Source organism: Phyllobates terribilis, unplaced genomic scaffold (genome assembly GCF_046119375.1).
Source record: "Phyllobates terribilis strain yellow unplaced genomic scaffold, ASM4611937v1 Scaffold_7__3_contigs__length_470593459, whole genome shotgun sequence".
Classification (NCBI taxonomy): Eukaryota; Metazoa; Chordata; class Amphibia; order Anura; family Dendrobatidae; genus Phyllobates; species Phyllobates terribilis.
The window spans coordinates 416245397-416309550 of NW_027362767.1; the positions used below are offsets into that span (position 1 = coordinate 416245397).

General features: G+C 47.1%; 2 protein-coding genes across 3 annotated transcripts; one reads left to right on the plus strand and one right to left on the minus strand.

The window, feature by feature from the left end:
* Window positions 1–1143: 1143 nt before the first annotated feature.
* GNL1 (G protein nucleolar 1 (putative)) lies at window positions 1144–31973 on the minus strand. Of its 2 annotated transcripts, none has more exons than XM_073641776.1 (12): window positions 31484–31972; window positions 31053–31221; window positions 30401–30537; window positions 27635–27786; window positions 27381–27452; window positions 27002–27209; window positions 26219–26314; window positions 25863–26060; window positions 24930–25108; window positions 24539–24689; window positions 22237–22377; window positions 1144–2834 (listed from the first exon to the last, which is right to left on the minus strand). In XM_073641776.1, exons 1-12 carry the CDS (start codon window positions 31554–31556, stop codon window positions 2572–2574), a joined length of 1839 nt encoding a protein of 612 aa, XP_073497877.1. In that variant the 5' UTR covers window positions 31557–31972; the 3' UTR covers window positions 1144–2571. The 2 variants fall into 2 exon arrangements, with proteins under 2 accessions (XP_073497877.1, XP_073497878.1); XM_073641777.1 differs by lacking the exon at window positions 1144–2834 and adding an exon at window positions 20258–21192 and having other exon boundaries at window positions 31484–31973.
* Window positions 31974–32258: 285 nt separating this feature from the next.
* Window positions 32259–55551, plus strand: ABCF1 (ATP binding cassette subfamily F member 1). Its single transcript, XM_073641778.1, has 27 exons — window positions 32259–32473; window positions 34651–34697; window positions 37806–37892; window positions 37979–38120; window positions 38315–38349; window positions 38730–38846; window positions 40996–41052; window positions 41131–41184; window positions 42396–42479; window positions 42691–42756; window positions 44198–44293; window positions 44446–44568; window positions 44896–44996; window positions 45076–45161; window positions 45250–45389; window positions 45466–45614; window positions 46081–46164; window positions 46255–46379; window positions 46473–46585; window positions 46733–46904; window positions 46986–47060; window positions 54249–54319; window positions 54403–54435; window positions 54548–54716; window positions 54829–54893; window positions 54978–55050; window positions 55230–55551. Exons 1-27 carry the CDS (start codon window positions 32425–32427, stop codon window positions 55400–55402), a joined length of 2586 nt encoding a protein of 861 aa, XP_073497879.1. The 5' UTR covers window positions 32259–32424; the 3' UTR covers window positions 55403–55551.
* The last annotated feature ends 8603 nt before the right edge of the window (window positions 55552–64154 follow it).

The window sequence follows — 64154 nt, forward strand, 5'->3', positions numbered from 1 at the left end:
ACTTTAACTCTTCAGTGGGTGATAGAGTGTTGCCGGCCGAACCATCACGACTATCCCCATACACAGGAGCGCTCCCGTTTTTGCTACCAGAGAGTCACTTCCAGGCGTCTCTGGTGGCGCCTCATCACTTACAGAACAAAAACGATCAGTAGCCCGAAATTCGATCTACTGGATCCTTATTTCTTCCAATAATCATCTGTCGGGGGCCCCTATACACAGACTGTGGGCCGAACCAATCGATATCCATGGCTTTAGCTAATGTTAGTCTACTTTGTAACAGCGTCTTATCAGTATGGGGTCTTCAGCGGGGACCACCCTCTATGACGTCCATAGAGCCTATGACAAGGGGGGAGTCTTCTTCCAATGACCCCTTTAATCATAACACAATGAAACATTTTGCAACTTGTACTTCATTCATTGATGGCAAGCAGTAACTTGAAAGTTAAAATGTGAAAAAATGTTTCCATCAAGAGGCTAAAAAACTGTACAAATCTAAAAAAAATGGATAAAACGGCATCATATCTTGACAATTCCTCTGTGAACGATACATTGTACCAAACTTAGAAGACAGAAGAGAGCGTTGTGCAAACACATCACTTGCAGAAAATTGCCTAGATTGGAAAAAAATCCCTATGCCGTAAGTAGTATTAGGCTAGAATATAAAAATATATTATATATTAGAGATATATCCCCATTCACTGACAGCAAGACGAGATCAGTAAGGAAAAAACCCCCACAAAGTATAGGAGAAGAAAGCTGCAAACTTTTGGTGATGCTCTGGGGCTTGTTTTACTGGGACACATTTTGCATACGCCCTCATTGTTGGGCCCGTGAGCGGCCATGTGATTTCCCTGGGAGAATAACTTAATTAATATGCCGGGTGTCAGATGAGAGTTGTCCTTCTGTCTGAAGAAGAGTGCAGCAGCTGTGTCCCATTGTGAATAGCTGACGCTCCCTAGCAACAGCTGGAGTCCAGAGGACAATGGGCGTATCCATGGTTACTATGGAATGTCAGATATTCGCTGGACATCTGGGGCAAAGGAACGAGCTGCCCTGACTTTGCCTTCCCAGCTGCCATGGTCCCATAGTGGACGATAGGAGTAATAGTCCGTTGTCATATGAGCGAAATTAAAGACATCGGGGATCAGTAAATAGAATCGGATTTATTCGTATACAGCAAAATAGAGATTTGAAGCAATGAAAACGACGAGAAATCGAGTAAATGTGCCTTGTAGCTTAGGTCAAGAGGGTGGGCGAACCAAATAAGAGGTAGGGGCGTCATTGTGTGAGGAGTCAGCCGGGGGTCTCTGCCGTACGACGACAGCCTCAACTCTCCATAAACGTCATATCACACTTAAAGGGAAGGTCTCGTCGCTTCTAAAATGAAAAATTAAGCAACTTTAAAAAACTGCTGTCTCTCTGTGTCCACAGCTCCAATGCAGACGTATGTGTCTCCATGGTTACGGATGACAATAAAAGAATCCTTTTTGCTTTCCATCTGAATTAAGAAGCAGTGCCCAGATGGGATCAAAATACAGATTGAAGTCTGTCTCTACAATAACACATATGACAGCATAGGAGCTGCAAACATAAAACGACAGAAATTACTTTATTTTTTTTATTTTAGATGCTGTTAAGTCTCCAAATGTTGGTTGATGTGATGGATATACCCCTTTATTCAACCCAACCTTAGTAGTCCATGAAGCTCAAGGCAAAAGATGCTGCACAATTCAGACGCAAGCGGAGCATCTGATGTCACTTTTCCATTGGAACAGTTTAGTAGAATACAGATTCGGTTATGCTTAGCACCTTGGTCCCCCCCCATCCTCAAGCTATCCCCCTCAATATGAAATGCATGGAAAAAAGCACGCACAATAATAATGCAATATAGAAGCAGCTCGTCCGAGGCAAATAAGACCCCCCAAAGCGTCACCATTTATATATTGAGGTCCAGTAATGATGAGGATGGAATGTGCACAGGGTAAGCAGCCGTCGTGTCAGCGGGATGGGTACGGAAATGCATCCTGACCGAGGCACGAGTCACGGGAAACCTTATGCCTCAGCCTGGGGAGCGTGCATGAGTTTTCAATATGGAGACGATGTTAAAAATGACTGATACTTCTCACCCCTACATCATCTGTCAAGGAAAAGCCAGGAGACCCCCATATACAGAAGATGATGATTGACCAGACACTCCAAAATTTGCAGTTTTGGACAACTTTTTTTCTAATATATATGGGGGCTTTTACACTTGTGTAACATTATCATATGTGCTTTGTCTGCCTCCTGCAAAGAAAAAACTGATAAACCTTCATTCATCCGTAAAGTAAAGTCACCTTAGCAGCCGTAGTTACAACTTGTGCCTCCTCCGGCTGTTGAGAGTTGTAGTTGAGTAACAGCTGAAGACTTGCAGCCTGCAGGGCTCCGCTATGGCGTATGCAGGGAGCAGTGATGGGGCAGATTCTTGTGCTTGGGCAGCTCTGCCTGGTTACTGTGCAGTAAGTGAATCATGGGAAGGTTTTTCTACAAAAGGCGATAACCTCACCTTTACTAGAGGACAACCCAAACTCCTCAACACTCGTCTTCACCGAGGAGGGCGTAAGGGTTCACATCAGCAATTTTACTTTTGGTCCCCTTCTTTGTCTCAGATGGATCCTCATCTTCATCTTCCTCTTCATCTGCATCCCGGTCACGTTCTTCCTCTTCTTCTCCTGAACTGGAGATCTCCTCCTCCTCCTCTTCTTCTCCGCCCGATAAGGAGTGACTCTCGGATTGTCCTCGAGACTGAACTTGGGAAATCATTTCCAGTGTTTCTGGGTGCTTCTCAAAAGTCTCTAAGAGAGGAAAAGTTTTAGATAAGTAGTAAGTAATGTTGCCCAAAAAATGAAAGGTATTTATAAAAAAAAAGTATCTTTGTACAGACATCATATTACCTTTTACAAAGCATTATTCTCCAGAGCAGCACTCACTATTCTGCTGGTGCAGTCACTGCGTACATATATTACATTACTGATCCTGAGTTACATCCTGCATTATTCTCCAGAGCTGCACTCACTATTCTGCTGGTGCAGTCACGGTGTACATACATTACATTACTGATCCTGAGTTACATCCTGTATTATACTCCAGAGCTGTACTCACTATTCTGCTGGTGCAGTCACTATGTACATACATTACATTACTGATCCTGAGTTACATCCTGTATTATACTCCAGAGCTGCACTCACTATTCTGCTGGTGCAGTCACTGTGTACATACATTACATTACTGATCCTGTACTGATCCTGAGTTACACCCTGTATTATACTCCAGAGCTGCACTCACTATTCTGCTGGTGCAGTCACTATGTACATACATTACATTACTGATCCTGAGTTACATCCTGTATTATACTCCAGAGCTGCACTCACTATTCTGCTGGTGCAGTCACTGTGTACATACATTACATTACTGATCCTGTACTGATCCTGAGTTACACCCTGTATTATACCCCAGAGCTGCACTCACTATTCTGCTGGTGCAGTCACTATGTACATACATTACATTACTGATCCTGAGTTACATCCTGTATTACACTCCAGAGCTGCACTCACTATTCTGCTGGTGCAGTCACTATGTACATACATTACATTACTGATCCTGTACTGATCCTGAGTTACATCCTGTATTATACTCCAGAGCTGCACTCACTATTCTGCTGGTGGAGTCACTGTGTACATACATTACATTACTGATCCTGAGTTCCATCCTGTATTATACTCCAGAGCTGCACTCACTATTCTGCTGGTGCAGTCACTGTGTACATACATTACATTACTGATCCTGAGTTACATCCTGTATTATACTCCAGAGCTGCACTCATTATTCTGCTGGTGCAGTCACTGTGTACATACATTACATTACTGATCCTGAGTTACAGTGGCATGTAAAAGTTTGGGCACCCCTAGTCAAAAATAGTATTACACTTACCGGTAATTTGGTTTCTAAAGACCCTCTACCACAGCACCAACAGGAGGTTGCCTAATCCTAATTAGGGTCAGGAATCACAAGAGGTTTAAATAGCCCTCCCCCTCTCTCCTCAGTGTTTTTCCAAGGACCACACAGTATGAATGCTTGAATTATTTATTAACACCAAGGAATTAAGTGAACATAAAGTTTCTTGGGGGGAGGGGGGGAATTACCTGTGCTGTCGTGGAGGGTCTTAGAAACCGAATTACCGGTAAGTGTAATTTTATTTTCTCTAATCTCCTCCAGGACAGCACCCGGAGAAATAGCAAAGAATAACACTAGGGAGGAACAATAGCCAGGAGGACTTTCCTGCCCAAGGCTAAATCTTTTATAGACATTAGATATAATCTGTAATGCTTAGTAAAAGGTATGGACCAAGGACCAGGTAGCAGCTCTGCTCGATGGACGCGCTGGCCCTTTCGGCCCAAGACACAGACATGGCTCTGGTGGAATGAGCTCTTAGTGATTCAGGAGGAGACAAATCTTGATTCTGATACGCTTCTGTGATTGCCTTTTTAATCCTGTTTGCTAGAGAGCTCTTGGAGGCTTTATTCCATTTATTTGGTCCACGGTATTGGACAAAGGTTTTGATCTTTCTTCCAAGGTTCAGTCCATTTTAGAGAATAGAGGATGGTTCTTCGAACATCTAAAGAATGGAACTCTGTTTCTCTATTGTCCTTTGGGTTCTGACAAAAGGAAGGAAGAATTATTTCTTGAGACATATGAAAATCAGATGTTACTTTTGGAAGGAAAGAAGGATCTAGGCGGAAGATTAATCTGTCGTACAGGATTTTAAGAAAAGGTTCCCTAATGGATATAGCCTGGATCTCGTTGACTCTTCTTGCTGTCGTAACGGCTACCAATAGGGCCGCCTTCCAGGATAATTTGTCCATGTGAATTTGGGCCATAGGTTCAAAGGGCAGGATAGTCAGGCCCTTCAGCACTATATTCAGCATGGTGGCTCAGTGGGTAGCACTGCAGTCTTGCAGCACTGGGGTCCTGGGTTCAAAACCCACCAAGGACAACATCTGCAAGGAGTTTGTATGTTCTCCCCGTGTTTGCGTGGGTTTCCTCCAGGTACTCTGGTTTACTCCAACACTCCAAAAACATGCAGATAGCGAATCTAGATTGTGACCCCACTGAGGACAGTGCCAATAATGTCTGTAAATTGTCTGAATTGTAAAGCGCTGTGGAATATGTTGGCGCTATATAAATAAAAAGATTATTATTATTATTATATTCAGGTCCCAGGATGGAATTACATTGGGCCTCATTGGACGTATTCTAGAGGCTGCTGTCATGAACCTCTTTATAGATCGGTGGTCTGCCAGGTTCTGGTCAAAGAAGGAACTCCGGGCCGACACCTGGACTTTCAGGGTACTAGGTCTTAACCCTTTTGGTAGGCTATTCTGTGGAAAGTCAAATATCCTGGCAATATCAAGATGAAATGGATCGATGGGGGTAGATCCATACCACGCAGAGAAGGTCTTCCCTATCTTAAAGTAGATGGTATTAGTGACCTGTTTTCTGCTTTTCTGTAGAGTATTTATGACATCATCTGAGAGACCTCTGGCTTTCAGAATTGAGGCTTCAGAAGCCATCCTGCCAAACATAAGCTGTGGGCAGCCGGATGAAAAATTGGACCTTGATGTAGCAGGTATTGGTCTGGAGGAAGGATAAGAGGTTCCTCTGAGTTCAGAAGTCTCAGAGCCCCAAACCAGCTTCTCTTTGGCCATAGAGGAAAGATCAGAATGGTCCTGACCCCGTTTGTTCTGCCCTTTTGCAATGTCTTTGGTAATAAAGGAATTGGGGGGAATTCATAGGCCAACCTGAAGTTCCATGGGTGAGAAAAAGCATCTACTCTTGATTGAGTTTCACTTGGATCTATGGAGAAATAAAGTTCCACTTTTGTGTTTTGCCGACTCGCAAACAGGTCTACATCTGGATGATCCCATTTTCCGGTTATTACTTGGAACACTTTTGTACTAAGGCTTCTTTCGCCCGAATTTATGTCCGTCCTGCTCAGAAAGTCTGTCTGAATATTGTCGGATCCCTTTAGATGAAGGGCCGACAAGGACAGGAGATGATGTTCTGCCCAAAAGAAAATTCTTGCCGAGACTATTTGCAGGCTCCCGAATTTTGTGCTGCCCCGACGACGTAGGTGGGCCACTGTGGCCATATTGTCGAAATAAATTCTGACATGAGTACGTTGAAGTATAGAACTTGCTGCTCTCAGGGTCCTCTACAGCTCTTAATTCCATGAAGTTTGAAGATCAGTCGTCCATCTTTTTGGGCCAGACCCCCTGGAAGACCGCCCGAGATGTAACTGCTCCCCAACCTTTTTTGCTGGCAACTGTTGTTAAAGAACAGACAGAGCGTTGAATTCAAGGTATTACCATTGCCAGATTTTCTTGGTTGAGCCACCAGTTGAGTGATATCTTTAGGAAGATAGATTCTCGGAATTTTGTCCCAGCGAGAGAGGATAAAATTCTGGAGAACCCTCGTATGAGCCTGGGCCCAGGGAACTGCCTGAATGCATGCTGTCATTGATCCCAGGACCGACATGTCAAACCTTATGGACACCTTCTTTTGGTTCTTTAGGATCCGGATCCTTGATCTTACATTTAACTGTTTGGTCACTGGGAGTGAGGATCTCGGATTCTGAGAATCTAAGAAAATCCCTAAGAAGACCTTCTTGGTTGACGGCGTCAGATCCGATTTCTTCAGATTTATGATCCAGCCTAAGGATGTTCGAGTATGTAGGACTGACTGGAGTTGGTTTTTGAGACCAGGAACAGAGGGAGCCATGATGAGGAAATGGTCCAGGTAGGGAACAATGCAAATGTTTCCCTTCCTGATAAACGCTACCACCTCTTTCATGATCTTTGTAAAAGTTCGGGGAGCTGAGGAGATGTCGAAGGGGAGGATCTTGATCTGAAAGTGGCACACTTTTTGATTTAGTGTGACTGCAAATCTCAGATATCGCTGGTAATCTGGATGAATGGGTACGTGATAGTATGCATCTTGGAGGTCTATAGTAGCCATGCCGAAGCCTTTGCTGATTAATGGGACTGTAGAGTTTACGGACTCCATTTTGAGTCTGTTGGTAGACTTTGTACTGATTTAGTCGCTTTTAATATGGAACAATCGGGAGTAATGGCTCTTGCCCTGTTCCACTTTTGGAACAGGAGAGATTACTGGTGATGATAACTTCTGCTGGAGTTCTGATTCTAGGATGTTCTGAAACTTTATTGATGGAAGAGATGTTACTTCCAGTCTCTGCGAAGACAAAGGAAAATTCGACCTTTATTCCCGTCCTGACCTAGTCCAGAATTTTGCGGTATGATGTTATTGCCAGGCACTGCAGGATGAAGCTTTAAAATCTGCCTCCTACTTGTTTGGCGTCATTGCCTTTCAGAACGTGGGTTCTGAAAGATACTCTTCTCTCTTCCCCATTTGGGGTAGCTCCAACGTCTCGATTTACGCTTTCCTCTATATTGAGGATTTTGTGTTTGTGGGGGATGAAATGGCCTTCTTTTGAGGGTTTTAGGCTCGGGAAGAGACTTCTTTTTATCAGTCACTTTCTGGAGCAAATCATCCAGTGCTGGACCAAACACGTATTCCCCTCTGAAAGATATGGAGCATAACTTTGATTTGGATAGGATGTCCCCGCTCCACATTTTTAACCATAGCGCTCTTCTTGTGGTGTTAGAAAGAACTGAAGCTCTTGCTGCTATCCGGACAGATTCTGTGGAGGCATCCACTAGGAGTCCTGCTGCTTTTTGTAAGCGACGTTACAAGGCCAGAAGATATTCTCTAGGGCTACCTCCCTTGATATGATCTTCCACCTGTTGTAACCAACAAAACATGGCTCTCGTGACGCAGGTGGATGCGACATTTGTTCCTAAGGCGGCTTTAGATGTCTCCCAAGACTTCTTCAACAGACTATCCATCTTGCGGTCAAGTGGATCATTAAGTTGGGAGGAGTCTTCAAAGCGTAAGGTAGTTTACTCTGTCGCCTCATTGGGGGACACCGGACCATGGGTGTTATGCTGCTGTCCACTAGGAGGCTACACTATGCATAATCTGAAAAAGATTAACCGAGGCTCCTCCTCTGCAGTATACACCACCTGAGGGCGTCAGCCTTCTCCAGTTTTTGCTTAGTGTCGCATAGGAGGCACACCTAAAACTTTTACTCCGTTTTCACCGACGGGATTACAGATGAAGAAAAGTGGGTCTACTGCGAGACTCCCGGCATGGCTCCTTCCTCGGCCCCTTATTATGGGGTGCATGGTTGAAGTTGAGACGGCTGTTCCCCATGTCGCTCCTTCCCCAGCCCCTCGGGTGCTGGTTCGAAGTCGAGACCCCCCTCCTTCCCCAATTCCTTTTGGTTTCTGGGTTGAGGTCGAGGCGAGGATAACAGCCCCCTGATGGTGACAACAGCACCTCCCTAATCCCCCCTGGGGGTATTAGGTTCAAACGCCTCAGGTAGGGTATGTACAGGCAGCAGCTCCCAGCAGCCAGCACACTACGGCTGAATCCAGGGACCCCAGTCCTGCTGCGGGCTCCTGTCGGGGCCAGGGGGAGTGCAGGCAGAACACAACAGAGGCACAGGCCTCCCTGCGCCGTTTCTGCAGCAGCACCAGCTCTACGGTGCCTCAGGGGGACTCTTCACAGGGCCCCCCCCTTCCGCTTATACCCCACCGCTATCCTACCTTTAAATCCGGGGGGTTTCCGGTTCAGATCCGGCCCCCTCCCGGACTTCCGCGCCAGCCTGCAGTCCCTTTGGGCAACAGGCATCTAATTTAGGTCGCGGCTTCGGCCTAGCCGAAGCCGCCACCTCCTCTCCCCGGCCCGCCCCCCCGGATGACAAATATGACACTCTACAGTGTCATAGAGGGGGCGGATCGAGACTGAAAGGGCGCGATTTCACACAGTTCTGCCGCCCTTCTCAGCTCTCCGCCCCCCTTCTTTCCTAACTTTACTCCGGCGGCCATTATCTGCTGCAGGATAAGGGAAGACCAGCCAGTCTCCAGGGGGCACAGGACTGTGGATCTTCGGCGCTGGACCTAGGGGCACACTGGTGGGATAAGATCACAGCTGGAGTTCTTCCTCGGCTGTGAGTCCAGGCTCCTCTGCATAGCCACCCCAGTGCACTATGCCAGGCTCAAGGTCCAAGAGAACCAGGCAGGACTGCTATTATGCACTCTGTACAGCCTGCAGCAATACTCTCCCAAGGGCAGCACGTACCCGCACTGCCAGGATTGCATCCAGACTACTGTGCCAGAGCCCCAAGAAGTCCCTGCTAATGCTTCGGTGTCTAATGCCACGCCGGAATGGGTCACTCAGATGTCGCAATCTATGACGCAGTCTATAGATAACCTAACCTCCACATTGCTTCAGGCTCTGCAGAGTCATGCCTCGGCTATGAACGCTACCCAGCAAAGGGAAGGCTCGACTCAGGGACATGACGACCCGGGCACATCTACGTCTAGGTCAGGACACAAGCGGACCCACAGGTTACGTTCATCTGCATCATCCCATAGCACACGGTCATCCCCTTCTAGGGAGAGACACCGTAGTTCCAGGTCATCTAGACCGTCCCCTACCAGGGACAGACAATGCAGTTCTCCGCAGCGATCCCCGACCAGAGAAGGCCTCCACTCTGGTTCACCCAGCAGGAGACGCCTTAGCGATACACAGGATTCGGAAGGCATCTGTGATTCCGACTCAGACAAGGAAACTGAAGGGTCTCTGATCCCAATCCCCCCTAGCAATACAGCGCTAGTTGAGGACGTAATCTCGTCCATCCATCGGGTGCTGGACATTTCTGAACCGCCCCCGGAGGCACCACAACACAAGATTTCCTTTGAAGGACTTCTGAAGCAGCCTAAGGTCTTCTTTGACCCCCCAGAGTTTAAGTCGATCCTTAAAAAGCAGTTCTCACAGCCTGAGAAGAAGTTTACCAATCGCAAATATCTGGAGGCGCGGTACCCCTTCCCACAGGAGACCACCAAGGAATGGACAGATCCACCCGAAGTGGATCCCCCAGTCTCTAGGCTAGCAACACAGTCACTCCTTTCACTGCCAGATAGCTCAACCTTCAGGGACACAGCAGACTGGCAGGTAGAACACATGGCTTGTTCAATTTTCGAGGCCGCAGGGAACTCCCTGGCTCCCGCTTCAGTTTGGGCTGCCAAGGCCATCCTGGCTTGGGCCCAAAATTTACAAGCTGGACTCCAAGTATCTGCTCCTGAGCTGTCGGACCAAGCGATTCAAATAGCAGTTGTAGCAGATTACATGCTTCATGCAGCTCTGGATTCTGCAAGGGGTGCAGCGGGGATAGCATCAAACGCCATCACGATTCGGCGTATCCTCTAGCTGCGGGAATAGAAAGCAGACGCAGCCTCAAAGAAGTCCCTCACGCACCTCCCGTACCTCAGTGGTCGACTTTTTGGTGAACGGTTGGACACGATGATATCCAACGCCACCGGGGGAAAGAGTACTTCTCTCCCCCAACTGAAACCCAAACGCACTTACAAGAAGCGTAACCAAACTCGATTCCGATCCTTTCGGAACTCTTCGGGCTGGTCCGTCTCGCAGCCAGCACAAAATAGCAACCGCTCCCTACGCAGGGACAACTCGCGGTTGACGCAAAAGTCGGACAAGACCTGGCAGTCAAAAGCAGGCCAGTGAAAGTTCAAAGGAGGAAAATCTCAGACTTCCTCCTCATCATGACTCACAGACTCTTTCTTTCTGTTCCCCCAAAACCGCCAGCCAAGGCTTCTGCCTTCCGCCAAGCGGTCTTCTCGCTTCTTCAAGCAGGAGTCATAGTACCGGTCCCCGCGGCCGAGCGCTTCCGAGGGTTCTACTCCAATTTATTCGTAGTCCCCAAGAAAGGAGGCGGCGTACGGCCCATACTGGACCTAAAACAGCTCAACAAATATGTACGGGTACGTCACTTCCGCATGGAGTCCCTTCGGTCCATCATTGCGTCCATGGAAAAGGGAGAATTTATCACCTCCATAGACATACAAGACGCATACCTGCATATACCAATTGCACCCGCCCATCAGAGATTTCTCAGGTTCGCAATCGACCAGGACCACTACCAGTTCGTGGCTCTCCCGTTCGGACTCGCCACGGCTCCCAGTGTTTACCAAAGTCATGGCAGCCACAATGGACGTCCTGCACTCCAGAGGCATAGTAGTCGTTCCATACCTCGACGATCTCCTTACCAAGGCTCCCACCTTCAAGGACTGCGAGCTCAGCGTCTCAATCACAATCGACACTCTTAGTCGCCTGGGCTCGTTAGTCAACCTACAAAAGTCATCACCAACCCCGAGTCAGTCTCTGACCTTCCTGGGAATGCTATTCAACACCTTTAGGGGTCTAGTGCTCCTTCCCAAGGAAAAGGCACTGCCTCTCCATCTAGGAGTTCGCACTCTCCTCAGCAAACCCCCTCGATCTCTCCGGTTTGCCATGAGAGTCCTCGGCAGGATGGTGGCGGCAATAGAAGGGGTCCCATTTGCCCAGCTTCACCTCAGGCCTCTCCAACTGGCCATCCTCAAGTCATGGGACAGGAACCCTTTTTCTCTCGACAGGGAGTTCCAGCTGACGTCGTCAACCAGGAGGTCCCTGTACTGGTGGCTCAAGCCAACCTCACTAACAAAGGGGAAATCCTTTCTCACGGGTCAATGGAAGGTTCTGACCACCGACGCGAGCCTGACGGGTTGGGGTGCGGTGCACCTACACCACAAAGCACAGGGCAAGTGGTCCCCAGCGGAAGCGACCATGCCCATCAACATCTTGGAAATTCGTGCCATCCTCCTGGCATTGAGAGCCTTCCATCACTTACTAGCAGCCTCTCACATCAGAGTACAGTCGGACAATGCCACGGCTGTGGCATATGTGAATCACCAAGGGGGTACCCGCAGTGCCCAGGCGATGCGAGAAGTGACACACATTCTCCACTGGGCGGAAGACACAGGTTCGGTTCTCTCTGCGGTTCACAGTCCGGGTGTGGACAACTGGGAAGCAGACTTCCTCAGCCGGCAAGGAATGGACTCAGGAGAGTGGTCTCTCCATCCCGAAGTTTTTCGACAGATCTGCCATCGCTGGGGGACTCCAGACGTGGACCTAATGGCATCCCACTTCAATGCCAAGGTCTCCAACTTCATGGCCAGAACTCACGACCCGAGGGCGCTAGGAGCGGACGCCCTGGTTCAGGACTGGACCCAGTTCCAGCTCCTGTACATTTTTCCACCTCTCCCCCTGATATCCAGAGTGGTGAGGAAGATCAAGCAAGAGGGAGTTCCAACCATCCTAATCGCACCGGACTGGCCCAGACATATATGGTACGCCGACATCGTACAGCTCACAGCAGACGTCCCCTGGCGTCTCCCCGACCGCCCGGATCTTCTGTCACAAGGCCCGTTCTACCACCAGAACTCAGGGGCCCTCAATTTGACGGCGTGGCCATTGAGACCTGGGTTCTAACCCAGTCAGGGTTCTCGCCGGACGTCATTGGAACCATGATCAGGGCACAGAAGCCAACCTCTGCTAAGATTTATTACCGTACCTGGAAAGCCTTCTTTACCTGGTGCGAATCTCGTGGCCAGACCCCATTCCCTTATTCCCTCGCCAGGGTACTTGGGTTTCTCCAATCGGGTCTGGAGGCCAGACTGTCCCTGGCCTCCCTTAAGAGCCAGGTGTCAGCTCTCTCAGTGCTTTTTCAGAGGAGCATTGCTAACAAGCCGCAAGTAAGGACATTTCTTCAGGGGGTTTCCCGATTGGTTCCCCCCTACAGACGACCACTAGAAACGTGGGACCTCAACCTGGTGCTGACAGCATTGCAGGAAACACCCTTTGAACCCCTTAGGGAAGTCCCACTCCGCCCTCTATCCCAGAAAGTGGTTTTCCTGGTGGCAATCACCTCGCTACGCAGGGTGTCTGAACTGACAGCACTCTCCTGCAGACGGCCCTTCCTGGCTTTTTACCAGGACAAGGTAGTTCTCCTTCCGAAGGTTGTGTCCAACTTCCACCTCAATGAGGAAATTTCACTGTCATCCCTTTGTCCAGTCCCGTTTCATAGAGTGGAGAAGGCTCTGCATACGCTTGACCTTGTCAGGGAATTGCGTATCTATGTGTCTAGGACTGCGCCCTTCCGGAAGTCTGATTCTCTTTTCCTGGTTCTGGAAGGTGGCCGCAAGGGTCTACCAGCTTCCAAAGCTACGCTTGCCAAGTGGATCAAATCCACCATACAAGAGGCCTACCGCCGCAAAAATTCTCCTCTTCCAGCAGGTATTACGGCACACTCTACACGTGCGGTAGGGGCCTCCTGGGCCATTCGGCACAAGTGTGTAAGGCAGCCACCTGGACTAGCCTACACACGTTTACCAAACACTACAGGATTCATACCCAGTCCTCAGCAGACGCAAGCCTGGGTAGATGTGTTCTGCAGGCAGCGGTACCCCAATTGTAGGGGCCCGTCTACATAATATTCGTCCATTGCTTCACCCCCAGGGACTGCTTTGGGACGTCCCATGGTCCTGTGTCCCCCAATGAGGCGACAGAGTAAAGGAGATTTTTGTGTACTCACTGTAAAATCTCTTTCTCTTAGCCTCTAATTGGGGGACCCAGCTCCCACCCTGTCGCCCGTTCCGGGCCGTTATTATGTTGAGTTCTCATATTGTTTTTTTGAGCTCGTACATAGTTGCCTTCTTATAGGCATGGTTATGTTATCCATGTTACGTTCCTCCTAATGCTTTTGCACAAAACTGGAGAAGGCTGATGCCGTCCAGGGGTGTATACTGCAGAGGAGGAGCCACGCTTAATCTTTTTCAGATTATGCATAGTGTCGCCTCCTAGTGGACAGCATCATAACACCCAAGGTCCTGTGTCCCCCAATTAGAGGCTAAGAGAAAGAGATTTTACGGTGAGTACACAAAAATCTCCTTTTTTTCTAACTACCCTGGCCACTTGAATATTGACTTTAGGAATTTCTGTCCAGCACTTAGAAATGTCTTCATCCAGAGGAAAGTGGTCCTTCAGATCACCTGAGATGCTCAGTTTCCTTTCTGGGAACTCCCATTAATCCAGAATTAAATTCTGAACGTTGACATGGATGGGAAACACCATTTTCCTTCTTGATCTTAAATCCCCGAACATCTCATCTTGGACTGTGCAGGACGTTTTCTCTTCTTCTACTCCCATTGTATTTCTGACAGCAAGTAATAGCTCCTCCATGTCATCAGAGGAAAAAAATAATTTTTTTATCATCTCATCCTGCATCTTGGAGTAATTTCGCCTTCCTCCAACCATTCCTCTGGAACTTAAATTTCCGCATCAGAGTCTGAGCTATTTTCCGGGGCGTATTTCCTCTTTTCTGACTCTGAGGGACCCCCTGAATAAGATTGGGAGAAGATGGCCAAGGACGACTGGATCTCCTGTCGCACCATTCCTCTGACTTCATCCATTTAAGAGGGTTGTACCTCTCGGATTATTTTCTCCATACACGGATGGCATAGAGCCTTTTTGTGGGCGGATGGAAGTTATGTACTGCAAATGGTACACTTGCGACTTTCAGATTTTTCTTTTGACTTTGGCGCAGGATCCTGGTCTCCCTAAAAGGAAAAAAAGGGGGGGAAATGTCAAAGACAGATCCTACACCAAAGGGGACCTACCCTTACCAGGTATACTCCATGGGCCACGGTTTGCACTGGGCTCTGCAAATGCAACTCCAAGAGAAGACACCTCCATCATTAGAACCTCAGTCCTACCTTATGGTGTCTTCAGTCAGGGTCCTTTTATCCAGGAAAATAAGATCTAGCGCTTTCCTCATCTAATAGGATGAGATCTCCCCTCTTCTGACGTCAGGTCCTGTTATTTGGCGCCTTTCCGCAATTTCGAATTCTAATTTCCCGCCAAAATGGCGGTGCGTTCCACCGTGGAACGCATCTGTAAGTGACGTTGCGCCTCCCCAACTCGGCAGCGCGTGTCACTTCCCATGTGCGCCCCAGCCTGCAGGAGAAGCTCCGGAAGAGAGACAGCAGTTACGGTGCCTCACAGGGAGACGACGTACCCGGCTGGGGGGGTGGCTACAGGAGGCCCCCCAGACACTCCCACCATCCAGCATTACCATGGACGCTGGAGGATGATGTGGTCCCGATCGATCCCAGGCTGCCCGGCTTAAGTTACATAAATGGAGAGACCACAGCACTCCAGAAAGAAACCTCATCATCCCTTCAAGACAGGAAAAACACTGGGGACGAAGGGGGGTGGGGGGAGGGCTATTTAAACCTCTTGTGTTTCCTGTCCCTAATTAGGATGGGGAGGCAACCTCCTGTGTGCTGTCCTGGAGGGAATTCGAGAAATTACTGTTATTGTGAACACTTAAGCAAGATGAAATGATCTCTGAAAGGCCTAAAGTTATATACACAGTTGTGCTCAAAAGTTTACATACCCCGCCAGAAAATTTCCTTTTTTGGCCTTGTTTCAGAAAATATGAATGATAACAAAAAAAAAAAAAAAAATTTCTCCACTCATGGTTATTGGTTGGGTGAAGCCATTTATTCTCAATCTACTGTGTTTTCTCTTTTTAAATCTTAATAACAACCAAAAACATCCAAATGACCCTGATCAAAAGTTCACATACCCTGGTGATTTTGACCTGATAACATGCACAGAATTTGACACAAATAGGTTTGAATGGCTAATAAAGGTAACATCCTCATCTGTGACCTGTTTACTAGTAATCAGTGTGTGTGCATAAAAGCTGAGTGAGTTTCTGGGATCCAGACAGACTCTTGCATCTTTCATCCAGCCACTGACGTTTCTGGATTGTGAGTCATGGGGAAAGCAAAAGAATTGTCAACGGATCTACGGGAAAAGGTAGTTGAACTATATAACACAGGAAAGGGATACAAAAAAATATCCAAGGAATTGATAATGCCAGTCAGCAGCGTTCAAACTGTGATTAACAAATGGAAAATCAGGGGCTCTGTAAAAACCAAACCGCGGTCAGGTAGATCAACAAAAATTTCGGGCACAACAGCCAGGAAAATTGTTCAGGATGCAAAGAAAAACCCACAAATAACATCAGCTGAAATTCAGGACTCTCTGAAAACTAGCGGTGCGGCTGTTTCAAGATGCACAAAAGGAGGCACTTGAAGAAAAATGGGCTGCATGGTCGAGTTGCCAGAAGAAAGTAATTACTGCGCAAATGCCACAAAATATCTCGCCTACAATACGCCAAACAGCACAGAGACAAGCCTCAAAACTTCTGGAACAAGGTAATTTGGAGTGAGGAGACCAAAATTTAACTTTTTGGCCACAACCATATATGTTACATTTGGAGAAAGGTCAACAAGGCCTATGAGGAAAGGAACACCATTCCTACAGTAAAGCACGGAGGTGGATGGATCGCTGATGTTTTTGTTAGAATCTATTTTGTTTTACTATCGGCCATCTTGTTGTGGTTTGCTGGCTTCTAGTCTTTTTCTCTGGTGCTGGGTTTCTTGGTCACGTGATCTCTGCACTCTTTATTACTCAGCACCTGGCTACCATTCCCCGCTGGACATCAGTGTTGTTACGCTTGTGCTCTGGCTAAGTAGCCTTGTTTAGTTCTTTGTGCTTTGGACAATTGTTATCCTGGGACTTCTTGTTCCACCAGTTTTGTTCCCTTTAATCTTCGTTTCTGCAACTAACTTTTCTGTTAGGAGGTCTCCTGCTTTTGCTCCCAGTCCTTAGATCTTTTAGGGACCCCTTTCCCCTTCCTACAGGTCTTAGTTTGAGTTCAGTGCAGGAGTTTCGGTGGGGCTATTCATAAGGAATAGGGCACCCACCCCAGTGTAGGGTTAAGCTGAGTCGCAGTGCAGAGACAGATTTTCCCTCCTATTCCTTAGTTCTAAGTTGCAGAACATAACAGTTTTGGGGATGTGTGAGCTACAATGGCACAGGAAAGTTGGTAAAAGTTGAAGGAAAGATGAATGCAGCATGTTATGAGCAAATACTGGAGGCAAATTTGCACTCATCAGCCCGGAAGCTGCGCATGGGACGTACTTGGACGTTCCAACATGACAGTGATCCAAAACACAAGGCCAAGTCGACCTGTCACTGGCTACAGCAGAGCAAAGTGAAGGTTCTGGAGTGGCCATCTCCGTCTCCTGACCTCAATATCATTGAGCCACTCTGGGGAGATCTCAAGCGCGCAGTTCATGCTATACAGGCCAGGAATTTACAGGAGCTGGAGGCTTTTTTCCATGAAGAATGGGCAGCTTTACCATCTGAGAAAATAAAGAACTTCATCCACAACTACCAAAAAAGACTTCAAGCTGTCATTTATGTTAGAGGAGGCAATACACGGTATTAAGAACTGGGGTATGTGAACTTTTGATCTCGGTCATTTGGATGTTTTTGGTTGTCATTAAGATTTAAAAAGAGAAAACACAGTAGTTTGACAATAACTGGCTTCACCCAACCAATAACCATGAGTGGAGAAGAAGTTTTTTTGTTATTCATATTTTCTGAAACAAGAAAGGAAAAATTCTAGCGGGGTATGTAAACCTTTGAGCACAACTAATATATATATATATATATATATATATATATATATATATATATATATATATATATATATATATATATATATATATATATATATATATATATATATATATATATATTTTTTCAGACCTTAATTAGCCTGTTAGGGTTATGGCTTGTTCACCATCATCGTTAGGAAAGACCAGGTGATGCAAATTTCTCAGCTTTATGAAAACCAGCCTCTTCTAACCTTCTGCCAAAAACAGCAGCCATGAGTTCTTCAAAGCAGCTGCCTAGCACCCTGAAAATGGTGGAGGCCCACGAAGCAGGAGTAGGCTATGAGAAGATAGAAAAGCATTTTCAAGTTGCCCTTTCCTCAATTCGAAATGTAATTAAGAAATATCAGTTATCAGGAACAGTGGAGGTAAAGATAAAGTCTAGAAGACCAAGCTAAATTTCAGTGAGAGCTGCTCGTAGGATTGAGAGGCAAATCAAAACCTGCGCTTCACAGCAAGAGACCTTCAGAAGGATTTAGCAGACTCTGGAGTTGCGGTATATTGTTCTACTGTTCAGAGCCACCTGCACAAATATGGTCTTCATGGAAGAGTCATCAGAAGAAAACCTCTCCTGTGTCCTCACCATAAAATTCAGTATCAGAAGTAGCAAAAGAACATCTAAACAAGCCTGATGCATTTTGGAAACAAGTCCTGTGGACTGATGCGGTTAAAATAGAACTCGTCAGTCACAATGATCAAAGGTATGTGTGGAGAAAAAAGGGCACAGAATTTCAGGAAAAGAACATCTCAACAACCATTAAGCATGGGGGAGGATCAATCATGCTTTGGGGTTGTGTTTCAGCCAATGGCACAAGGAACATTTCACGGGTAGAGGAAAGAATGGATTCAATGAAATTTCAACAAATTCTTGAAGCAAACATAACATCAGTTGTAAAAAAGCTGAAGAGGATGATTATACAAACGGATAATGATCCTAAACATACGTCAAAATCCACAATAGATTACCTCAAATGGCGCAAGCTGAAGGTTTTACAATGGCCCTCACAGTCCCCTGATCTGAACATCATTGAAAATCTGGGGTTAGACCTCAAAATAGCAGAGGATACAAGATGACCCAGGAATCTCACAGAACTGGAAGAATGGTCCAAGTAAGAAAGGATGAAAATCCCTCAAACAAGAACTTAAAGACTCTTGCCTGGCTACACAAAAAGTGTTTACAAGCTGTGATACTTGCAAAAGAGGCTGCTACTAGGTACTAACTTTTTGTAATTTTTTAAAATGTAAAAGTTGAAAAAAAAATAAATAAATAAATAAATATATATATATATATATATATATATATATATATATATATATATATATATATATATATATATATATATATATATATATATATATATATATATATATATATCCTGCATTATACTCCAGAGCTGCACTCACTATTCTGCTGGTGGAGTCACTGTGTACATACATTACATTACTGATCCTGTACTGATTCTGAGTTAGATCCTGTATTATACTCCAGAGCTGCACTCACTATTCAGCTGGTGGAGTCACTGTGTACATACATTACATTACTGATCCTGTACTGATCCTGAGTTACATCCTGCATTATACTCCAGAGCTGCACTCACTATTCTGCTGGTGGAGTCACTGTGTACATACATTACATTACTGATCCTGTACTGATTCTGAGTTAGATCCTGTATTATACTCCAGAGCTGCACTCACTATTCAGCTGGTGGAGTCACTGTGTACATACATTACATTACTGATCCTGTACTGATCCTGAGTTACATCCTGTATTATACTCCAGAGCTGCACTCACTATTCTGCTGGTGGAGTCACTGTGTACAAACATTACATTACTGATCCTGAGTTACATCCTGTATTATACTCCAGAGCTGCACTCAGTATTCTGCTGGTGCAGTCACTGTGCACATATATTACATTACTGATCCTGTACTGATCCTGAGTTACATCCTGTATTATACTCCAGAGCTGCACTCACTATTCTGCTGGTGCAGTCACTGTGTACATACATTACATTACTGATCCTGAGTTACATCCTTTATTATACCCCAGAGCTGCACTCACTATTCTGCTGGTGCAGTCACTGTGTACATACATTACATTACTGATCCTGTACTGATCCTGAGTTACATCCTGTATTATACTCCAGAGCTGCACTCACTATTCAGCTGGTGGAGTCACTGTGTACATACATTACATTACTGATCCTGAGTTACATCCTGTATTATACCCCAGAGCTGCACTCACTATTCTGCTGGTGCAGTCAATGTGTACAAACATTACATTACTGATCCCGAGTTACATCCTGTATTATACTCCAGAGCTGCACTCACTATTCTGCTGGTGCAGTCACTGTGTACATACAGTTGAAACCAGAAGTTTACATACACTATATAAAAAGACACATATGATGTTTTTCTCAATATCTGACATGAAATCAGAATAAACCTTTCCCGTTTTAGGTCAGTTAGGATTACCATCATTTTTAATTTTTGCCAAATGCCGGAATAATGAGAGAGAGAGAGAGAGAGAGAATGTTTTAAGGCATTTTTATTACTTACTGCAAAGTCAATAGTTTACATACATTTCATTAGTATTTGGTACCATTGCCCTTAAACTGAATGACTTGGGTCAATCGTTTGGGATCTCCTTCCACAAGCTTCTCACAATAGTTGGTCGGACTTTGTGCCTATTCTTCCTGACAAAACTGGTGTAACTGATGCAGGTTTGTAGGTCGTCTTGCTCGGCGCTCGCAGCCTTTTCAGCTTTGTCCATACATTTTCAATAGGATTGAGATCAGGGCTTTGTGATGGCCACTCCAAAACAATAACTTTGTTATCCTTGAGCCACTTTGTTACCATTTTGGCAGTATGCTTCGGGTCACTGTCCATTTGGAAGACCCATTTCCGCCCAAGATTTAACTTCCTGGCTGATGTCTTTTCTCATGATGCCATCTAATTTGTGAAGTGCACCAGTCCCTACTGCAGCAAATCAACCCCGTAACATGATGCTGCCACCCCCATGTTTCACAGTTGGGATGGTGTTCTTAGGCTTCCAAGCTTCTCCCTTTTTCCTCCAAACGTAACGATCGTCATTATGCCCAAAAAGTTCAATTTTAGTTTCATCAGACCACAGGACATGTCTCCAAAAATTAAGGTCTTTGTTCCTGTGCACATTTACAAACATTAATCTGGCTTTTTTATGTTTCTTTTGGAGTAAAGGTTTTTTCCTGGCAGAGTGACCTTTCACCCCATGTTGATACAGTACTCGTTTCACTGTGGATATTGACACAATCTTACCAGCTTCAGCCATCATCTTCACAAGGTCTTTTGCTTTTGTCCTTGGGTTGATGTGCAAATGTCAGACCAAAACACGTTCATCTCTGGGACACAGAATCCGTCTCCTTCCTGAGCGGTATGATGGCTGGACATTCCCATCTTGTTTGTACTTGCATATAATTGTTTGTACAGATGAACGAGGCACCTTCAGGTATCTTGAAATTGTACCCAAGGATGAGCCAGACTTGTGCAAGTCCACAATTCTCTTCCTGATATCTTGGCTGATTTCTTTAGACTTCCCCATGATGCTACACAAAGAAGAAGTGTGTTTCAGGTGTGCATTAAAATACATCCACAGATGTGTCTCTAATTAACTCAGATGTTGCCAAAAAAACTATCAGAAGCTTCCAAACACATGACCTCATCATATAGGCAGTCCAGAATTGTTTAAAGGCATAGTAATCAGTGTATGTTATCTTTTGGCTTTGCAGTAAGTAATAAAAATGCCTTAAAACATTCTCTCTCTCTCTCTCTCTCTCTCTCATTTGGAAAATATTAAACATTCTGGTAATCCTAATTGACCTAAAACAGGAAAGGTTTATTCTGATTTCATGTCAGATATTGAGAAAAACATGAATGTGTCTTTTTATATAGTGTATGGAAACTTCTGGTTTCAACTGTATATTACATTACTGATCCTGTACTGATCCTGAGTTACATCCTGTATTATACTCCAGAGCTGCACTCACTATTCTGCTGGTGCAGTCACTGTGTACATACATTACTGATCCTGAGTTACATCCTGTATTATACTCCAGAGCTGCACTCACTATTCTACTGGTGCAGTCACCGTGTACATACATTACATTACTGATCCTGTACTGATCCTGAGTTACATCCTGTATTATATTCCAGAGCTGCGCTCACTATTCTGCTGGTGCAGTCACTGTGTACATACATTACATTACTGATCCTGAGTTACATCTTGTATTATACTCCAGAGCTGCACTCACTATTCTGCTGGTGCAGTCACTGTCTACATACATTACAGAACTGATCCTGAGTTACATCCTGTATTATACTCCAGAGCTGCACTCACTATTCTGCTGGTGCAGTCACTGTGTACATACATTACATTACTGATCCTGAGTTACATCCTGTATTATACTCCAGAGCTGCACTCACTATTCTGCTGGTGCAGTCACTGTGTACATACCTTACATTACTGATCCTGAGTTACATCCTGTATTATACTCCAGAGCTGCACTCACTATTCAGTTGATTGTCTACTTCTAGTTCTCTTACACCTCCTCGAGCAGCGGGTGAGCCTTCATAGTTTGTCAGCCTCTTACCTTTCTGATGGCAGTATCCAGGGGGCCGCATGCACAAGCACAGCCTCCCATCTACAGCAAGACGCAGCAGGCTGTTGGCGCCTCTGTACGTGTCACTGCGGGAGGTTTTTGCTGTCTTGTAGCCGCGCTTATCTGCCCAGGCTGAGAAGAGGAAAGTAAAGCCGTCACTACTGATTATGAACACGTGGGGTGTATATAAAAAATAAAAGGAACACTCAAATAACACATCCTAGATCTGAATGAATGAAATATTCTCATTGAATACTTTGTTCTGTACAAAGTTGAATGTGCTGAAGACAAAATCACACAAAAATCATCAATGGAAATCAAGTTTATTAACCAATGGAGGCCCCAAAATTAAAGTGGAAAAACACACTACAGGCTGATCCAACTTTGATGTAATGTCCTTAAAACAAGTCAAAATGAGGCTCAGTATTGTGTGTGGCCTCCACGTGCCTGTATGACTTCCCTACAACGCCTGGGCATGCTCCTGATGAGGCTGAGTATTGTGTGTGGCCTCCACGTGCCTGTATGACTTCCCTACAACGCCTGGGCATGCTCCTGATGAGGCTCAGTATTGTGTGTGGCCTCCACGTGCCTGTATGACCTCCCTACAACACCTGGGCATGCTCCTGATGAGGCTCAGTATTGTGTGTGGCCTCCACGTGCCTGTATGACCTCCCTACAACACCTGGGCATGCTCCTGATGAGGCTCAGTATTGTGTGTGGCCTCCACGTGCCTGTATGACCTCCCTACAATGCCTGGGCATGCTCCTGATGAGGCTCAGTATTGTGTGTGGCCTCCACGTGCCTGTATGACCTCCCTACAATGCCTGGGCATGCTCCTGATGAGGCTGAGTATTGTGTGTGGCCTCCACGTGCCTGTATGACCTCCCTACAACGCCTGGGCATGCTCCTGATGAGGTTGCGGATGGTCTCCTGTGGGATCTCCTCCCAGACCTGGACTAAAGCATCCGCCAACTCCTGGACAGTCTGTGGTGCAACGTTACGTTGGTGGATGGAGCCAGACATGATGTCCCAGATGTGCTCAATCGGATTCAGGTCTGGGGAACGGACGGCCAGTCCATAGCTTCAATGCCTTCATCTTGCAGGAACTTCTGACACACTCCAGCCACATGAGGTCTGGCATTGTCCTGCATTAGGAGGAACCCAGGGCCAACTGCACCAGCATATGGTCTCACAAGGGGTCTGAGGATCTCATCTCGATACCTAATGGCAGTCAGGCTACCTCTGGCGAGTACGGAGGGCTGTGCGGCCCTCCAAAGAAATGCCACCCATCATTACTGACCCACTGCCAAACCGGTCATGCTGAAGGATGTTGCAGGCAGCAGATCGCTCTCCACGGCGTCTCCAGACTCTGTCACGTCTGTCACATGTGCTCAGTGTGAACCTGCTTTCATCTGTGAAGAGCACAGGGCACCAGTGGCGACTTTGCCAATCCTGGTGTTCTGTGGCAAATGCCAAGCGTCCTGCACGGTGTTGGGCTGTGAACACAACACCCATCTGTGGAAGTCGGGCCCTCAGAGTCGGTTTCTAACCGTTTGTGCAGACACATGCACATTTGTGGCCTGCTGGAGGTCATTTTGCAGGGCTCTGGCAGTGCTCCTCATGTTCCTCCTTGCACAAAGGCGGAGGTAGCGGTCCTGCTGCTGGGTTGTTGCCCTCCTACGGCCCCCTCCACATCTCCTGGTGTACTGGCCTGTCTCCTGGTATCGCCTCCAGCCTCTGGACACTACCCTGACAGACACAACAAACCTTCTTGCCACAGCTCGCATTGATGTGCCATCCTGGAGGAGATCCCACAGGAGACCATCCGCAACCTCATCAGGAGCATGCCCAGGCGTTGTAGGGAGGTCATACAGGCACGTGGAGGCCACACACAATACTCAGCCTCATCAGGAGCATGCCCAGGCGTTGTAGGGAGGTCATACAGGCACGTGGAGACCACACACAATACTCAGCCCATTGTGACTTGTTTTAAGGACATTACATCAAAGTTGGATCAGCCTGTAGTGTGTTTTTCCACTTTAATTTTGGGGGTGACTCCAAATCCAGGCCTCCATTGGTTAATAAATGTGATTTCCATTGATGATTTTTGTGTGATTTTGTTGTCAGCACATTCAACTTTGTACAGAGCAAAGTATTCAATGAGAATATTTCATTCATTCAGATCTAGGATGTGTTATTTGAGTGTTCCCTTTATTCTTTTGAGCAGTATATATATATATATATATATATATATATATACACACACACACACACACAGTATATAGCCACTTACCTTCACAGATGCCCCATGCAGTCCAGCCCTGGTCTTGTCCATCTGGATGGTTCAGTTTCAGCAACCCGGGAACCGGTATCCGGCAGGACAGATATCCCACGGAGGTGTAAGGTTCCTGAATCTGAGCGATCGGGTAGATTCCCGCCAGCAGCTGGGAAAGTGAGAAAGGCACAGGACGCTTTAAGACATGAGCTGCATGTTCCTCTGAGCAGGTATCGGTCTGCGCTGACATTTATGACAAATTTTGGTGACTATGGCAGTAAGTGTCGAATTATGGTGGCCACATCCCTATATACGTCACATCTGATGGCTACGCCATAATCCGCACCGCTTGTGCAGGAAGGGGTTAATATGATCAGGACGTATCCGCGCCTCGGATACAGATATTCACCTGCTGTTGCTTATCTATGAGTGAAGGGAAGATGAGGCCGGGGCAGTCGCAGAGACGCACGGTGGGGGTCAGGAAATACGTCTGGAAGTATTTGGTGTGACCCGGCGTCCGGGAAACGCTGACGATCTTCTTTCCCACCAGTCCGTTGATCAGTGAAGACTTCCCCACATTTGGGAACCCTGGAAAATAAAAAAGCAGAGGTCGGAGACTATCTACACTCCGGCGGTGTCCTACCGTGACCCCTCTAAGGGACCTGGGGGGGGGCCCATGTCCCTCTGCTCACACTCCCCCGTTTGTTAAACTGCATTCAGGCATAATGGGAGAGGCGAGCTTTCAGTTTAGGGCAAGCAAGCCATTTGAAGAATTGCACACTGGGAAGTGAGGGAAAGGAAGTTCAAGCACCAATAGTGCTGACAGAATGCTGATGAAGTCAAAAAGCCTACAGAAAAAGACTGGATATCAAATTATAGAGCAGGGGAACACTGACAGTTCCTGATTATATACGACCAGTATGTGCACCAAAAGGAGTTGGGGGATGTGGGCAGCGACACCATGCCTTTGTACAGGATTTTTTTTGTTTGTTTTTTAAAGGAAAGGATTTTAAAATCTTGTACTATTCCTTTAAATGGACGATAAATGTAAAATTTCCATTTTTTTGCTTCCGTTATCATCCAATTAAAGCTAGAGAGGGGCGGACTGTTGTGCTCTCCACTGGGATGACCCCCATATCCAGTGCTGGGCATTAACCCTCTCACCTCTTATACAGGGAGTCTCATCCCAACAATCTCTTCTTTGTGAATGTGATTTGGGGATCCTCTGGTAATCAGCCAGCACCGCACGGAGAATATAGATACCGCACCGACTAATCACAGCGTGCCGACCAATAATACTAGAGACTCGCCTATAATCAGCACATCACGGAGCGATTCTCACCCACACATCCAATGCTCAGCACCCCGTCCTTATAGCGCTCCCTGCTGGGTGCCCCTAGTTCTGCGTCAGTGACCTGCTGGGCGACCACAACGTCCGTCTCGTCGGCCTCCTTCTCCTCTTCGTCTTCGTCCCTCCCTGCAGCGCTCAGCAGTACGGCCGAGTCTCTCTCAATCTTCTCTCTCCAGGACGTCAGGTCCACTGAGGGGAACATGGAGAAGGGTGAACATTCGGAGGAGCAGTCGGGTGGGCAGGACCCGGCCCAATATCGGGGGATATCGATGGAGGCCGGCGCCGGCCGTTTCATCTATTAATGAAGGTCTACATGATATACGTCGGGGAGGTCAGGACGTCATTACCGTTTCCAGCAGTGATGATCTCACAGGCCCGCAGGAGCTGATTTGGGCCCACAGCTGCGTTCCAAGCCCGACGCTTCTTCCTGCGCTTCTTAAACACTAATAGGAGTGAAGAGGAGACATGAAGACCAGACATTAATGGCATTTAAAGGGGATTTCCATGATGTTTTAAACGGTTATTCTCAGCATTAGGATCGGGTCACACCAGCATATATTCTCTCATCTGAGAGGATTGGGTCGATTACGCAAATCACACCCTGATCACATTGTGCTCAGATTCTCTCGGATGAGAAGATAAAGAAAAAAATTTCTCCATCTTTCCCATTCTGTCAGTTCGTAGAAATCGGACTGCACTCAGATGTCATCCGAGTGCAGTCCGATGGTTTCCACGCACTCAATGCGGTCCTAGAAGAAAAAAAAATCTGACATGTGCATGAGCCCTTAAAATAAGTAATCATCTATTCCCAGGATAGACGACAAGCTGCTGGGACCCCCATCAATCCAGAGAACAGGGCCGAGTGCTGCACTCTGCTATGTCAGCAGTCAGACCCCCACAGATTCCCTTGGTTACTGGAAAATATTGGAGACAAGTCCGATTCTGATCCGAGAATTTAATCTATGGTGCCGATTTTCATGGACTGTCAGAAAGGAGAAAGCAGAGAAACTTTTTTTTTCTCCATGTACGAGAAAAACTGATGACGCTCGGACCGAACTCGGATCTGAATAATTGGTCCATTTTTCCCATATGTGGAAAATACTGAAGTCTGAACAAGCCCCTAGTCTTACCGGCAGATGGGTCTTGCTCCTCGTCGGGATGTCTTGGGTAGGAGGTGAAGCAGACCAAATGGACTTGTGGGAATTTCTCCTGAAAATAATGCTTCCAAGCTACAACCAGAGCCGGCGGGGCCAGGTCAATCTTATTGAGCACGAGGATCAATGATCGGCCCAGTTCCTGAGTCACGTAGTCGTAGAGGGCCGGGGAGAAATGTAACACCTGCAAGAGAGAACACGTAGGATAGCCGTCAGCTTACCCGAGCCTCCGCATACAATGTGTCACGCCTTGTGATGAGGGGAACGATTGCGAATTAAAAATAAAAGGCAGACCTGTCCCTTTAAACCTCTATATAATTTCCGTGCCCAGATGCACAGCGTCCATGATACTGACCGGGTGTCGGATGTCTGTTATCAGGAGGACTATGTCGGACATTTCCAGGACTCTCCAGAGTTGGCGCCAAGTCTAAAAAAATGAACAAATCAAAAGTTGACAAAACTTTCCAAATACTTTCATGCAACAAATGTAACTTAGTTTTAGCATTTTTTTTTTATCTATTGGTGGGCTATTAACAAGTTGTAGCGACGGCGAGGGCTTGTTGGAATGGGAATGTCCCTTTAACAGTAATTATATGGCCACTTTCTCACCTCCAGGTTGTGATCGAAGTAGCTGAGTTCTTGGGGTGTGTGCTTGTCATAGATCTTCTGCAGATATTCCCTGAAGGCCCGCTCCTCCTGGGACAGGACGGCCTCCTTGCTCATCTCGTAGCTCCAGGCCGGTCTTTTAGGGAAGTCCAGCACTGAGAGGAAACACAAATGGCGGCATATTTGTTACTCCCATGTCCCATAATAACCCGCGCTCCTCCCCGAATGGCCATCGCTCCTCCCCGAATGGCCGTCGCTCCTCCCAGAATGGCCGTCGCCCCTCCCAGAATAACCGTCGCCCCTCCCAGAATAACCCTCGATCCTCCCAGAATAACCCTCGATCCTCCCAGAATAACCCTCGATCCTCCCAGAATAACCCTCGATCCTCCCAGAATAACAGTCGCCCCTCCCAGAATAACAGTCGCCCCTCCCAGAATAACCCGCGATCCTCCCAGAATAACCCGCGATCCTCCCAGAATAACCCTCGATCCTCCCAGAATAACCCTCGATCCTCCCAGAATAACCGTCGCCCCTCCCAGAATAACAGTCGCCCCTCCCAGAATAACAGTCGCCCCTCCCAGAATAACCCGCGATCCTCCCAGAATAACCCTCGATCCTCCCAGAATAACCCTCGATCCTCCCAGAATAACCATCGCCCCTCCCAGAATAACCATCGTCCCCCCCAGAATAGCCCTCGTTCCTCCCCTAATAACCCTCGTTCCTCCCCAAATAATCCTCGTTCCTCCCAGAATAACCCTCATTTCTGCCCTAATAACCATCGTTCCTCTGCTAATTAGATGTGGCAATATTAAGCAACGTTGTCGGCAGCTCATTGCCCCGTGTAAACCAGCGGATGTGCTGCCGACAACATGGTGACTGTATGGGGATTGACTGTCTGCATTAGCCATTGTTCTGCCCCCATGTACACAGGACCATAAATCAGCACCTGATGGACTTGTATATAGTGTATACGCTCACTATGAGCAGAAATCAGCTGATGCAAATAGGCCTTAAGGCAGGAACTGATAGTATAATGTAAAACAATTAATACAGTAAAATATTAAAAATACAAAAAAAAAAAGTGGATAAAATTTGTTTAAAAAACAATAATTAAATAATGAAAAATACATATGATATATCACAGAATTACAGTTTTCAGATCACCCTAAGCCCCAAAAATGGTAAAAAAAGCAAACAAAAATGGTCTGTACCAAGTTGTCCTACAAAAAAAAACGAGTCTTTGTGATTTTCAAGTCTGTCTTTTCAAAAATAAAAAATAATAAAAATACAATAAAAAATTATTTGAGGCACTACACTTACATAGATCTTTCCCTATCAAAAAGCAGCTAAAAATAATAAAAAAATAAAAATACACCAAGCCAGGTGAGGAGCAGCAGAGGCACGGCAGTTATTAGAAGGGGATTAATTAGGTAAGTTTAGGTCGTTTTGTTATTTTTTGGGCATTTATTACTTTTAAGTAAATGGTTGTTGAACCTTTTAAACAATTGGTTCTACAAAAAAAATAAACACAGCAGCAGCCGCCGCCGCCATCCATTGACCCGGAGAGCTTCTGTGCAGGCTTTAAAGGTGGTTTTCCCTAGGAAACCAACCACCTCTGAGTCTGGTGACCGGTAACCTAAGAAACAAACTGTACACGATAGAATTAAAAATCCCTCTTTTTTGGGGAATGGAGATTATTTTTAATAAGAGGTAAGTTTATTACTTATTAATTATGCTTTGCTTAAATAGCGCCATTAATTCCACAGCGCTTTACATACATTATATTATCACTGTCCCCATTGGGGCTCACAATCTAGATTCTCTATCAGTATGTCTATGGAGTGTGGGAGGAAACAGGAGAACCCGGAGGAAACCCACAGAAACACGGGGAGAACATACAAACTCCTTGCAGATGTTGTCCTTGGTGGGATTTGAACCCAGGACCCCAGCACTGCAAGGCTGCAGTGCTAACTACTGAGCCACAGTGCTAACCACTAAGCCACCATGCTAACCATTGAGCCACTGTGCTGCCAAAAGTTGCTTTTTTTTCTCAAGCACCTTGCAATAACCGGTCTCATTTATTCCTCCAGCAGTTCAAGTGACTGCTGACTACACACTAGACTCTCAATCTACACAGAAAACCCCAAAGTTGCAGAGTGCTCTAGTGGCCAATGTGAGAACTGCAATCTTTCTATACTTCTACATTTAGATGAAATCCTGGACGCTGTGAGCGACCATTGGAATAATCGCTGACTGATGCCCTGGAATGTCCTCGCTCAGCACCAAGCACTCGCACACCGCAGGCATTGTGTCCGTGCTCCTATGTAACTGCTGACACGAGTCGCACGTTTATACAAAAGCGCCATGTGTAACCCTTTCAGCCCCGTCCTGCTAAGTTTTCTTTAACCCCTCAACGACATGATTTTACGCACCTGGCCGTTTACCAGCTCTAAATTTTTTTCAATTTTTGGGATATCATAAAACCCTTCTGCGGTGACATCAGGTCTTAGTCTGTTCTGTGAGTATCACATCATCACCAGGACCAAAAGTAAAGAAGATCAGAACGCCCATGGAGAACTGCATTTCCCTGCAGCTGCTCACACTCATAAACTAAATAATTGACATTGTAGATCTTATAGAAAAGAGTTGCTGAACATGCAATTTCGCAATACAATCTATAAAATGGATCCAATCGAGAACACTCCTGATTCTGTGAAATGTGAATGAAGACCTTGCTATAGGGGCACAGACGGGGGTAGGACGCGTTACCTGAGCCCGGCCTGTAGATCTTCTCTATATCCACTTCAAGTTCTGTCTCTGCCACTGGCTCCAATATCTTCTCCAAAGCAAGTTTCTTCCTGCGCTCAATTTCTTCTTTGCTTTCTCTATCAAACTGCAGCCTATACCTGTAAAAGTGATGCAATGAGGGCATTATGTAGAGGCGGCAGATAAAAGGGGTTTACCGGTCCCCCATCCGGCTGCAGTATGTTTAAAAAAAAACCAAAACTTGTGCTTTACCCTATTTGGATCCAGCGCTGAGTCTCCGCCGCTACTCCTAGTGTCTGTTATTGTCTGCAGTGCTGACAAAGCTTCAGCCAATCAGTGGGTTCAGCGGCTCATGCGTCTACTCGGCAAGAGCTGCTGAAATTGGCTGCTGGGTTGGCTGCAGCGCTGTCAACGTGATGTCAGCACTGCAGACAATAACAGACCCTGGAGACTCAGCGCTGGACCTGGTAAAACCTTTTTTTTTCTAAAACCAAATGCAGCGGGAGGACATGGAAACCCCTTGAAAGTGAACCTGTCTTTTGGGGGCCAGGACTCGGCCCTACAGCAATCTTATATCAATGGTCTGTCCTAATGAAACACAATCAATATTATAGACCCCTGAAGCATATTTTTAGTGCACATTTTTATGGCGGACCTGTTGGGGTCATATCCTTTTTCTCCCGGCCTGAAGACTTGCGGCTGCTGGTTGACTCTCCTCACTTGGGGGCGGACGCTCTCGCTGTCGGACGTGTCCGTGTTCTCCTCGCCACGTTCTCTGCTCTGGCTTCGGCTGTTTGACTCGGACCTGCCGGCGTCAAGTGGCCCTGGCAATAAAAGAATAAGGAACAGGGTGCATGTTATATTCATGTGACCGTCACTGATACATTGTAACGACACATCTGTGTTACATATCGCTGTCTGGGCTGGACACAACCTTAGTGAATTTCATTAACGGGTGTGCACAGGGGTTTGTAGCATCAGGATGTAAACAGTTCAGCTCGCATTCACTGACAGCAAGCAGAGATCCTGAAGCCGGCGGCCAGTCCTTCCAATCTCCAGCTGGAAAGCTTTGATGGTGATACGTACCGCGCTTCCGCTCTCGACGGTCCTGGAGCTGCTTCTTTTTCTGCTTGTTGCTAAACGGCTTCTTTCGAGGCATTTTTCGTTTTCATAGACCCAAGATTTGGGGTCCGACTGTCGGATAACGAGGGTCTGACCGCTGATCCCTGGTGTGGACTGATACTAATATGGACTCCGTCTGCTAGGACATCATCTCACGGTCAAAACCAACTCTAGTTCTGGACTGAAGAAATGATTCACTTTCTAAGCCCCTTAGTTCATCTCTGCCTCTGCCCCCACTGCTGGTTTTCCAGGGTCAGCCCTCCTACTGCAAGGATCCCCTAACAAAAGCGTTTTGTCTCCCCTCTATGGAGCCAGTCTCCTCTAAGGCCCCTTCTACAGGCGCAGGTAACAGCCCTGCATTCCCAGGCAAGAACTAAGCAGAACAATGTGCTTCTCTCTGCCCCTAGCAACAGGAAATGCCCGTTGTGCGTTTCACGCCTCGAACCTGCCACATATCAGCCAATAATCACACAGTATGTGTGTCACGCCTCGATGTGAAGTTACGATTGACCAATGAGAACAAGCCGATTTACGATTTCCGGTCAAATGATGTTAGTCAGCCAATGACAGGGCAGGGACGCCTTGCGATTCAAGCCTCGTATTTTTGGTAGTGACTGGGGAGTGGTTAAGGGTGAGTCACGCCTCGTTTTAAGTGAGCATCCAAGCAATCAGGAACTGACGACCTTTGCTTCACCCAAATCTTAACCAATGGCGTGCGTTCTATCAGAATAGGGAATGGGTAATGTAACGTGTGTCCTGATTGGTTTAATGGATTCTTAGGGGGCCGGGCTTCTGTACGGGCCGGTAGATTGGGCTTCGCCACGTGAGTAAGCGGGTTTTTTCTTGACATCAAGGGACGGCGGTGACATCATCTGTAGAAGGAGCTTCTCCCTGACAGTACAAGGATGCCGAGGAAGCAAGATGTGGAGGACGAGGAGAAGGGGAAGGAGGCAGGTGAGCCCCAGCCTGGATGGAGGGAGGAGGGCTGTGACTGCAGGTATTCCCCTGGCTCCCATAGGAAAGCATCTAGATACACAGTTTATTTAGTGGCAGCGGCACTTATTGTTCTGGTCCAGTACAAGGGAGGAGACCTGAGGACGCAGCAGGCACCATATAGTCCTGGAAAACGGTCTGACCATGGTGAAGTCACATGACCTGATGGCGCCAGGGACGGAGGTGCTAAAAGGGACCGGTCACCGGGCGAAACGTATCCTGTCTTTACTCTTTTATTTATTCCCGCTGCATCCCTGACTGTCATTCAAAATCCGCCATACGGTTCCTGAGATCGGGGCCTTTTTAGTAAGTGCTCCTATTTTTCATGGGGACGTGGCTGAGTAGTTTATACAGAGCAGCCTAAAGACACGCCCCAGAGGACCTGTGAGCCATGCCCCCTATCAGCCTAAAGGCACGCCCCAGAGGACCTGTGAGCCACGCCCCAGAGGACCTGTGAGCCACGCCCCCTATCAGCCTAAAGACACGCCCCGGAGGACCTGTGATCCACGTCCCCTATCAGCCTAAAGACACGCCCCGGAGGACCTGTGATCCACGCCCCCTATCAGCCTAAAGACACGCCCCGGAGGACCTGTGATCCACGCCCCCTATCAGCCTAAAGACACGCCCCGGAGGACCTGTGATCCACGCCCCAGAGGACACTGAGAGCCACATCCCCTATCAGCCTAAAGGCATGCCCCAGAGGGCCCTGTGTGCTCCACCCATTATCAGCCTAAGGACGCCCCAGAGAACCTGTGAGGCACACCCCTATCAGCCTACAGACACGCCCCAGAAGACCTGTGAGCCACGCCCCAGAGGACCAGTGAGCCACACCCTATCAGCCTAAAGACACGCCCCTGAGGACCTGTGAGCCACGCCCCAAAGGAAACTGAGCCACACCCCCTATCAGCCTAAAGACACGTCCCAGAGGACCTGTGAGCCACACACCCTATCAGCCTAAAGACACGCCCCAGAGGACCTGTGAGCCACGCCTCAAAGGACACTGTGAGCCACACCCCCTATCAGCCTAAAGACACGCCCCAGAGGACCTGTGAGCCACGCCCCAAAGGACACTGAGCCACACCCCCTATCAGCCTACAGACACGCCCAGAGGATCTTGGTAGCCATACCCCCTATCAGGCTAAAGACACGCCCCAGATAACCTGTGAGCCACACCCCCTATCAGCCTACAGACACGCCCAGAGGATCTGTGAGCCACACACGGGATAAAATAAGCAAAAACTGTCTACTTTCCCCCCACTATCAGGTCCCCTTTAAAGAAGTCTAGCGCCAATGTTATATCATTTTATGGGGGTCTGACTTCTGGGACCAGCTTGGATCCTGATAATGGACGGGCTGGAGACCTGACAGAAGCCCAGAATCTGAATCACTGCTGTCCCCTTTAATCACCATACAGTGAGGAGCGCTGGCGACATCCCATCACTTTATAACATGGGAATCGCTTTATAAAGGGGTAATAGACTGATCACGTTTTCAGGGTAAATCATTAATATCCTAATAATGGAGAACTCCTGCCGCCCCACCGATATCTGTCAGCTCCGGCAGCACGTGCATATAACAGCAAGCAGCTCTGTGTAGTGGTCGCTGCCGAGGACTGCAGATTGCAGATTGGCTCCATACACTGTGCACAGTGAGCTGCCACTGAGCTAATAGCAGCTGATCGTGGGGGTGCCAGGTGTTGGACCCTCTAAACAGTGGCTGGTGCTGTAGCTGGTAAGCCATGACTCAATGCTTATCAGTGGGGGCTGCAGGGATTCAGGCCTCAGGGGCTGCACACCGCGTTGATGTCCATGCCGGGCATGGGAACAGCCTCCGCTCAGGGCTGGAGAGCAGGGAGACTGCGCTGTACGGGCATCAGCCGCAATGTTCCCCTCCACAGTGAGTGTCTGAGACATTTGGGAAATCGCTTAAACTACAATTCCTGTGCATATTATTATGGGGAATGGTCCTTATCAAGGTGGGCATGTTCTTGTGCTGCAGGGCTATCGGGGGACTTTATGTACAGACACTCGGGGGAGGGGCTGTTATGTCGATCACATGATTGCCGCCTGTCAGCAGGATTCAGGCAGATAACGCTGCAATGTCATTCTTTGACTTTTTTTTTTTTTTTTTACTTTCAGATAAGGTGGTGAAGAAAGGAAAGAAAGACAAGAAGGGAAAGAAATCGGTAACTTCTAACCTTTTATTGTTGATTTTCTTTTAAAATTCTGGATAAAATAAATACTGGCCTCCACCACAAATGGTTAATCAGTCAGAGGCCGTCCTGTGACCACAGCGCAGTCGGTGGGAGCTGCACACGGCGGCGGCAGTAGTACATGCGGCCGGTGGGATCTGCACACGGCGGCGGCAGTAGTACATGCGGCCGGTGGGATCTGCACACGGCGGCGGCAGTAGTACATGCGGCCGGTGGGATCTGCACACGGCGGCGGCAGTAGTACATGCGGCCGGTGGGATCTGCACACGGCGGCGGCAGTAGTACATGCGGCCGGTGGGATCTGCACACGGCGGCGGCAGTAGTACATGCGGCCGGTGGGATCTGCACACGGCGGCGGCAGTAGTACATGCGGCCGGTGGGATCTGCACACGGCGGCGGCAGTAGTACATGCGGCCGGTGGGATCTGCACACGGCGGCGGCAGTAGTACATGCGGCCGGTGGGATCTGCACACGGCGGCGGCAGTAGTACATGCGGCCGGTGGGAGCTGCACACGGCGGCGGCAGTAGTACATGCGGCCGGTGGGAGCTGCACACGGCGGCGGCAGTAGTACATGCGGCCGGTGGGAGCTGCACACGGCGGCGGCAGTAGTACATGCGGCCGGTGGGAGCTGCACACGGCGGCGGCAGTAGTACATGCGGCCGGTGGGAGCTGCACACGGCGGCGGCAGTAGTACATGCGGCCGGTGGGAGCTGCACACGGCGGCGGCAGTAGTACATGCGGCCGGTGGGAGCTGCACACGGCGGCGGCAGTAGTACATGCGGCCGGTGGGAGCTGCACACGGCGGCGGCAGTAGTACATGCGGCCGGTGGGAGCTGCACACGGCGGCGGCAGTAGTACATGCGGCCGGTGGGATCTGCACACGGCGGCGGCAGTAGTACATGCGGCCGGTGGGATCTGCACACGGCGGCGGCAGTAGTACATGCGGCCGGTGGGATCTGCACACGGCGGCGGCAGTAGTACATGCGGCCGGTGGGATCTGCACACGGCGGCGGCAGTAGTACATGCGGCCGGTGGGATCTGCACACGGCGGCGGCAGTAGTACATGCGGCCGGTGGGATCTGCACACGGCGGCGGCAGTAGTACATGCGGCCGGTGGGATCTGCACACGGCGGCGGCAGTAGTACATGCGGCCGGTGGGATCTGCACACGGCGGCGGCAGTAGTACATGCGGCCGGTGGGATCTGCACACGGCGGCGGCAGTAGTACATGCGGCCGGTGGGATCTGCACACGGCGGCGGCGGCAGTACATGCGGCCGGTGGGATCTGCACACGGCGGCGGCGGCAGTAGTACATGCGGCCGGTGGGATCTGCACACGGCGGCGGCGGCAGTAGTACATGCGGCCGGTGGGATCTGCACACGGCGGCGGCGGCAGTAGTACATGCGGCCGGTGGGATCTGCACACGGCGGCGGCAGTAGTACATGCGGCCGGTGGGAGCTGCACACGGCGGCGGCAGCAGTACATGCGCCCGGTGGGATCTGCACGCGGCGGCAGTAGTACATGCGGCCGGTGGGATTTGCACGCGGCGGCGGCAGTAGTACATGCGGCCGGTGGGATCTGCACACGGCGGCGGCAGTAGTACATGCGGCCGGTGGGATCTGCACACGGCGGCGGCAGTAGTACATGCGGCCGGTGGGATCTGCACACGGCGGCGGCAGTAGTACATGCGGCCGGTGGGATCTGCACACGGCGGCGGCAGTAGTACATGCGGCCGGTGGGATCTGCACACGGCGGCGGCAGTAGTACATGCGGCCGGTGGGATCTGCACACGGCGGCGGCAGTAGTACATGCGGCCGGTGGGATCTGCACACGGCGGCGGCAGTAGTACATGCGGCCGGTGGGATCTGCACACGGCGGCGGCAGTAGTACATGCGGCCGGTGGGATCTGCACACGGCGGCGGCAGTAGTACATGCGGCCGGTGGGATCTGCACACGGCGGCGGCAGTAGTACATGCGGCCGGTGGGATCTGCACACGGCGGCGGCAGTAGTACATGCGGCCGGTGGGATCTGCACACGGCGGCGGCAGTAGTACATGCGGCCGGTGGGATCTGCACACGGCGGCGGCAGTAGTACATGCGGCCGGTGGGATCTGCACACGGCGGCGGCAGTAGTACATGCGGCCGGTGGGATCTGCACACGGCGGCGGCAGTAGTACATGCGGCCGGTGGGATCTGCACACGGCGGCGGCAGTAGTACATGCGGCCGGTGGGATCTGCACACGGCGGCGGCAGTAGTACATGCGGCCGGTGGGATCTGCACACGGCGGCGGCAGTATATTCGGCCGGTGGGATCTACACATGGCGGCTTCAGTACATGCGGCCGGTGGGATCTGCACATGGTGGCGGCAGTATATTCGGCCGGTGGGATCTGCACATGGCGGCGGCAGTATATTCGGCCGGTGGGATCTGCACATGGCGGTGGCAGTACAGGCGGCCGGTGGGATCTGCACATGGTGGCGGCAGTACAGGCGGTCAGTGTGTCACCATCTGCTGGCAATGAAGGACAGTGCTGGGGCAGCAGCAGGAGAGGATGTGAGGAGACTCGGGACGATGTCACCACTGAGAGCACAGGAGAGGAATGACGGGGAGGTGGGGGGTTGGTCCTGCTGCCATCACTAATGGAAGGGGACAAAATGCTGTTACCACTGGAGAAGTATAGGAGGATTCTGCAGTGAATAGGAGGGTCAAGCCGCTCTGACTACTGGGGAACTGCTGTAATGAGAAGGGGGGGGGGGGGCTGCAGTGACTTCTGGGGAAGATTATGCTGTGATTAGTAGGGGAGGCTGCAGTGTCTATTAGGAAAGGGTGGGAAGGCCACTGCTGTCAGTAGTAGTGGGGGCTGCTATCATTGCTGGGGAAGAGCAGAGATGATATTGCTGTGATTAGTAGGGGGAGGCTGCTGTGACTACTGGGGATGTGTGGGATTAGCTGAAGTGTGGGTGAAATGCTCTGGATCCCGTAGCTGCTCCCAATGTCTGTATTTTCCCGCGTCCTTCACCTTGTCCTCGTTGGTCGTGTCAGGAGCCGGATGATGATCCGTTTTTGCTTTTCTTCCACCAGTTCTTCGAGGAGTTGTCAGCAGATAATAAACAGGCGCAGGAGGAGGAAACTGCCAGAGAGCGAGAGAAGGAGCAGCAGCAACAGCAGGTGAGGCATCGGCGCTCTGTGACCTCCTGGGGGCGCTCTGCCCGTCTCTCATAACCACCGCTGTGTCCCCTGATCTTCCCCCGCAGCAAAAGAAGAAAGACAAGAAGAAGAAGGACCGGAGGAAGCAGAAGGGAGGAGACGATGATGATGACGAGGATGAAGACCGGGAGATCACTGAGAAGCTGAAGAAACTGTCAGTGCAGCCCAGCGATGAAGAGGAAGAGTCAGGTACGGGAAGGCCTGTGACTGATCTGCTCCATTATTGTACTCCAGAGCTGCATTTATAATTCTGCTGGGAACGACTAGTGGGCAGCGTTTCCATTTATCTTTCTGCCCAGTGGAAGCATTTTTTTATTTGAACAGAGATGTCCCAGTGATTCCTGTCTAAAGTCTTTCTTTTTTTTTTTTTCCCTCCTTGGCAGACCCTGCACCGGCCCCCCGACGTGGTAAAGCGCAAGTGAGTGCTTGCAGTTGAAAGGGGATTTCTCGGCTCCTCTGACACGAATACCCACCAAGAGAACAATTCTGGAGCAATCTTTTTTTTTTTTTTTTAAACTGTGTTGTTCCTCTGTTATTCCTCCTGGAAATGTGTCAATAAATGGATGCCAAGGTGTGCCCGTTCCACTTGTTACTGGGGCGACTCCTTACACCGTGTGACCACACCTTACACCGTCCGGTCCGCACAGATCGGACTCTACCTCCAATGGTAACATTCACTCGTCAATGTGATTCAGAAATTTCCAGGAGGAGTAAGAGCGGAACGGTACAACACCGTATACTGGCTGCTATGAGAAATGCCTCCCTTCTTATGCACTGATGTCGTTGGTTATATTACAGCCTGCGGGGAGAAATATATTTGCCGCCCTCGGTAGTGATAATAGTGAAGATGAGGAGGAGGAGGAAGAAGAGGAAGAGCAGACGACTGCGAAGAAAAACAAAGGAAAGAAAGTAAAGGTAATGAGCGACCACAGTATAGATGAGAACCCAGTGATCCTGACATTGGGGGCCACAAAGTCCCCTCTGTGAACGGAGCTGTAGTGAGCATGTGTGACCACTGCGCCCCTAGACCATGAATGGTCGCACATCCTCACTACCGCAGAGAAGCCTTTAAGTGAAAAGGTGGCCGTACACTATAACAGGACTGACCGATCATCTAATGGGGGGGGATCCTGACTCTTCCCCCAAACTAAGATGTCGTGGAGAGAAGAATTAGGCAGTTGGTTTTTAACATGCCCAATCTCTTGTTACCATTGGAGATGAGGCATCTTGGAGTGGCCTATTCACCTACTCTCAGTGGTGATATACAGTGGGTACGGAAAGTATTCAGACCCCTTTCAATTTTTCATTCTTCATTGCAGCCATTTGGTAAATTCTAGAAAGTTCATTTTTTTCCTCATTAAAGTACACTCTGCACCCCATCTTGACTGAAAAAAAACAGAAATGTAGAAATTTTTGCAAATTTATTAAAAAAGAAAAACTGAAATATCACATGGTCATAAGTATTCAGACCCTTTGCTCAGACACTCATATTTAAGTCACATGCTGTCCATTTCCTTGTGATCCTCCTTGAGATGGTCCTACTCCTTCATTGGAGTCCAGCTGTGTTTAATTAAACTGATAGGTATGTGCCTTTCCAAATCAAGTCCTGTCTATATAAGACCTCCCAGCTCATAGTGCATGTCAGACCAAATGAGAATCATGAGCTCAAAGAAACTGCCCAAGGAGCTCAGAGACAGAATTGTAGCAAGGCACAGATCTGGCCAAGGTTACAAAAGAATTTCTGCATTACTCAAGGTTCCTAAGAGCACAGTGGCCTCCATAATCCTTAAATGGAAGAAGTTTGAAACCACCAGAAGTCTTCCTAGACCTGGCCGTCCAGCCAAACTGAGCAATCATGAGAGAAGAGCCTTGGTGAGAGAGGTAAAGAAGAACCCCAAGATCACTGTGGCTGAGCTCCAGTGATGCATTAAGGAGATGGGAGAAAGTTCCACAAAGTCCACTATCACTGCAGCCCTCCACCAGTCGGGCCTTTATGGCAGAGTGGTCTGACGGAAGCCTCTCCTCACTGCAAGACATATGAAAGCCCACATAGTTTGCTCAAAAACACATGAAGGACTCCCAGACTATGAGAAATAAGATTCTCTGGTCTGATGAGACGAAGATAGAACTTTTTTGTGATAATTCTAAGCGGTATGTGTGGAGAAAACCAGGCACTGCTCATCACCTGCCCAAAACAATCCCAACAGTGAAACATGGTGGTGGCAGTATCATGCTATTGGGTGTTTTTCAGCTGCAGGGACAGGACGACGGGTTGCAATTGAAGGAAACATGAATGCGGCCAAGTACAGAGATATCCTGGATGAAAACCTCTTCCAGAGTGCTCTGGACCTCAGACTTGGCCAAAGGTTCACCTTCCAACAAGACAATGGCCCTAAGCACACAGCTAAAATAACAAAGGAGTGACTTCAGAACAACTCTGTGACCATTCTTGACTGGCCCAGCCAGAGCCCTGACCTAAACCCAATTGAGCATCTCTGGAGAGACCTGAAAATGGCTGTCCACCAACGTTCTCCATCCAACCTGATGGTACTGGAGAGGATCTGCAAGGAAGAATGGCAGAGGATCCCCAAATCCAGGTGTGAAAAACTTTTTGCATCATTTCCAAGAAGACTCATGGCTGTACTAGCTCAAAAGGGGGCTTCTACTCACTACTGAGCAAAGGGTCTGAATAATTATGACCAGGGGATATTTCAGTTTTTCTTTTTTAATAAATTTGCAAAAAAATCTACATTTCTGTTTTTTTCAGTCAAGATGGGGTGCAGAGTGTACTTTAATGAGAAAAAAATGAACTTTGCTTCATTGCAGCCATTTGGTAAATTCTATAAAGAGTGAAAAATTTAAAGGGGTCTGAATACTTTCCGTGCCCACTGTATGAACGCTCGGCCACACCGGGTGTGCATGTGTATTTGGGTTTGGGAGCCGGCTATTGGGTAAACGCGCGTTAGGGCAGCAGTTGTCTGTATATAGCTTTATTCGGCTGCGTATAAATGTATTATTTGTCTTTTGTTTCTTTTTTTTTCATTGTTGCAAACTAATGTGATAGGAAGAAGAGAAGAAACCCAACAAGAAAGGAAAGAAGAATGAAGCCGTTAAGCCGAAGGTGGGACGTTGGGTCATGTGATAAGACGTTGGGTCTTGGGTTCTTTCTTAATCTTACAGTCCGTACTTTTTCTTTCAGCCGCCCAGCGAAGAAAGTGATGAAGAAATACCAAAGGAAAAAACAAAAGGCAAAGTGAGTCTGACTAGCCCAGGGGATGGGGACTACTCGGTACCCGGGCCTTTAGCCTGGCCTTGGGGATGTCGCGGTGGTCGGCTCCCGGGCCCGTACCCTGGGGTCACTCTTTAAAAAGGGGATAATCGGTTTCTTAGTTTTATGAAAGTTCGTGACGCCACCTGTGGTTTCTGGTGAGAATCACCAGCACTGCGCAGTCCACTGAGGCTGGTGATAAGGCAGCTCGATGGTATAGCTCCCCACAGGTGGAGCTAGGCCTCAGGGCAGCGTACGGAAAGGGGGATGCAGGACAGGTGAGACCCAGCCGGGTCAGAGCAAGAATGGGGACGGACACGATAGTCACTTCAGTACCTTTTACTGGTGGAAATTCAGGCACATCCCGGAGCACTGTAGGGTGAAGGGTGCATATCAGGATCCTCCCCAATGAGCAGGTTTTGGGCCTCCTGTTACTTGCCTCTGCGTAGTAAGTTTCTGACCTGCCTGGAGCTAGGCTTAACTTTGTCTCTGTCCTGCGCTGGCTGACCTCGTGGTAGGGCCTTTTCTTGGAGTACACGCTCCTCAGCTTGTGGGGCCTGTGTGTCTCCCGGCTCTGTTACGTATCAGCACTTTAGCGATCCTGGGACTTGTAGTTCTCCAGGGATTCCGGTTATGCCTTACTGGGTCATAGAGATCCCGGTAAGCTCGGACCCGGTGTCCGGTAACTGCTTCAGTGTGAGCCGGTTAAGCTCCTCTGCCCCCTATGTACTAACTCTCCACTCGCCTTCGGCCTACTCGGGCCCTCACTAGGCTATACCCACTAATGGCAGCTTGCCGCGCTTCACCGATCTTATGGTGCCGGCACACCTAAAGCGCACTATCCTGAGCTACAACTGAACTGAGCTCAACTCTGCATTCAGACCTGTACTTGCTGAACTCTCCAGAGGAACTGAACTGCCTGGCTCCACCTTCCCTATTTATATCCCTAACGGCTCCCTCTGCTGGTCTGAGGTGGAAGGTGGAGATGTGTGAATGTTTATGGGGGCCTCTTGTGGAAGAATCCATCAATGTACTCTTCCAGGATCTGTGATACCAAGCGCAGCTGGGCGTCACAAGTCCTCCGCTGCCGGGTGACCTGATGGCTCCTCATGGGCGGCCCCTCCCCTTATTGGGCAAGGAAGTAGCTGTCGGTGTAAAATGGGGATCTGATAGGGATTTATTAATGTTCCCACCAGAAACCTCCGCCCAAAGCTCCGGACCTCAATGACGAGGAAGAGAAGAAACCCAAAAAGGGGGATAAGAAGCCGAAACCACCGCAGGTGAGGTCACACCGCCACGGTCTGGGGGTCTTCTTTACCTGTCCCTATAAATGGCTGTAACTCTTTTGTTCTCTGCTGTCAGTTTGTTCCCATTTCCCGAACCCTGCTAATGTCTTTGGACTATAATAAGATTAGAGCCCCCTTGTGTAAAGCCCCCCAGCTGCTGTGTGCCTTAGTCTGTACTTCTACATGTTTTCTTTGATTTTCTCAGAATCGCTTTGTTGCACTGGATGATGATGATGAGGATTATATGAGAAGTGCGGGGGAAGAAGAGAAGGTGAGTATGGGGCTACGACATGGTGCTCAGGAAACTACATGCTGCGGCGTCTGACCGATACAGGAGTCGTGATGTTAGAGGGGTCCAGATATTGTACTTGCTGTGACATTATTACATTGGCAGTCTGCCGTCGCCACTAGGGGGAGCGCCCTGCAGGCCGAGATACAGGATAAAGATTCTGTCTGCAGTTACCACTAGGGGGAGCTCCCTGTATACAGAGATACAGGATAAAGATTCTGTCTGCCGTCACCACTAGGGGGAGCGCCCTGCAGGCCGAGATACAGGATAAAGATTCTGTCTGCAGTTACCACTAGGGGGAGCTCCCTGTATACAGAGATACAGGATAAAGATTCTGTCTGCCGTCACCACTAGGGGGAGCTCCCTGTATACAGAGATGCAGGATAAAGATTCTGTCTGCAGTTACCACTAGGGGGAGCTCCCTGTATACATTGATACAGGATAAAGATTCTGTCTGCCGTCACTACTAGGGGGAGCGCCCTGCATGCCGAGATACAGGATAAAGATTCTGCCTGCCGTCACCACTAGGGGGAGCGCCCTGCAGGCCGAGATGCAGGATAAAGATTCTGCCTGCCGTCACCACTAGGGGGAGCGCCCTGCAGGCCGAGATGCAGGATAAAGATTCTGCCTGCCGTCACTACTAGGGGGAGCGCCCTGCATGCCGAGATACAGGATAAAGATTCTGCCTGCCGTCACTACTAGGGGGAGCGCCCTGCATGCCGAGATACAGGATAAAGATTCTGCCTGCCGTCACCACTAGGGGGAGCGCCCTGCAGGCCGAGATGCAGGATAAAGATTCTGCCTGCGGTCACCACTAGGGGGAGCGCCCTGCAGGCCGAGATGCAGGATAAAGATTCTGCCTGCCGTCACTACTAGGGGGAGCGCCCTGCAGGCCGAGATGCAGGATAAAGATTCTGCCTGCCGTCACTACTAGGGGGAGCGCCCTGCATGCCGAGATACAGGATAAAGATTCTGCCTGCCGTCACCACTAGGGGGAGCGCCCTGCAGGCCGAGATGCAGGATAAAGATTCTGCCTGCCGTCACTACTAGGGGGAGCGCCCTGCATGCAGATTTCATACGATTTGTATACATTCATATGCAGTTGGCTCCCCCTAGTGGTGTTTGTGTGCAGCCAGATCTATAGAAGTTAAATGGATACTGTGGATAGGTGGTAAATGTTATTGAAGGATAACCCATGTGTCCATCTGCTGAGTGTTTTAAAATGCCGTTCAACCTCATTGAAAAATTATGCCCATTTAAGTTAATGTTCAATGCCAGACGCGGCCTCTGGAGGCATGGGGCGCTGTTTCTCATTGTAGCTTGCTTTTCGGGGTATTTGGTATCCCCCCCCTTTCTGATTTGTTGTGAGGGTTGTTTTTGATGCATTGGTAAAATGTGATGTGACATTTGTTTGGTCTGACAGTCGGGTGATGAGGACGGAGCGGATGGAAAGTCTGCGGCAGCCGAAGATCCTTATGCCAACATGAGCAAGAAGGAGAAGAAGAAGATGAAGAAGCAGGTCAGTCGGAGCGTTCTGCATTAACTCCTCTTGTCCTGAAGCTTCCAGATTCTTGTGCTGCGGCCGGTGCAGACGTCACGCTTCGTATTCGGACTCGTGGATCCCGTCTTATGGTTTTTTGTTGTCCCCCCCCCCCCCCCTTTCCCATATAGATGGATTATGAGAAGCAGGTGGCCGCCATGAAGAAGGCGACAGCGGCTGAAGATGACTTCTCGGTGTCGCAGGCAGAGCTCTCGTCTCGTCAGGCCATGCTGGAGAACGCCTCCGATATCAAGGTATGCGGGGACCACATATCGGACCACCCATCCGGCTATTGGTAGACTGTCAGACTGCGCTCTTATGGGGCTAATAACTATAAACCGGACCTCTGCTGTCAGTGACCTCGGACAATATCCTATTACATTCGGTTCTGGAGTGGTGCCACTCACACAGTGCCGGGCCGGTGACAGTGGCAGCTCTTCTCTGATGACCCCATAAGCTGTACAACCGCTGTATGGAAACTGACTGTGTCCATTTACTGACAGCAAGCTGAGGTATTGCAATGACTGCATAATCTGATCTAACACGAGTGTTTAGTTTTTTTTTTTTTTCCTTCTGTTTAGTTGGAAAAATTCAGCATTTCTGCCCACGGCAAAGAGCTGTTTGTTAACGCTGACCTGTACGTGGTGGCGGGCCGCCGCTATGGTTTAGTGGGTCCCAACGGGTGAGTGCCGGCCGGTGCAGCCCACTTGTCTTGTATTTTCTGCTGCCCCAATGCTCAGGTCTTCTTTCTTCTCTGTCAGGAAAGGGAAGACCACTCTCCTAAAACACATCGCTAACCGGGCCCTGAACATTCCCCCCAACATCGACGTGCTGCTTTGTGAGCAAGGTAAGAAAAGCCGGGTACCCAGGTACTAGTGTGCCCGCTGCGCCTGCCACAGCTTATTCCTCATCTCCATCTTCCCTTCCACGCGCAGAGGTTGTGGCGGATGAAACCCCGGCTGTCCAGGCCGTTCTCAAGGCCGACACGAAACGTCTGAAGTTGTTGGAGCAGGAGAAGAAGCTGCAGGCCAGGCTGGAGAAGGGAGACGACAGCGCTGCCGAGCGACTGGAGAAGGTCACTGTGGCGGGCACTAGGGGATGCGAGCCGCTCAGCGGGGCAGAATATGACTGTCTGCTATGTCACCACCCAGGTATATGAGGAGCTACGGGCATCCGGAGCCGCCTCAGCAGAAGCCAAAGCTCGTCGTATCTTGGCTGGTCTGAGTTTTACCCCAGAGATGCAGGATCGGGAGACCAAGAGGTTCAGTGGAGGCTGGAGAATGAGAGTGTCACTAGCCAGGTAATTAAGTACACCCTGCCTCTTTTTACCAGATTTTATTGACTTAAGAGCTGCTCCTCTCTCCTGCTGCTTCCATGAAGCTTTGTGAAAAACTGCAGCTGCATCCCCCTCCTCCCTCACCTTCAGTAGGTGGCTCTACTACCTAACTCTCCATGATCATGTGGGTGGCCCAATTTGATCATGTAGGAGGTCTCTGCACCCTGCTATTCCTTATTTTTCTGTTTCACTGAAACATTGAGAACCTGCAGCTGCATCCCCCTCCTCCCTCACCTTCAGTAGGTGGCTCCGGTACCTAGCAGTCGCTTACCATGATCATGTGCTTGGTCCAGTTTCATTGTGTAGGAGCGCTGTCTACACTGTGCTGTTCTTTCTCTCTCTCCCTCTAAATCAGTTTCTCAGAAACCTTGATCTCCTGCAGCCGCATCCCCCCCTCTTCCCCCTCCTCATTATTACATTTTTATTTCAGAGCTCTCTTCATGGAACCGACACTCCTCATGTTGGATGAACCCACAAACCACTTGGATCTCAACGCCGTCATCTGGCTGAACAAGTGAGTAATCTGCGGCTCCGTTACATACGGTCGGGGCAGCTACATCCGACTGTCCTTGGAGCCGCCATCTTGACGTTTCTCCTCTCCCAGTTACCTCCAGAGCTGGAAGAAAACCCTCCTCATAGTGTCCCACGACCAGGGCTTTTTGGATGATGTATGTACAGACATCATGCACCTGGATGGGCAGAAGCTGTATTATTACCGGGGCAATTACAGTGAGTGTCTCAGGGCTCCGGGGGGCATTTGTGTGGACCCCCACCAGACCGTGCACTGGGTCTGATCACATGTGATTTTGCTTTTCCTTCCAGTGACCTTTAAGAAGATGTATCAGCAGAAACAGAAGGAGATGCAGAAACAGTATGAAAAGCAAGAAAAGAAGCTGAAGGACCTAAAAGCAGGAGGGAAATCATCCAAACAAGCGGTAGGAGGCTGCCCCGTCCATGCAGGAGGCTAGCCTGTGCGTGCAATACCCAGTACCCCCTACAGGCATGGCGTACACTGATCTATGACCTACCATGAGATGCCTGCTAGTGGTGTCACCTGCTCATGTTCCAGTGTTGTCCTCCAGGAGAAGCAGACGAAAGAAGCTTTAACTCGAAAGCAGCAAAAATGTCGGAAGAAGAACGCCGACGAGGAGAGCAACGAACCGTCCGAGTTACTGAAGAGGCCAAAGGAGTACACCGTGAAATTCACCTTCCCAAACCCCCCACCGCTCAGCCCTCCAATTCTGGGTCTCCACGGTAAGAGGAGCGGACATCAGGCCGTGCCCCCCGCGCCGCACACCAGGGCTGCAAGACCTGACCTCTTCCTTGTTCCTGCAGGGGTCGAGTTTGGCTACTCGGGGCAGAAGCTGCTGTTTAAGAATCTGGATTTTGGCATAGACATGGACTCCAGAGGTGAGGGAGCGTATTTAGACTCATATTTCCTGTCCCTTCAGGGAGAGTTTTCAGCAGGCTCCTTATCAGACGCAGGATTACAATGACTGCTAACACCTCTATACACAGAATCCAATAATCACAATAGGCGATGTCGCAGCAACCCCTTCACAATGACCATTGCAGGCTCCGTCACACATAACAAGATCGCTAGCGAGATCGGATACGTCACGGTTTTTGTGACGCAATAGCGATCTTGCTAGCGATCTCGTTACGTCAGACAGGTAGCAACGATCAGGCCCCTGCTGTGAGATCGCTGATCGTTACAAAGCTTCCTGGACCATTCCTGGGTCGTTGCGCTCCGCTCGGCCGTGTGCATCGCTGTATTTGACACCTTATCAACGACCTCGTTAGCGATTCAGAACTGAGACATGTAGGCGTGCATAAATTGGACTTTTCCGCGCCCCTCGTCCCCGATTGGTGGTCGCTACAGCGTTCTCATTTTCCACCGTGCATAAAGAAGGCAACAGAATAGCGATTCCATCCTTTGTTTCTGACCTCGTGCTGGATTGCAGATCCTAGCAGAATTCTCCGGGCTGTTGATATCCGTTCATTCGACTGAGTCCTGATTTTGAGTAATTTTATGGACGCCTTTGTAACACAGTACGGTCCCTATCAAGGTGTGGATCATTGAAATAGCTGCTGTGTGAAAGCGTCCCAACGACCGCCGAGATCGTTAGTTAGATCGCTGGGGCGGCCGAAATCGTTGGGAAGTTCTGCATGTTTGACAGCTCCCCAGCGATCACGAAACGACTCTCCAGCGATCCCAAAACCGTGACGTAATAACGATCTCGCTAGCGATCTCGTTATGTGTGACGGGGCCTTTAGATGCTTCAAAACAAAAGCTAGGGTCCGAGTCTGTTCATTGCAACCGATGTGTGTGTGAATATAGGTAATTTTCTGACGATGGCTTCCCTTGAATGTTGAATATAACTCCTATACTGCTTGAAGAAGAAGCACAGAGAATATATTCATTCTTACTACGTACAAAAATATAACTACTATAATACTGCCCCCTATGTACAAGAATATAACTACTATAATACTGCCCCCTGTGTACAAGAATATAACTACTATAATACTGCCCCCTATGTACAAGAATATAACTACTATAATACTGCCCCCTGTGTACAAGAATATAACTACTATAATACTGCCACTATGTACAAGAATATAACTACTATAATACTGCCCCCTATGTACAAGAATATAACTACTATAATACTGCTCCTATGTACAAGAATATAACTACTATAATACTGCCCCCTATGTACAAGAATATAACTACTATAATACTGCCCCCTATGTACAAGAATATAACTACTATAATACTGCCCCTATGTACAAGAATATAACTACTATAATACTGCCCCCATGTACAAGAATATAACTACTATAATACTGCTCCCATGTACAAGAATATAACTACTATAATACTGCTCCCTATGTACAAGAATATAACTACTATAATACTGCTCATATGTACAAGAATATAACTACTATAATACTGCTCATATGTACAAGAATATAACTACTATAATACTGCTCATATGTACAAGAATATAACTACTATAATACTGCTCATATGTACAAGAATATAACTACTATAATACTGCTCATATGTACAAGAATATAACTACTATAATACTGCTCATATGTACAAGAATATAACTACTATAATACTGCCCCCTATGTGCAAGAATATAACTACTATAATACTGCTCCCTATGTACAAGAATATAACTACTATAATACTGCTCCCTATGTATAAGAATATAACTACTATAATTCTGCTCCTATGTATAAGAATATAACTACTATAATACTGCCCCTATGTACAAGAATATAACTACTATAATACTGCCCCTATGTACAAGAATATAACTACTATAATACTGCCCCTATGTACAAGAATATAACTACTATAATACTGCTCATATGTACAAGAATATAACTACTATAATACTGCCCCTATGTACAAGAATATAACTACTATAATACTGCCCCTATGTACAAGAATATAACTACTATAATACTGCCCCTATGTACAAGAATATAACTACTATAATACTGCCCCTATGTACAAGAATATAACTACTATAATACTGCTCATATGTACAAGAATATAACTACTATAATACTGCTCATATGTACAAGAATATAACTACTATAATACTGCTCATATGTACAAGAATATAACTACTATAATACTGCTCATATGTACAAGAATATAACTACTATAATACTGCTCATATGTACAAGAATATAACTACTATAATACTGCTCATATGTACAAGAATATAACTACTATAATACTGCTCATATGTACAAGAATATAACTACTATAATACTGCCCCCTATGTGCAAGAATATAACTACTATAATACTGCTCCCTATGTGCAAGAATATAACTACTATAATACTGCTCCCTATGTACAAGAATATAACTACTATAATACTGCTCCCTATGTACAAGAATATAACTACTATAATACTGCTCCTATGTGCAAGAATATAACTACTATAATACTGCTCCCTATGTGCAAGAATATAACTACTATAATACTGCTCCCTATGTGCAAGAATATAACTACTATAATACTGCCCCCTATGTGCAAGAATATAACTACTATAATACTGCCCCCTGTGTGCAAGAATATAACTACTATAATACTGCCCCCTGTGTGCAAGAATATAACTACTATAATACTGCCCCCTGTGTACAAGAATATAACTACTATAATACTGCTCCTATGTACAAGAATATAACTACTATAATACTGCTCCTATGTACAAGAATATAACTACTATAATACTGCCCCGTGTGCAAGAATATAACTACTATAATACTGCTCCTATGTACAAGAATATAACTACTATAATACTGCTCCTATGTACAAGAATATAACTACTATAATACTGCTCCTATGTACAAGAATATAACTACTATAATACTGCTCCTATGTACAAGAATATAACTACTATAATACTGCCCCCTATGTGCAAGAATATAACTACTATAATACTGCCCCCTATGTGCAAGAATATAACTACTATAATACTGCTCCCTATGTGCAAGAATATAACTACTATAATACTGCCCCCTATGTGCAAGAATATAACTACTATAATACTGCCCCCTATGTGCAAGAATATAACTACTATAATACTGCCCCCTGTGTGCAAGAATATAACTACTATAATACTGCCCCCTATGTACAAGAATATAACTACTATAATACTGCTCCTATGTACAAGAATATAACTACTATAATACTGCCCCCTATGTACAAGAATATAACTACTATAATACTGCTCCTATGTACAAGAATATAACTACTATAATACTGCCCCCTATGTGCAAGAATATAACTACTATAATACTGCCCCCTATGTGCAAGAATATAACTACTATAATACTGCTCCTATGTACAAGAATATAACTACTATAATACTGCTCCTATGTACAAGAATATAACTACTATAATACTGCTCCTATGTACAAGAATATAACTACTATAATACTGCCCCCTATGTGCAAGAATATAACTACTATAATACTGCCCCCTATGTGCAAGAATATAACTACTATAATACTGCTCCCTATGTGCAAGAATATAACTACTATAATACTGCCCCCTATGTGCAAGAATATAACTACTATAATACTGCCCCCTGTGTACAAGAATATAACTACTATAATACTGCTCCTATGTACAAGAATATAACTACTATAATACTGCCCCCTGTGTGCAAGAATATAACTACTATAATACTGCTCCTATGTACAAGAATATAACTACTATAATACTGCTCCCTATGTGCAAGAATATAACTACTATAATACTGCTCCCTATGTGCAAGAATATAACTACTATAATACTGCCCCCTGTGTGCAAGAATATAACTACTATAATACTGCCCCCTGTGTGCAAGAATATAACTACTATAATACTGCTCCCTATGTATAAGAATATAACTACTATAATTCTGCTCCTATGTATAAGAATATAACTACTATAATACTGCCCCTATGTACAAGAATATAACTACTATAATACTGCTCATATGTACAAGAATATAACTACTATAATACTGCTCATATGTACAAGAATATAACTACTATAATACTGCTCATATGTACAAGAATATAACTACTATAATACTGCTCATATGTACAAGAATATAACTACTATAATACTGCTCATATGTACAAGAATATAACTACTATAATACTGCTCATATGTACAAGAATATAACTACTATAATACTGCTCATATGTACAAGAATATAACTACTATAATACTGCCCCCTATGTGCAAGAATATAACTACTATAATACTGCTCCCTATGTGCAAGAATATAACTACTATAATACTGCTCCCTATGTACAAGAATATAACTACTATAATACTGCTCCCTATGTACAAGAATATAACTACTATAATACTGCTCCTATGTGCAAGAATATAACTACTATAATACTGCTCCCTATGTGCAAGAATATAACTACTATAATACTGCTCCCTATGTGCAAGAATATAACTACTATAATACTGCTCCCTATGTGCAAGAATATAACTACTATAATACTGCCCCCTGTGTGCAAGAATATAACTACTATAATACTGCCCCCTGTGTGCAAGAATATAACTACTATAATACTGCCCCCTGTGTACAAGAATATAACTACTATAATACTGCTCCTATGTACAAGAATATAACTACTATAATACTGCTCCTATGTACAAGAATATAACTACTATAATACTGCTCCTATGTACAAGAATATAACTACTATAATACTGCCCCGTGTGCAAGAATATAACTACTATAATACTGCTCCTATGTACAAGAATATAACTACTATAATACTGCTCCTATGTACAAGAATATAACTACTATAATACTGCTCCTATGTACAAGAATATAACTACTATAATACTGCTCCTATGTACAAGAATATAACTACTATAATACTGCTCCTATGTACAAGAATATAACTACTATAATACTGCCCCCTATGTGCAAGAATATAACTACTATAATACTGCCCCCTATGTGCAAGAATATAACTACTATAATACTGCCCCCTATGTGCAAGAATATAACTACTATAATACTGCTCCCTATGTGCAAGAATATAACTACTATAATACTGCCCCCTATGTGCAAGAATATAACTACTATAATACTGCCCCCTGTGTGCAAGAATATAACTACTATAATACTGCCCCCTGTGTGCAAGAATATAACTTCTATAATACTGCCCCCTGTGTGCAAGAATATAACTTCTATAATACTGCCCCCTGTGTGCAAGAATATAACTACTATAATACTGCTCCTATGTACAAGAATATAACTACTATAATACTGCTCCTATGTACAAGAATATAACTACTATAATACTGCTCCTATGTACAAGAATATAACTACTATAATACTGCCCCCTATGTACAAGAATATAACTACTATAATACTGCTCCCTATGTGCAAGAATATAACTACTATAATACTGCTCCTATGTACAAGAATATAACTACTATAATACTGCTCCTATGTACAAGAATATAACTACTATAATACTGCTCCTATGTACAAGAATATAACTACTATAATACTGCCCCCTATGTACAAGAATATAACTACTATAATACTGCTCCTATGTACAAGAATATAACTACTATAATACTGACCCCTATGTACAAGAATATAACTACTATAATACTGCTCCTATGTACAAGAATATAACTACTATAATACTGCCCCCTATGTGCAAGAATATAACTACTATAATACTGCCCCCTATGTGCAAGAATATAACTACTATAATACTGCTCCTATGTACAAGAATATAACTACTATAATACTGCTCCTATGTACAAGAATATAACTACTATAATACTGCTCCTATGTACAAGAATATAACTACTATAATACTGCCCCCTATGTGCAAGAATATAACTACTATAATACTGCCCCCTATGTGCAAGAATATAACTACTATAATACTGCTCCCTATGTGCAAGAATATAACTACTATAATACTGCCCCCTATGTGCAAGAATATAACTACTATAATACTGCCCCCTGTGTACAAGAATATAACTACTATAATACTGCTCCTATGTACAAGAATATAACTACTATAATACTGCCCCCTGTGTGCAAGAATATAACTACTATAATACTGCTCCTATGTACAAGAATATAACTACTATAATACTGCTCCTATGTACAAGAATATAACTACTATAATACTGCTCCTATGTACAAGAATATAACTACTATAATACTGCTCCTATGTACAAGAATATAACTACTATAATACTGCTCCTATGTACAAGAATATAACTACTATAATACTGCCCCCTATGTGCAAGAATATAACTACTATAATACTGCTCCCTATGTACAAGAATACAAATACTATAATACTGCTCCCTATGTGCAAGAATATAACTACTATAATACTGCCCCCTATGTGCAAGAATATAACTACTATAATACTGCTCCTATGTGCAAGAATATAACTACTATAATACTGCTCCCTATGTGCAAGAATATAACTACTATAATACTGCCCCCTGTGTGCAAGAATATAACTACTATAATACTGCCCCCTGTGTACAAGAATATAACTACTATAATACTGCTCCTATGTACAAGAATATAACTACTATAATACTGCTCCTATGTACAAGAATATAACTACTATAATACTGCTCCCTATGTACAAGAATATAACTACTATAATACTGCCCCCTATGTATAAGAATATAACTACTATAATACTGCTCCCTATGTGCAAGAATATAACTACTATAATACTGCCCCCTATGTATAAGAATATAACTACTATAATACTGCTCCTATGTACAAGGATATAACTACTATAATACTGCCCCCTATGTGCAAGAATATAACTACTATAATACTGACCCTATGTACAAGAATATAACTACTATAATACTGACCCTATGTACAAGAATATAACTACTATAATACTGCTCCTATGTACAAGGATATAACTACTATAATACTGCCCCCTATGTGCAAGAATATAACTACTATAATACTGCCCCCTGTGTGTGCACTATAGACCTGATTAATGGATTTTTCATATTTGATACTTTTACATGTCGTCAGTCTGTATCGTGGGTCCGAATGGGGTGGGGAAAAGTACGCTGCTCCTGCTGTTGACGGGGAGACTGACTCCGGTGAGTATACGGCAGCGGCAGGTAACATTTCTATTCATTATATCTAGAACCGGATCGTCAATGTTTCTTGTTAATTTTCACAGACAAAAGGAGAAATGAGGAAAAATCACCGACTGGTGAGTACTGGGGTCTGCAGAGACTGATGCCCACCGCTCCTCACCCCAAACCCCCTTCAAGTCTATAACTCTACTCCATGTCTTTTTTTTTTTTTTTTTTCCGGTCCCATAGAAAGTTGGCTTCTTCAATCAGCAATATGCCGACCAGCTGAACATGGAGGAGACGGCGACCGAGTATCTGCAGCGAAACTTCAACCTGGCGTATCAGGATGCCAGGAAATGTTTGGGGAGGTTCGGTCTGGAGAGCCACGCACACACCATTCAGATCTGCAAGCTGTCAGGTGACTGCGATGCCCTCGCGTCCCGCCTTCCCGGCCCTCGCGTCCCGCCTTCCCGGCCCCATTACATAAAGCTGAGTGATTCTAATGGCAGAGTATTTGGTCTCCATTGCAGGGGGGCAGAAGGCTCGCGTCGTCTTCGCAGAGTTGTGTTGTCGGGAACCTGATGTCCTCATTTTGGTAAGTACATGTGACAACTAGATTGGGGATGAATAGGAAGAACCAGTCATACTGATCCTTGCTCTCCACTACTCCCCCCTACAGGATGAACCCACCAATAATTTAGATATTGAATCCATTGATGCTCTGGCCGATGCCGTGAATGAATATAAAGGAGGTAAGTGTCCATTTTAAATATCAGGGGAGGGTTGTACAAAGGGCATTTGGTTAAAGGGGTCATCCAGGACTTTGATATTGATGGGACAGGTCTTTGATAACAGACCCCTAATTAGAGGTCGTCCTCATTTATGTATTTGTACACATGTACATTTCATGCTGTGTTCCCTTTTTGTACAGCGGTGATCACGGTCAGCCACGATGCCCGCCTCATCACAGAGACGAACTGCCAGCTGTGGGTGGTAGAGGATCAGACCGTGAACCAGATCGAAGGAGACTTTGACGACTACAAGAGGGAAGTCTTGGAGAGCCTGGGCGAAGTCATGGTCCACAAGCCCAAAGACAAGGAGTGACCGGCCGTCACTAACGTGCCATAGCCATCTGCCCAGATACGGACCCCATTGTGAGATTTGTGGAGGATGGGGGACCTCTCTCATTTTTAAATCTCATTTCGCTGCTTTGTTCTTGCAGAGAAGATGAATAAATATTTATATATTGAGAATATCTGTGACGGCTTTCACTATTGGATGTGGTTCTGGGTTCTCTCTGCATCACTCTATAGGCAGATCACTGCTCATACTGATCTCCATTCTGCATCACCAGTAATGATGTGAATCCGCTAGATAAAAAGTTCTCGGGTCTGAAGATTTCCATAAGTCCAAGCTGAGCCGCCCCGCTAATTTAGATTGTCTGGTATTTATCAAAATTGGGCAGGAAACTTTCTAAAATTGAGTGCATGGAGGATATAGAGACTGATGAGTAGGAGAGACCAGATTCTAGGGAAAATTTAGAAAGGGGGAAGAGTTGTGCTAGTAAGGTGATAGGCCTGTCTAAAGATATTATAAAGCACACTTAATGGGTATTAGCCGGATCGTCCGGGGTAGTGAATTTTAGAAAACTTGCACAGCACGAGAGGTCTTTAAGATAGAAGTGCGAAGTTTGGATTATGGAGGATTTTTGTCTTAGATCAGTTGCAGAACGGAGGGCACGGGTATGGTGATACAGATGTAGGGTGGTGCAGAACTGTGGAGAGCTTTGTGGGTGAGAGAGACAAGTTTGTATTGTATTCTCTAGTGGTTGGGTAACCAGTGCAATGACTGGAACAGGGTAGAGGCATCTTTGTAGCGGCTGGACAGAAATACAACCCTGGCTGCTGCATTCAGGACAGATTGGAGAGAAAGTTTTTGGTTAGAGGGAGACCTATCAGTAGTGTGTTTCAGTAGTCCAGACGAGAGTGAACAAGAGCTTCAGCGTTTTTGCAGTTTTCAAAATGTGAGAAAAAGCCGGATTCTTGAGATGTTTTTAAGATGCAGGTGACCTGACCAAGTGAGTGATTCAGACATAGGGAATAAAGGAAAGTTCTGTGTCAGCTATGACTCCAAGACTGTGAGCATGCTGCTGGAGAGTTATGGTTGAACCATCCAAGGCAATTGCAATATGTGGTATAGGTAAGAATATGTTGTTAAAAACTCCCTGGTATTTTGTTTTAAGGTGGGGGTGATGTCAGGAGACGAGGTGTATAATTGGGTATCAGCATAGAGGATAATCTAAGGATTAAGTCCGGCTGCCTGCATACCACGGCTCTATCCTTCTCTATGGGAAATGGCAAAGTTCAGGGATTTGGCCATTTTTGACTGTCAAAGAACAAGCGGAGCGGTAGTAGATGTGCGCAGCAGCAATCTATTTACCAGAGACAAAAGTACACTTGTGTTGGTGATTTTTTTTTTGGGGGGGGAGGGGGGGGGGGTTCACTGGTCAAACCACACTACCCCTTTTAAGTGTCCCGTGTTCTCAAAGCAGACCCATATGTATGATACGCCTTGAGAGCGGTACAGGTTTTGTCATCAATGACATGTGGGTCTTCTGCTGTAAGAGTATCTAGATTAGTAGGTTTAAAAAAATGCAAGTTGTAAATCCTAAACCAATATGATGATCACCTGATTGCAGAGGGTCCAGCGGAGCAGCTTTTTTTTTTCCATTCGTGTCATAGCAAGGCCCACACTTTTTTATGATTGTGAGCATGTTCTCGAGAGGAAAAAAAAAGACTTCCAAGTCCCCGATTTATTTATTTGTGAGTGAACTCTAACTTTTTTCAAGAGCAAAAATTTGCATGTTTTGCTAAAAAATGATGTAAAAATGCAGAATTAAGTTCTAGAGTCATATAAACTGGACCCGGGAATGCATCTGTGCAAAAATTTTACTAAAAAAAAAATTGCACGTGACAAATCTCTCACGACAGTGACCATGAAAAAAACAAAACAGACATTAAAAGGAAGATTTTGGGTCCTTACTGTAAAATCTCTCAGCGCCTTCATTGGGGGGGAGGGACACAGGAAACCATGGGTGTATGCTGCTGCCACCAGGCAATAAAAAGCTAGTGCCTCCCCAGCAGGCTTCAACCACCAACTGACACTAAGTTAATGAGAACACAGTAGGAAAAGCAACATTAAAAGGCAAAACAAAGCTGAAAATAACAGCAGAACCAACATAACTTGTATTACAAGGGCGGGTGCTGTGTCCCCCAATGAAGTCTCCAAGAACAAGATTAAGGTGAGCACTCAAAATTTTCATTTCTCTATTACTTAGTTGGGGGGGGGGGGGACACCGAAAACCATGGGACATCCGAAAGCATTCCCAAGGGTGGGCAAAAGTCTGAGCTTGGGCTACTGCGGTCTGCAGGACCTTTCTACCAAGGTTCATATCAGACGATGCTTAGGTGTGAACCCTGTAGAACTTTGCGAAGGTGTGAATGGAAGACCATGTAGCAGCTTTGCAAAGCCAACGCCTGGTGACTGACTGACCCGGTGGCCCTCACTGCACAAGCAGAGTGAGCCGTGACCATGAGTGGATGCACTCTTTCCCTTTATCCAATAGCCTTCCAGAATGGATCCAGTGGGCAATGGTAGATCTGGAAGTAGGAAGGCCTCTGCAAGGACCTCTGGGAATTATGAAGAGTCCGCTCGTCTGAAGGGCGCAGTCCTGGAGAGGTAGAGCTCTCACCAAGTCCAATTTGTTTAGTGACCATTCCTGAGGATGAGCAGGAAACTGCCGAAAGGAACGAAGTACGATGTCCTCATTGATGTGAAATGAGGAAACCACCTTAGGAAGAAAAGATGGGATCGAACGCAGGACCACCTTTTCCTGGGGGAACAGCCTGAAAGAGCCGCAAGTTCGGACAGTCATCTGATCGAGGTGATGGCTACCAGGAAGGCAACTTTCCAGGAGAGAGATTTCTCGTAGTGGTTCGAATGGGGACTACTGAAGGATGTCCAGAACTAAGTTGAGGTCCCAAGACTCTGTTGGGCCTGATAACGTGGAACAGAGTGTGCGACCCATCCCCATGACGGAAGTTCCTGGTCTGACGATGAGATGCCAGATTCTTCTGAAACCAAATGGAAAGCGCAGAGACCTGACCCTGAAGAGAACGGAGATACAGATTCAAGGCCCGGCTGCAAAAATGCCAAGAGATGGCACAGCAAAAACCATGGGTGTGGCTTGGTTGGATTTGCACCAGCGTAAGGCGGCCTCCCACGGTGATAAATGCGAGAGGAAAAAGATTTCCTCGCCCTGGTCTAGTATGACAGCCACACCTTCCACCTTGATCTTCTTGACCACCCTGGGTGATCAGCAGCAGAGGAGGAAATGGGTATGGGAGAGAGAACTAAGACCAGGGGATCGCCGGCACGTCTGAGAATCACAAGCTCTGGATACAAACTGAGGAACCTTACTGTTCCGTTTGGAAGCGATCAGATCGACGTCGGGAGTCCCCAACTGACAGTTTCTCGGAACCATTTGGTGGTGGTGAAGCCCTCTCAGCTGAGCAAGTCGGCTGCCCAGTTGTCCACTCCAAGGATGTATATATACCACTGAGATAGCTGTTACATTCAGGTCGGCCCATGACAGGATCTGAGCCACTTCTGACATCACTGCTCGACTTAAAGTTCCTCCTTGGTGGTTGACGGCCGGAGAGAAGGTTCTGCCAGTGAAGAGCAAGGGAGATTGTTTGGAGTTCCAGAATGTTGATGGCAAGGGACGATTCCTGAGCGTTTCATCGGCCCTGGACTGTTAGGTCTTGGAAAAACTGCTCCCCATCCGAGCAGACTGGCAGCCATTGTTAGAACCTTCCAACGCATTGGCAGAAACAATCTTCCACGACAGACGAGAGGGGAGCGTTTCCACCATTCCAGGGACTTCTTGATCCAGGAGAGAAGTGTGACAAACCGGTCCAGGGAGCAAGTGGACTTGTCCTATCTTGATAGGAGAAAGAGCCGTAGAGGGCATGTGTGGAACTGACCGACTGAACTGCTTCTGTGGCGCCCCTGAGGGTTCAGTCGCTACAGAGGTACTGCACCTCACCCAGAGGTGTGGTGTCTCCTTCTCTCAGGTAAGGAGGGAGTGCTGCCCGGAACCCCAACACCCGCATTCAACACTACACTACTCCAGGCTGGCTGGAAGGGCGAGATGCAATGTGTTTCTGCTGCGCCCTGTCCCTGCCTGGAGTGGGGGGAACCAAAGAGAGGGGAACCAGTAGTGGGTGTGGGTGGAGGATGTAGAGTAGGGGAGCACTATTGTAGGAGGTATATAAAGGGAAGCCATCTTAGGGTGGCAGGTTAGTCAGTTTGGATTCAGTAAGGAGAGGAGGGGAGCAGAGTCTCTTCAGGAGCTCTGCTCCACAATTGGGGCCTAGTGATAGAGGCCCAGGAGGGGAGCAGAGGAGAAATGCTCCGTTCTATAGAAGGGATCCCAGGGGTACGGTGAGTGCAGGACGGCACCTGTACGCCCTGAATCTGCCAGGTGTCAGAGGATCAGGCCGCAAGAAGGGGACCGGCCCCTGGACCAGCCATGTTACTCCAGGTCTCGGCTGGAAAAACCGGAGGCTTCTGCACTTCCATGGTGCAGTTGCCACAGTCTCACCCTAGTCACCGTGAAGGGCATCAAGTAGGTCCGGGAACTCCAGGTTGCCCAGAGGGACTTCAGAGCACCCGATTGGGACTGAGTGTGGGGAAGCGGAGGGCAGGAGGGAGAAGACCCAGCGTGAGAAGTCGGTCTAGTAAGGAACATAAAGAAAGCGGGGTTCCGTCAAGCGCCCCTGATATATCTGAGAAAGCGCTAAACCCCTGGTCTGGTGGACGCAGTGCGACGCGGAGGCGGACACCCATACAGTGTACCTGAGAAACTTGAATAAGAACTGTGAGTAAAACTTGAATGACTGCACTCCACTGCCTCCGTCAGTTATTTCAGTTGCGCCATCTCTCTCTTCTGCACTACAAGTCCCAGCACCACCCACCATCAAACTCTACACTGCCCTGAGGCCCACTCCACCTGTGGGGAGCTGTTCCATCCTAGCTGCCCTATCAACTGCCTCAGAGGTCTGCAGCAGCGCTGGTACAAATTACCAGAAACCACAGGTGGCGTCACGATCAAACTACAAATCCCATATAAACTATCCCCTTTTTGTTGACCGCCCTGGGCCACGGACCGGCCCAGCCACTGTTACATATTTCCCCCCAGTATCCATAGGCCCGGACACCGAGTACCCCACTGCCCTGGGGGCGCGTCATCTCCATTCAGACTACCATCTTGCTCAGTATGCTCATGCTGAACCGGAGAGAGCATGGGGAAGGAACCCAAAGAGCGAATCCCACATAGTAAGGCTGAGTACTTTTCTTTGGGCAGATAAACACTTGCCTGCATGGTGTCGAACAGCATTCCCAGGAAAATATGCTTTGGGCCTGGATCAAGACTACATCTAACTGGTGATGATCCAGCCGAAATGAGAGAGGGTGTCCAGAGTGATCTGCGGACTCTCGTAACATGGTGAGAGGGATGGAGCCTTGATCAGAACGTCATCCAAATATTCTCCCTTATTTGGATAACGAGAATGCTTCTGCTTCGAAGAATGGCCACGACAGTCGTCATTATCTTAGTGAAAACCCTGGGTGCTGTGGTTAGGCCAATCGGCAGCGCCATGAACTGAATGTGAGCTTCCTGGACTGAAACGGTGGAACCTCTGGTTAGTAGGGAAAATGGGTATGTGCAGTGAGGCATCTTGAATGCCCACTCAGGATAGGAACTTTTCTAGCTCCATTGAGGCTATCACTGACTGAAGGGACTCTATCCTGAAGTGACGCAGCCAAACATGTCTGTTAAATAATTTGAGGTTCAGAATGGAGTGAATGGCGCCATCCTTCTTTAGGACCACAAACAGGTTTGAATAAGAACCCAAAAAGCGTTTCTGCGGAGAAACGGGAATGAAGACGCCTACATTATAGAGCTAATCCAGGGATCAAACTCAAAACACACAGAGGGCCAAAATGAAAAATAGAATTAGTCCTTACCGGTAGTTCGTTTTCTATGAGCCTTCCACGACCGCATTGGAGGATGTCGTCCACGCCCTATTGCGGGACAGGAGAACAGAGAGGTTAAAAGCCCCTCCCCACCATCAACCACCAGTGTTTACCAAGATCACCTGGAAAAATGGTTACCTGACAGTTCCATGGAAATCCAAGAACCACGTAGGGAGGGAAATTCGTGCTGTCGTGGAAGGATCCTAGAAAACGAATTACCGGTAAGGACTAATTAATTCTATTTTCTCAAATGCGCCTTCCACGACAGCATTGGAGGAATGCCAACGATATTTCATTAGGGAGGGACAATAGCTTGGAGGACTTTCCTACCAAAGGCTAAATCCCTACTAGATGATAGATTTAAATCTATAATGTTTGGAGAACGTGTGAAAGGAAGACCACGTAGCTACCCTGCAAATCTGCTCCGAAGACGCGCCCGCTCTTTCTGCCCAGGAGGCTGATGTAAATCTAGTAGAATGTGCTTTCAGGCCAACCGGTGGAGTTAGCTTCTGGTTGATGTACGCTTTGCTGATTGACTTCTTAATCCAGTTTGCTATAGTGGATTTAGCAGCTTTTCTTCGTATGTTACGCCCTGAATGTTGGATAAAAAGATTCTGGTCCGACCTGCAAGATTTTGTCTGTTGAAGATAGTGTAGAACAACTCTCCGGACATTTAAGGAGTGGAACTCTGCTTCCCTTGAATTAGCAGGTTTCTGACAGAAGGAGGGAAGGATGACTTCTTCAGAGCGATGGAAATCCAAAACCACTTTCGGGAGGAATGAGAGATCCAGGCAAAGCATAATCCTATCCTGTTACCTTCATGTAGGGTTCTCTGGTAGAGAGAGCCTGAAGTTCTCCCACTCTTCGGGCTGAAGTGATGGCCACTAGAAAAGCAGTCTTATGTGAGAGATTGTATCGTGCTAGAGGATAGAGGCTCAAAGGGAGAGAGAATTAGACCATTAAGATCCCAGGGAGGTACATGAGCTTGATTCCTAGGGTGAAGCCAAAATCAAATCTCTTGATCGAACACTGAGCTCAGGAACAAAACCAGCACTTTGAGAGTACTAGGTTTAAGTCCTAATTCCAACCCCTTCTGTAAGAAATCAAGGATCCGGTCTATATTAGGGTGTAGAAGATCATGAGTATCCGGAGCACCCCAGGAAAGAAACTTCTTCCATATTTTGCCATATATGGCATTGCTCACTGGTTTCCTACTTTGCTGAAGGGTCCTTATAATCTTCTTCGAGAGACCTTTGGATTTTAGGATCTCGGCCTCAGTAACCAGGCTGCAGGTTTAGCCACTGAGGGTCTGGGTGGAAGAGTGGACCCTGGGAGAGAAGGTTGTTGACCCGTGGAAACATCATTGGGCCGTCTAGGCAGAGTTCTGAGATTGATCCGAACCAGGACCTCTTGATCCACAGAGGTGCCACCAATATTGTAGTAACTTTGTCTAGCCGAATCTTCTGGATGGATCTTGCCAGAAGGGGAATTGGAGGGAATGCATACGCCAGTCTGAAGTGCCATGGATGTGCGAATGCATCTAATTCCGGGCATTGTCTAGTAAGAAGAAGAAAGGCACTTTTTGCGTTTAGGCGACTGCCGAAGAGATCTACCTCCGGGAGACCTCATTTTGATACAAGGGACTGAGATACATGTTCATTTAGGCTCCATTCTCCTGGATGGACGTCTTTCCTGCTCAGGAAGTCTGCTTGGGTGTTGTCTGAACCGAGCGGGTGAATTGCAGATAGAGACAGAAGATGTCTTTCTGCCCAGGAGAATATTTTGCCAGTGACTAATTTCAGGCTGTCCACCTTCATGCCCCCTTGATGTCGAAGGAAGGCAGCTGTGGTCATATTGTCCGAGAACACTGATGTGTGTCCCCTGAATCAGGTTGACTGCAGCTTTGAGTGTCTCTTCCACTGCCTTTAGCTCCCTTAAGTTGGAGGATCTGATACTCATCTCTCGACTCCATCTGCCCTGGAACAGAGTCTGTGCCACCATAACCCCCCAACCTCGTATGCTGGCATTGGTGGCAATAGTAATTAGAGGATCTTGAATCCAAGCAATCCCCCTCTGAAGATTTTTGAAGTTCAGCCACCAGGTGAGTGAAGCCTTTACCCAACTGGGGGGTCTTGATTCTCTTGTTTAGCGAATCTTGTCGTCTGTTCCGGGAATTCAGGATATGTTCCTAAAGGAGTCTTGAGTGAGCCTGAGCCCATGCTACTGACTGGATACAGGACATCATTGATCCAAGTAACGACATGGCCGCTATCAAGGTTGGTTTTTTCTGATCCCTGAAAATCGAAACCTTGAATCTGAGTGCTGCTTAATGTTCCTGTGGAAGAAACGAAGTTTGTCTTTTGGAATCTAGGAGGACACCGAGGAATCTTCTCCTTGATGAGGGGGAAGGAGTTCTGATTTCCTGAGGTTTGGAATCCAACCCAGAGAGCGAAGGATCTGTAGGGTTTTGGAGACATGAAGGTTGAAGGTCACTACTGAAGGGGTGACATGTCATCTAGATATGGAACTATACAAATACCCTGCTTCCTGATAAGCGCAATAACTTCTTGTGGGACGGATGGATGGGTATATGGTACTATGCATCCTTTAAGTCCACTGTTGCCATCACATAATCTTTCCCTATCAGTGGGATAATTGACTTGATGGACTCCATCTTGAAACGTCTGTATTTTATGTGATGGTTTAGGGACTTCAGGTTGATTATGATGCGGGGGGCCCCTGAAGGTTTCTGTATAAG

What these genes read in the sequence shown, in the direction of transcription:
- GNL1 (XM_073641776.1), bottom strand. Translation starts at nt 31,556, where the DNA reads ATGCCTCGAAAGAAGCCGTTTAGCAACAAGCAGAAAAAGAAGCAGCTC. An exon ending in CCGTCGAGAGCGGAAGCGCG is followed by an intron (nt 31,222 to 31,483) that starts GTACGTATCACC and finishes TTTTATTGCCAG; the next exon opens with GGCCACTTGACGCCGGCAGG. An exon ending in GATCATCACTGCTGGAAACG is followed by an intron (nt 26,061 to 26,218) that starts GTAATGACGTCC and finishes TGTTCCCCTCAG; the next exon opens with TGGACCTGACGTCCTGGAGA.
- ABCF1 (XM_073641778.1), top strand. Translation starts at nt 32,425, where the DNA reads ATGCCGAGGAAGCAAGATGTGGAGGACGAGGAGAAGGGGAAGGAGGCA. An exon ending in CGTGCTGCTTTGTGAGCAAG is followed by an intron (nt 45,162 to 45,249) that starts GTAAGAAAAGCC and finishes TTCCACGCGCAG; the next exon opens with AGGTTGTGGCGGATGAAACC. An exon ending in ATGAGAGTGTCACTAGCCAG is followed by an intron (nt 45,615 to 46,080) that starts GTAATTAAGTAC and finishes TTTTTATTTCAG; the next exon opens with AGCTCTCTTCATGGAACCGA.